Source organism: Eptatretus burgeri, chromosome 11 (assembly GCF_056783735.1).
Source record: "Eptatretus burgeri isolate ZD-2024b chromosome 11, Ebu_testis_v1, whole genome shotgun sequence".
NCBI lineage: Eukaryota > Metazoa > Chordata > Myxini > Myxiniformes > Myxinidae > Eptatretus > Eptatretus burgeri.
Window position 1 is genome coordinate 63,920,217 of NC_140971.1, and position 72,089 is coordinate 63,992,305.

Below are 72,089 nucleotides of genomic sequence, written 5' to 3' on the forward strand. Positions count from 1 at the left end.
GAGGAATTGACGTGTAGCGACGGCTGTGAATTCAGGACCACCATCGGAAGCTAATTCATCAGGAATACCAAATGTGACAAAGGTATGTCTTAGGCAAGCGATGAGTCCACCTGCACCATGTGAGGCTCTCTCAACTATCGGCCAGTTAGAATACCGGTCAACCACCACCAAGTAGTTGCATCTTTTGTAGTGGAAGTAGTCGGCACACATACATTGGAATGGATAATCTGGAGGTGTCAGGGGAGTGGGTGGCGCACTTGGATTGGAGGGTGCCATCCGATTACAACGGTAGCACCCAGCACGAAGGGCCGCAATGGCAGGGGCGATGCCAGGCCAGAAGATGGAGGACTCTGCTCTCGCAGTCATATAGTTGACCCCTTGATGGGCAGCATGCAGAGCGGCTAACACCTCATCCCTGAGAGACGGTGGTATAAGGACACGATCCTTGTAGAGTATGACACCATCAACTGTATGTAGACTATCTCGAAACTGGAAGTACTCGCGTAGGGATCCAGGCAGCTTATGACAGAATTCAGGGATACCTGACTCGATAAGGTCAACAAGGCTCTGCATGTTATTGTCACTGGCTGTTGCGGTTCAAACCCTTTCCCATGTTACAGATTTGAGGCTGAGTGAGGCGAGGGAGGACATAGCAGACGTGGGAACACACCTGTTGGGGGTTTCTGGTGCTGATCTAAGTAAGCCACCCAGGAGGTTTTTGGAATGCGTCAGGATGATGGGCATGGAATCAATGGCCGCCATATCATCAGTGAGGGTCAGTTTCACAGGCTCTCCAGTAGGGTGGTGTGATATGCAGTCTGTGGCGCGATGTCTAATCTCCGGCACATGGACCATCCGGAACCTGTATCGCAAGGTCTTCTCCTTTAAGTTCCTGAGGCGAGCGTTCAAGATATCCTCTAGACTTCGATCATTAAAGATTTTGAGCAGAGGTTTGTGGTCGACAGCGATTATGAGGTCTTCACATCCCAGAACAAAGTATCTGGCCTTATCTAGGGCGTCAGCAACTGCAAGGGCCTCACCCTCAACTGGTGCGTAACGTGATTCAGCAGGGTGGGTGAATCTGCTGCCCACGAGCGTGATTTTCCATCCTGTGTGACAACAGAAGGGCTTTATGTTTGTACAGGTGCAGTGTTTCTGCAGTAGCCAGAAGCCAATGCCAGTCTTGGACCAGTCTGTAGCGAGGCATGTAGGCTTGCTGGGGTCGAATATCCGGACACCCTCCTCGATCTCACTGGCAATGACAGCTTTCGACTCTTCAAATGCATCCTGGAGGTGCTCATCCCACTTAAACGGTGTACTGGGTTTAAGTAGTTGCCGGAATGGCAACATCTTCTCAGCCATACTGAAAGCGTATGACACTTGATTGACAAGTCCAAACCAAGAATGTACATCTGTGATGTCTTTGGGTGTTGGGAAATCAAGGATTGCGCGGAGGTATTTCCTGCAAGGACGGACACTATTGGGAGTTATTTCGAACCCAGCAAATTCCACTATATCTTCACCAAACACAAACTTGTCAGGGTTCAGGGTGATTCCATTCTGTCCACAGGTGTCAAGCCACTGAACCACCTGGAAAAAACTGTCTGCCAGCGAGTCAGACCATAGCAAGACGTCATCAATGCATTTGGTTTTATTGGGGATGTCAGACATGATCTCGTCATAACGCCTTGTATATCCATCGCCAGACGCAATATACCCTTGAGAGGCTGTTTTGTAGCGGTATCTACCCCAGGGTGTGATGAAGGTGGTCAGGTGTCGGTCTTCTCTGCAGATGGGCACGCTATGGTATCCGTTCCATGCATCAAAGACCGTCTTCTTCTTACCGTTCGGAACCGATCTAGCCTGATGAAAGGGTGATGGCGTGTGATGTGTTTCCTGTGTAGCATGGGTGTTGAGGGCCTGGAAATCAACAGTGTGGCATGGCTGGCCATTCTTCTTTGGACAGACAACCATTCTATGGCACCAGGTGACGGGTTCACCAATGGGGACTGGCTCAAGTACACCCAAATGTACATCGTGGTCTAGCCCAGCTTTGACCACATCCCACCAGTGTAGTGGGACTGGTACCGGTGTGTGGTGTGCCACTGGTTCAGCACTAGGATCCACCATCAGTTTCATGGGCAGGCCATCCATTAGAGGCAATGTTTGATACCCACAGGTGTTAAATGTGCTTGACTTATAGTATTCAAGGAGATACTGTTGTAGATGCAGGCGATTAGTATCAGTTGCGGGGAACGGCAGCTTTGTCGGGGGTGGTGGGGGTCGACGACGCTGAGGGCAATGGCACGCTATGGTGGGGTCTTCCTGTAAGACTGCTGTTGCGTCTGACTGCTGTACTGTCGGGTCTATACCAATCTTGGGGAAGCTATCCGGAATGATGTCAAGGGCAGCACAGGCTTCTCTGCTGAGGAAGAGCTTGTCAGAGCTATATGTGACATCGGTCATTTGTCTAGTTTCAACGGCCTGACCCCGTTTGTCTTTGCCTGACAAGCGGAGTACAGTGGCCCCAAGGATATTGATGCCTCCATTGTTGGCAGTGTGCATTCTCATGGTTACTGGGATGAGGTCAGATTTGCGCAAGCCAAGGCGGTGGATGACCTTTATACCAGCAAGGCAACTCTGGCACCCTGTGTCTGCCATCGCAGGGACATGGCAAGTCATGGTCTGAGTGGAAAGGTCAAAGCCAAGGGCTGCGTAGTCTTCGCGCATGATTTTGACAGTCACATTAACAAATGGTTGAGGTTTTGAAATCTTCCTGATCCATGTATTCGAGAGTTTGTCATAAACATGGTGGTCATGAGTGATGGAACGCTCACAGTGTGATCGACCCTAATTAATAACGTTATCAAACTCATTACATTAATGCCCAGATATGTTAGTAGTTTCATTCGACTGTTGTGCTGATACATGAACAGTATATAAGGTATCAAACACAGCATTATCATTGTTATTAGAAGAGGCACTCATGGGTTTACGTTTGTTCCTACTGCGACATACACTCTCCATGTGATTATCGCGATTGCAATGCCCACATCTGTGACCATATGCCGCACATTCTGTCTTGCGAACGTGGGCTGGGGCGCTCCTCCCGTGTCCCTTTTTGCCACAGTGGGTCGTTTCTGTCCTTGATGGTGACTTGCTTTGCCTTTTGAGATGCGTCGCTAGCTGCTTCCACTGAGTGTGTGTCCAGTAGTGTAGATGCTGACCGTTTGCCAGATTCTTTAGCCTCAATGAATTGGAAGACGTCCGCCAGGGTCACGTCCTGTTTCTCGTCACCAAGGAGGTCAAGCTGGATCTCAGGGTCGGCAATTCCTCGTGTAAGAACATCACGCATGATCACTTCTGTGAAGTTAACTTCAGCATCACAACTAGGTCATTTGATAAGGAATTTGCATATTCCAGCTTGACCACGTCGGCGGGCCCCAAAGCTGCGCACCGTTTCATCACGGTCTTGACGCATATTATGTAATGTTATTCTGGCCACCATAGTGTTCTCTTCGCGAACAGCAAGTTTTTTAATGGCCGCCATTACCACCTCTATGGGTTTGTTTGAAAGACCACCATCTGTCGATCTTGTTAGATCCTTGCGCAGGGGTTCGTCACAGCACTCTAGTAACTGCACCACTTTGTCGCGGCCAGTGACTTTGGCTGCATCGACGTATTCAGACCATCGTGACTCGAAGTAAGCCCACTCTTCACTGGAGCCAGCGGCGACGATTGTGGGCCTTTTGACTTTTTCAACCTTGGTGGAATGTCCAGGGGCGTGCATGGCACTGTGGGCAGTGATGAGTGCGGCCACGAGAGCAGGATCGAGGTCTTCAGTGGTGTCGTCACAACCGGCGATTGGGCATCCCACAGCAGGCATCGTGGCCTTGGTCGGAGAGGTTGGAGACCGTGTTCATAAATAAGACTGTCGTTGTTTTTGTTAATCCAGTTGGCGATTTATTGCAACATCAACAATGAACACGATCTGAAAGACATAAGAATAAACATGATCATTAATAATGATTAATAATCCTCTAGAATCAACTCCCTGGTGTTAATTCAGCAGCCAACAGGACTCAAACTCAGGACCCCGGGATCCCAAGCCACCAACCTGAAGCGCGAAGCCAACACCAAGCCACAACACAGACCTACCAGGTCTCAAAGTATCCACCGCCATCTGTGCGTGCTTGTGTTGTGTTCACGGGGTTTATTGTGTTCGATAATGTTTATTAATGTTTTGGAAAGTTTGTGCAATAACATTGACGCTTTCGGGGTGTATTGCAATAGTTTTGCCATGGTCGCTGTGGTTCTCAAAATAGGTCTGTGGTGAATCGAAGGACGTGACGTGTGATCACATGTCGCACAGCTCGAGCACGGAATAGATAAAGCCAAGCTCCGCGCGGACGGGGCGATTGTCCCAGGGGCATTGTCATTTACGGCGGCGGTTCACTTGGTGCTCGTTGAATGGTGAGAATTGAGAGTATATCGGACTCCGTGCTTATACTGATTTATTTTGCGGTGATTAGTTGCACGTGTATACATTACGGCTTATGTACTCCTTGCTGCACCTGTATTCCCTGATGTGCCCGTAGAAGCGGCTTCAATCAAATGGAATAGAGCCTACACTCTGAAGGTTCTTCTCTCGCTTTCATTTCAATTTATTCCATTTGGTTTTCTCGGCTCTCTCAACCAACGATGGACAAGATCTACAAACCAGAGAGGTTCGACGCAGACCCAAACGCGAGTGACTCGGAAATGAAATGGTCGCACTGGTTCCGTTCCTTCTCACACTATCTGACCATCATCGAAGAGGGAGCCGACAAATTGGCCGCCCTTGTGAATCATGTCTCGCCCAGCGTATACAGGCTCTTCTCGGAGTGTGACACCTACGATGCAGCGATCGACGTGCTGCTGGCGCTCTATGTGAAGCGCAAAAACGAGGTGTACATACGACATCTTCTCAACACACGCAAGCAAGCAGCCGGGGAGACTATCGATCAGTTCCTGCAAGCTCTGAGACAGCTGGGAAAAGACGGCAGCTTCCGGGCCGTAACCGCTGAGGTACACCGAGATGAAGCGACCCGAGAGGCATTCATCCAAGGGCTCAGGTCAGCCCACATACGGCAACGCTTACTGGAGAAAGCGCAACCCACTCTTGAAAAGGTAGTCGACCAGGCTCGAGCAATGGATACGGCTCAGCAGCAATCTGAGTCATTTGGGACACCGATGCTGCTAATGAACGCCGCTATGTTGGAAACTCAAGGAACCCCACAGGGCACCCCTGACACAGAGGATGGAGAAAAACCCGAGGAGTCGGATACCCAGACCTCGACAAACTCCTCAGCAACTACTTCGGTTGGTAAATGCTTCTTTTGTGGGTACAAAAGACACCCCGCCACAAATGTCCCGCCAGAGATGCCACATGCATGAATTGTGACAAGAAAGGGCATTATGCCAGGGTATGTAAATCTACTCTAAGGAGAAATAAACCCACTTCTGCGGCTCTCTACTCACAAAAGAAACTAACTGCAGCCTCACCGGGGAATCTATCCAAGGCTATCATCAACGTACGAATTAACGGGCATATGGCTGAGGCTCTGATTGATACCGGTAGCTCTGAAAGTTTCGTCAACAGCTCGCTAGTGAAGGGCAGGAAATGGAAGATCCACCCGACAGACAATACGGTATGCATGGCCGCCACATCACTACAGTCCTGCGTACGAGGGTACTGCAATGTTGAATTGGACGTAAAAGGGTACACGCATCGGGATGTAAGGGTACTCGTGCTTCGTGATTTATGCGCAGACATAATCCTGGGTCATAATGTCCTCAAGCAGCACACGAGCGTCGAAATACCCTTTGGAGGAAGCAAACCTCGTCTAATTTTAAATGCTTTGACCACCGCAGAGGTAACGTCCCCCCAGCTGTTCGCTAACTTGTCGCCGGTCTGTAAACCGATAGCGATCAAATCGCAGCGATATACCACTGCTGATACGAACTTCATCGCTTCAGAGACCAAGCGATTACTGGAAGAAGGAATTATAGAACCGAGCGATTCGCCATGGCGCGAACAGGTGTTGGTCACCGCCAATCAGAACGATAAGAAACGTATGGTTGTCGATTATTCCCAAACGGTCAATCGTTTCACCCAACTCGATGCCTACCCTTTGACGCGCATAGACGAGATGGTCGAACGCGTGGCCAATTATAAGATATTCAGCACCATCGACTTGCGAAGCGCCTATCATCAAATTCCCATCCGAGAAGAAGACAAACCTTACACTGCATTCCAAGCAGGTAGACGCCTCTACCAATTCAGGAGGATTCCGTTCGGAGTCACGAATGGAGTAGCTTGCTTCCAACGAGTTATGGACGACATCATCTCAGATGAAAACCTCAAAGACACTTTTGTTTACGTGGACAATGTCACAGTGTGCGGTAAGGATCGGGGGGAACATGACATGAATCTAGACAGATTCTTGAGCATTGCTAGAAAATATAATCTGACTCTCAACTACGAGAAATGCGTATTCTCGGCAAGGTCAATTGACCTTCTCGGCTACACGATAGCCGACGGCACGATTAAGCCTGATCCTGAACGATTGCGCCCACTTCGTGAGCTACCCCCACCTCAGGACCTGCAGACAATGCGCCGGGTGATCGGCATGTTCGCTTACTACGCAAGATTGATTTCCCAATACTCCGAGAAAATACATCCCCTAGTGCATTGCAAAAACTTCCCACCAGATGCCGCTGTTGTAAAAGCTTTCCACAGCCTCAAAGCTGATATCAGTAATTCCGTGGTATTATCGATCGATAGCTCGGTGCCCTTCATGGTGGAAACAGATGCTTCTGATCACGCGATAGCTGCGACGCTTAATCAGTCTGGGTGACCCATCGCGTTCTTCTCGAGAACTCTCTCTGGAAGCGAGCAGAGACACTCAGCAATAGAGAAGGAAGCGTACGCTATTGTCGAAGCCCTACGTAAATGGAGACACTATTTACTGGGAAACCATTTCACGCTCGTCACGGACCAGCGATCCGTTGCATTCATGTTTGATGGGAAAAATAACGGGAAAATTAAGAATGAAAAAATTATGAGATGGCGGATAGACCTAGCCTGCTATAGTTACGACATTGTTTACCGGCCCGGGAGGGAAAACCCTGCTGCAGACACCTTCTCTCGGGTCGACTGTTCGGCGACAATCAGTCAGGCTTTGCAAGACCTACATGTGTCTCTTTGCCACCCAGGGGTAACCAGAATGGCACATTTCGTGCGCAGACAAAACCTTCCCTATTCTATCGACGATAATAAACAAATGAGTGCTTCATGCCCTGTATGTGCTGAACTAAAACCCAGATTCTATGGCGCGGCTTCTGGTAGATTGATCAAGGCCACTTCTCCCTTCGAGAGACTAAACATTGACTTCAAAGGGCCGCTGCCGACCGAGACAGACAACAGATACATATTCACTGTTGTTGATGAATATTCAAGGTTCCCTTTCGCATTTCCGTGCTCGGATATGACCTCGGGCACTGTCGTGAAATGTCTCTCTGACCTCTTCGCTATGTTTGGGAAACCTTCGTACATACATTCAGACAGAGGGCCGTGTTTCATGTCGGCCAGGCTAAAACAGTTCCTATTACAGCACGGCATAGCAACTAGTCGAACGACGGGTTACAACCCACAGGGTAATGGGCAGGTGGAGCGGTATAACGGAGTCATTTGGAAAGCCGTAACTCTGGCGTTGAAATCAAGAGGACTGGGCCCCGAGCGGTGGGAGGTTACCCTTCTCGACGCTCTGAATTCCATACGCTCTTTGCTCTGCACGTCCACCAATGCAACTCCTCACGAACGAATGTTTACTCACCAGCGACGTTATGTTGACGGCCAATCGGTGCCCAACTGGCTAACCCATCCTGGAACAGTGTTCATGAAACGCCCGGTACGACAAAGCAAGTATGAACCCATGGTGGAGGGGGTCGAACTCATCGATACTAATCCAGAGTATGCTCATGTCAGACTCCCAGATGGCAGGGAGACCACTGTGTCGGTTCGCCATTTGGCTCCCTCAGGTACTCCTCCCGCAGGTACACCACCATCTGGCACTCCTCCCTCTGACATCCCCTCCCCAGGTGTTCCCCCCCCCCAGGAACTCCACCCGGGAACGGTGGCGACGGAGCTGCCGCGTTCCACCCGAGAGCGATCGAGGAGTCATCCCCGGCACGAGTCGAGGCTCACCAAGAGGATCGGAAGCCTCCCTCAAGTGAAACCGCCATTTACTCCCGGAGAGGTCGTCGGATAAAACCCCCTCGCCAACTCGATCTGTAAAGGGGATTATCGGCATCCTCGATGCTCATGCTCCTATATGCTCATTACATCATATATCGATGCTCATTACCATGCTCCTACAACTCAAAATAATCCTCACTGCTTGGCATGTATGCTTCTGTAGTTTAAATAGTTCGCATTGCTTGAAATGTATACTCCTGTAGCGCTGAAGTAATCATGGTGCGTTAGTTGGGCCTCTAGTTACATTTTAAAGACGGGGAGAATGTGGTAAATCGAAGGACGTGACGTGTGATCACATGTCGCACGGCTCGAGCACGGAATAGATAAAGCCAAGCTCCGCGCGGATGGGGCGATTGTCCCAGGGGCATTGTCATTTACGGCGGTGGTTCACTTGGTGCTAGTTGAATGGTGAGAATTGAGAGTATATCGGACTCCGTGCTTATACTGATTTATTTTGCGCTGATTAGTTGCACGTGTATACATTACGGCTTATGTACTCCTAGCTGCACCTGTATTCCCTGGTGTGCCCATAGAAGCGGCTTCAATCAAATGGAATAAAGCCTACACTCTGAAGGTTCTTCTCTCGCTTTCATTTCAAGGTCCTTTTTCTTTTTCCTGATTTTCTTCGTTTTATTTTGATTCTTCTACGACAATACCTTCCTTCCCCTTCTACCTTCTATTACCCCTTAGAGGCCTCCTCATAATTTCATGTGGCAGAACTGTGTGATTTGAAGTGAAGGAAGAAAAAAAGTGTGCTGCTGGGGGAGAACGAAAGAGGGAGAGAGAGAGGGAGAGAGAACGTGAGTGACTGTTTTGTTTTGTTTGCAATGGGGAACGAGGCCTGGTTCGAGCCCGTGAAGGAGCTCCGTGGATTCCTTCCAAGGAGGGTCAGTTGGAGACCCTGTCTGCGTGTGGGGGACAGGTGTGAAGCTGGTGAGGAACGAGGCCTGCTGTGGCCTGGTGCACATGGTATTGGAGGACAATAAGAGACGAGGCTGAGGCCATATAGCCGGCGTGAATCGTCTTGGTAAACCGGAGGCAAGGTGCTGTGACCTGGTGTTGGAGGAGTTGCGTGGATCGATTGGGGTCGTGGAGGTTAGGGATGTGCCCTGCGAAGGGGGGAAGGTGGTGAGGCGCCATCCTTGTGGATTGGTGGTTGAGCCTGAGGTGAGACCATGTTGAGTCATCCAAAAACAGGCTCAAATTCTGTTCTCCTCTCCTTCTCTCTTCCCACTATCTTTCTTTTTCCCTTTTATTTTAATACCCAGGCAAATATTATTTTGTTATTTTTCTTGACCCACCAGCTCCCTTGGGATTGGATAGGGACATATTTATTTTCGGGGGGGGGGGGTGTCTGATGGCTGTGTCTGTCTTGTTTTGGCACCTCTCTGTCGTTATTTAATTATTTCTTTACCTCCACATGTCCGTGGAATTTTCCTATTGTGTTTTTTTTATTGTTTGATGGTATATCCTACAGGTTGGTTTATCCTGAGTGAAGGATTTGTACTCATTTCTTTTGGCTTACATTGCAGTGCTGGATCAGTGTACCTGTACATCGGGTGCATTGTTGAGCAAGGCTGATCTGTGGTCTGGTTTATCTTGAGTAAAGAATCTGCATTCATTTCTGAACTGGAATTGTATTGGTGGATCGGTATACATTCGCATTCTGTGTACCTCTGGGGTTGCGCAAGCATGCAGATAATCTCGCTCGGTCATTTCGGGCTGCATAGGCGGCACGACCATTTAACGGGAAATCTATTGACCGCCCGAATACGTCAATTAGGTCCTCTGGAGCGATTGGAGGTACCCAGAGCCCTCTACCCAAGGGCTAGGTCATAGTGTGTGTGTGTGTGTGTGTGTGTGTGTGTGTGTGTGTGTGTGTGTGTGTGTGTGTCCACTTTTATATATATTCGCTTTAAAAATCTCAGCAACCGCTTGTCTGATTGATGCGAAACTTTAAACATGGAGGGTTTATTTAAACTTTAAACATAAACTTTAAACATCATGATAATCACGGTAATGACATAAATGAACACAGGAGTGTTGGCCACATCTAATCCAGATTTAGTGTGTTAAACGAATCTGCATGTAAGAATAAATGAATATCACTCCAATTTCCCTTAAATACAGCATGTGTTTATGGCGACGAAAAATGCGGAAGCATCCATGTAGTTTGGTTGAAAAAATTTTTTTGAAGGGGGCCCGGAAGAAGGTGGCCCTACACTGATTATTGCACCAGGGCTCATTCTTGCTCTCAGCAGCCATCGGTGTGAGCCTACTCTTCTGGTGGCAAATTTGAAATTGCGTATTTATGCACTTGTGAGTTAAATGTGTACAAATTATACTTTGAAAATTTTCAATGTTCACGCAATATGCGCCATATCAAATGGTCATGTAACATGTGGTGAAGTTTCAATTTCCTCCAGTGAACGGTTTTTGATGTGCACTCTTCACAAAATGCAGACACTTGCGTACATACTTGCATACCTACAATCCAACATAACTGATTGCTTAACCTAGCATTTTGCTTTGTGCGCAGCTTAAAAATCTGAAACTTCAACTATCTCATCTATGACCCAATGTGTGAAGAATTAAATTAATGACGTCATAAGTCACATGGAATGAAAGCAATACTGGCTTAAACAAAACAAAAATTGGACATTATTTTCTCTGAAACCGCTCAACTAAAAAAATTGAAACTTGGCAAATGTCATCAACTCTCCATGGGTTCTATTGGATGGCAACGATGATGTCATCGGTGATGTGGTATTCCGGCCATAATTGGTTGAATTTAAATCTTTATACAAAAAATCTGAAACTTCATATGTCTAATTTATGACCGGATGAGAGTGACAAATTAAAATGTTGTCATTCATAACCCAGGCCAAGAAACGATGTGACATAATAAGGTGCATTGCGGCTTGTCTTGATCTCGTAAAAAATGGTACCGTTTGGAAGCTGTTAATTAATTTACCTTGTTAAAAAACTGAAAATCGATTTAATTGGAACAAATGTCCATGTCTATTTAAACATAAACGTTTTAAAAGCACATCTTTCCGTTATTGAAAAGGAAGAAGTAGAAATATGAGTTGAATGCAGTGGCACGTTCCTGGAGGGAACTGGTATTTACTATAAATACAGATATACGTTTCCTTATTTTCTACAGCAAGTTCCACTAGCAAATCGATGAATGCTCCATGAGCCAGCCTTCTCTCCACCCAGGGCTTTACCCACATCCACTTTTTTCTCGTGGCACATCAGCAACAGACCAGCATTCGTGCCAAAACAACAGTGCTCAGAGCTTCCACTCTTCTCATCCTCTCCCTGAATTTCTTCTTCATTGCCATTTTGTTTACCGAAGTGTCATCGACGATCGCAGAGTGCAAGTCAATTGTGCAGCAGTCTCCAACAAAACAAGATTGTAAAACGACAACACTCACAATGTTGTTGCATTGTTTCAGCAAACATCAATTGGTATGCTGTGGCCTCAAGGACTTCCACATTGTTTTGTAGCAACTTCTCATACAAATCGTAACTCCTCACTTATGAAATGTGTATGTGTCCTCTTCATGGAAGGTAGAAAGGTACATATGTTTACAATTCTGTACATTGTATGAAAAATCACAAGACTCATATTTTGTACTAATGTTTTCCTGAAATCTATTGCAATGCAATAAATTGAAGAAATAGATGAAAACTCGAAGGATACTCTTTGACGTCACCAGATATGCCTCCACCCACTTAAAACCAGAGTGGTGTCAAAGCCACCCAATGCTCGCCTGTTTATACATTTATTGTTTTTAAAAGACAAGTCTAATAATATTTTTTATAAAGCATTGCAGTGAAGTCTGATCCAAATAATTTTAAAGCAATATATGTATTTGTACATTGTAATCAGTAAAAAATAGTGTGGTAGATAAAAACATTATAAAGGAAATAACTTGCACCAAAAACTTTAACATTTTCACGCTCACGTCGGGGGTGTCACTATAGCTCTCTGTTCTTCGAACAGGCGAGCTAAAAATGGCTGCCGAACCACATGACCGATGACATCATCAATTTTCCCCCCAAACAATTTACCCCTGGATGACCCTCAAAAATTATAATACTGGTTGGGTAAAGCATTTGACATCTGCAATTATGACGTCATAACGAAGCCACTTGTAACATCATCAAAAAAATCACACTTATTTCCCATGGGGAGTACTTGAGATGTGCCAAGTTTCAATTTTTTCCATGGAGTGGTTTCAGAGATACAGAGTGGTTTCGTAGATCCATGGAGTGGTTTCGGAGGTCCAAAGGTTTTCCTGTTTTTCCAACATGGCTGCCACACCACATGGCCTACGGCATCATAATTATCATTAAAACATTATATATGAGTAGTCTCATTTATGGTGAAAATTTCATGTCGATCGATTAAGCAGTTGCAGAGAAAACAGAGAAAATTAGCATGGATGGACGTACATACGGACGGACAACCCAAAAACATAATTCCTCCAGCAACTTCATCAGTGGAGGCATAAAAAAAATCGTTTCTTTCATGCAAACTTTTTTGATCATATTCTGAACCAACAACATTTACAGAAGGGTTTCATGTTTTTCAAAAGGCTTGCCATAGTGGCTGATCAGAGAAAGGAAAGTGAAAATGTGTGTTCTCAAGTTTTATTCATGAGAATATCTTCATTTGTCACATCACATCTAAACTGTCAAGCTGTGTACCATAGTACAAGAACTTTTACTTCAACTACATTTAAAAACTTTTTTTTTTGACACATCCTTCTCATAAATATGTCTCTTCAGTTTAATTATATGGAAATTATTTTAAATTGAACATTCCAAATAGACAGTTATAACACCTAAACAATGGTCAGAGCCATCTTGCTTTCCTCGTCTTGTTTGTTTTATTTCTGCCATCTCATTACCGAATATAGCAATTTATGCAGTCTCTTTGATGAGCCTTGGAGACCATCTAATTATTACCTATGAACACGGTGGAGGGTTTTACATTGAGTAAACGAAAATGAGATTATAGGACAAATAAGTAGAGGAAATTGGGAGGTGTGAAATTTACATTTTTCGCTTCATTGTTATTGCTTTTGTTATGCCTTCCACCTTGCATTCCATTATGATTCGATGGTGTACTATTCATATTATGAGTGTTTGATGAAGATCCCTATATAAGCTTTTGCGATCACATTCATATAACCGATAATTTGATATAAATGATAATTTGATACTATTTTCATTTTAACCACCATGTATGTCTAACTTTGTCTAATAGGCAATCCTGCATATTGTGTAGTGCAGAGAATTAAAGTTGTCCTGTGATTAATCCTCTGGATTAGGATATCATACGATATAAGCTTAACTTTCCAACAAAGTGATATTATAAGGACTTTATAAAAGGTTGAGTTGTTGAGATAAACGAAAGAAAATTTCCCTGAAAGTACATTTCTTGAGGAATTTATCCACTGACAGAGAGAAGTTCATCGAGAGCTTCAATCATAGTGTTCCGCTTGTATGCCTGATGCAATAAATACAGTGGGCACTTCAAGCAATTTGAGAAAACTTCGCATGAAATGCTTGTTGGTTATTGGTGATGATAAAAGCAAGGGATAATTGGGTTTTAGATACTCACACTAATGAACCGAAGATAAAATGGATAAAGCAAACATTTTGACATCATGCTCTGATGACATCATGTCTCTGGACAAGCAAACTCATTGGAACCCATTCATGAGCATTTGTTTGTTTGTTGAATCACTATCAAACAAATCACAATAATGAATACAACACTGTACTTTCAATCGCCTGTGATGCTTACAAATCAAATAATGAAATGTTGGGCAGGGCATTCTGGACGTGATGGCTAATCATTAAATGAACAAGGACATATGAATTTCAAAGTGATTTGAACATCAAAGGAATTAGGGAATCAGCTGCTTGTTGTTGTAAGATAAGGAGGTCACTTAAACTTCCATTTCCTCACTTGAAAACAATACATAGTGTGGAACCTATAGTGTGGAACCTCAAGAAATGTCTCAAATGTCAGCCAAAAGGTTAGGCCAATGTTGTATCCACATCATAATAGATTAATGTGTCCATTTATTTAATTTACTTCACCATTTGGAAACACAAACATCCCATAGTATTTGCTTAATATTGTTGTGGGCCGGGTATCGGCGGCGAGCACGACCGCTATATGGAGCAGTAGAGTCGGCTCCACTGAACACCCGGAATCTAGATCGTACCTCTCCGATAAACCCGAAGGTACGGGTCCCTTACAGGACCGTGAATCATCAATAATTCAACCGCATGGGACAGGGTTATTTGCCAAACTTCAAAATACCTAGAGGCCCACGTGGCGAGCTACCGAGGAATGCACACCCTCGACGGAGCTCGAACGGGACGAGCCGTTACCGTGCTCTACCCGTGAGTAACCCAAGCGAATGGTTACCGAGGTCCTGTCAGTCCAAATGCACAACTACGGCAGCAACGGCCTTTTTAATCCACCAACACGCACCGTGCTAAACCAATGAAAAAAACAAAAAACGAGCTGAAACATTCAACAAATGTATATTTATTTAAAATAGGGGGGGGGACACACAAGGAGCAGAGTTAAACTGACTAAAAGATGCAAGTATGTACAAGGCACTTAAACAATTCTACTTGAAAGCGGGCCCACAGACACACACGCACACACCCAAAAGAAATGATGGCCGCGGCCTTTATTCGGCCCTTCAGCTCGGGAGGGAAGGTGAGCCGAAGGGGAGAACCTGTATCGCACCTCCCCCCCTCGTGCAGTTTTTGATTATCCGGTTCGGCGGGACTCGAACCCGCAACACAATGCAATGATGGATGCCAGCCAGCACGAAGGTGGACCAGACAGAACGCCGGCAGGCAAGACGAGACGACTAGGTGACGAGGCTCACAAGGTGATCAGGTGACCTGGCGACGAGGCTCACAAGGTGACCAGGCGACGAGGCTGACAAGGCGACAAGACCTTGACGTTCTCCGTACCAGACAGAACGCCCCGATCACTGTGTCTCGCGAACGCTCCTGCCACGAGCACACCGGCTCTTCACTCGCTGGTCCAGACAACCACCCTTTCTCCTCAGGAGGGAGGGGCTTATTCTCCTGGCCACTCGCCTCCTCATTGGTCGGACCCATCACGCGATTCCCTGGCCATCCTCCATTGGACAGTCCCACGGTAGGCGGGGCAACTCCCACCCTTCTGGGCGGAGTCCCGATTGGAGGCATTTGTGGCTCCGCCCACCTCCTCGCCTTCGGCCACGTGCGTAATGGCAATGGTGTCGAGTTGAAAACGGGGCGGGTGAGACGCCCGCTCCTTGCCGATTGGCCAAAAAGGGATGCCATCTCTTTATTAGACTCCGCCCACGCGCGTGCTTTCTGGCGAGCGCGTGAAGAATGCCACGAGCAGAGTGTTGTCGTGTGAAAGTGAAGGTGGGCGCTGTTGTCGTCGATGTAAAAATCCTAACTATCATAATAACTCCGCAGCGCATGAACATTTAATTTCATTAGACTAGGGACAGGACCCTAACTAGAAACACGTACTTACCGATATAACTGTTTTCTAAGGACCTGAATGCTGAGTGCAGTAAGCTTCCAAATTCGTCACAATATATTCATTTATTAGTCCCCTTCTGGTTTCACCGAAAGGGACTATAGGTTTTCTCTCCATCTGTCCATCCATCCTTTTGTCCATCACACCTGTGGTTTTTTTCTGCCTTTTTTTGTCCCCCATACCCTTTAACATATTCAACTGAAACTTGGTAAATGACTTTATTATGATAAGTTATAGAACAAGTTCGAGTTTCAGGGGGTTTCAGCAGTTTTTCACAGAGTTAGACCATTTTTGGATTTGGAAAATATCACATATTAAACATACATGGGTCAGTGTTCAGCTTCCCTGACTCCACCATTGCATTACACCCCATTGGCTGAACAGTTGGCCTGACTCCATCCCAATAAAATAATGTGCCGCCAATGCATGAAGGAGCACAGATTGGCAGGCCTCAGGCATTTGGCCGGGGTGTTAAGTCTGGGTGTTAGGCCTGGGTGTTAGTCCATGGCTGAGTGCAATTGGAATGATGCCAGATATAATCACAATGTATTATATATGCACAAAAGCCAAACACATGTTTTTGCTTCATGTATGCACATCGGGTTATTTTTAGTATGAAATAGGCAAAGCTTAGAAACAAACAAAACACAGTGGGTTGGAGAATTTCTTCTTCTCCATTTTGGCTCCAATATTAGCTTGAGCGTGTATTAAAGCAAAATCATTTTTATCTCTGGTTTGTTATCCCAGTTGTCTTTATTGGTTTCTTGTCTACAAAAGATATCGGTAAATGAAAATTGCGTTTCCTTTTATTTTGCCGAAGAGTCCAAACACGGTGGGTATAAATTCCAATTCGATCATGGAGCATTGTTCTCCGCATTGAGCAAAATACTCTTCTTAATTTTGGTCCCAGTATCAGCTCAAGCATGCATTAAACACAAACAAATTTTTTATCTCCCAAACATTAATTGGGACCAGTTTTGGAGATGTATTGCAAAGCAATTCTCGCTCTTGTCTAATTTACTTCACTATTAGGATACATACACAGATATATATATATATATATATATATATATATATATATATATATATATATATATATATATATATATATATGTAGCCTTTTTTCTCATCTTGATGTAAACACATTATTGGATACTCTCAATATACAACTTAAATGCGTTTCTGAGTGGCTGAAGGCAAATAGATTGTCATTAAATATGGAGAAAACTAATTTAATGTTTTCAGCAACTCGGTCTCCATGCTTGTGACCTATTTTATTGGATGATACAATTATATTGTAGGTTCATTCAAAAACACTTCTTGGACTCTTGATTGATGAAGAATTGATGTGGAAAATGCATCTAGTTACTTTATGCAAATCAAATTATTGAAGGAATGGTGTCATAAATATATTAATAAATATTATTTTCTTAAATCAGTTCTTCTTTACTATGTTCCACTTCAAATTATCCCGACTGATTTATGGCATAGTTTTTGGGGAAATTCCTTTAAATTATTGCTGGACAAAATACTGGTGTTACAAAAATAGTTATGAAAATTTTATGCAGTGAAGGTTCACATTCACATTCAAATATTCTTTTGTTATGATAATGAGGTTCTCAAAATAGAAGAAATATACATTTTTCATTTCGGGTTAATAATGTGCAGGCTGAATCAAAATGAGATGCCCCAAAAACTTGTTCAGATTTTTGTTAAAAATGAAGTCATTCATAATTACCTGACAAAACAAGGTAATATGTACCATGCACAACAAACAATAACTTCCTTTGCAAACATAACTATTATTTATACTCGAATTAACTTGGTGAGCCTCAGGCACACCATTGTTGTTAATAGCTTTAAACACAATCTCAAAAGTTTATTGTTAGAGAAGTATATAGCAAATTGATGCAGTAATCACTGGTAATGAATGAGTAATGAGTGATATTGCAATGCTAATGCAAAGTATTGCACACCAGCTGATTTCTCTTCCTTCCACCCCAATCCCCCATTTGTGTTCCTTTCTGTTTGTTTAGCTTCTATTTGTCCACCTCATTATTCTCATTATAGGTGTCGTATTCCCCAACATACTGGGCATAGTGGCGTGCGCCTGTAATCCGGTGACTCGGATGCTAGGGTTGGGGGATCACTTGGGGATGGGTGCCCTCTATTGTGCGACATGAATGGATGGTACAAAGCAGCCTGGCTGATAACCTTTGTATTGTGCTACATGAATGGCTAGTACAAAGCAGCCTGGCTGATAACCTTGATTGTCAGGTCAGGCCAGATCAGATCTGCGACTTGCTATGGGTATCGTGTAAAATCTGTACTAATCTGTTCATAGTCGAGTGCTGGTGACATAAACTGCCCCCACCCCCCCCCCTTGCTGTGGAGGTTGTGTGGAAATGGACACCCAGTAGGTTTTCATGCAAAAACTGCCAAATAGTAGAAGAGCTCCTTGAGAGTTGATGGCCAACCATATCTGATGCTAACTGCAGCTGTGGACGTCCTCCTGCAGTTGGGTTAGTTTGGTGGCAGGATTTGCACTTCGCTCAACACAAACCACTTCACTCCCCAACATACACTGTTGTGTGTGTTGGGGTCGTGCTGAGGTGTTGTCCACCAGATGGTGGTCTCAGTGGGTTAACCTGAGGTGGCCTCTTCAGTTGGGTACCTGGAATCCCTCTCCTTTCCACTGATCTCCTCATGTCTCTGTTTCACACTGTTTTTTCCTTCCCTCTCGTACTCTCTTGTCTCCTGCTCCCTTTGTTGTATGTTATGTGTATTAGCTCTCATACGAGCTTCGACGGTGTATACAAAACAATAAAAAGAGTGAAAATACATTGAACTTAGCTGAACATAACATTGTTTCCCCATTATTAGAAAAAAAATTCTAAAATAAAAAAATTGCGACAAACAATGCGGAATTTTTTATGCAGTGAAGGCCTGGGGCCTGGGGGTCTGGGGCCCACAGACTTGATTGTATATGTACCATATATAATTCTTATATGCAGGTAAAAGGTACAGTCCAAAATCCTAAATTTGCCACCCCTAATTTTGTTCCAATGCACAAAAAAAAAATCACATGTCAAATTTCATCCATTTTGAATCATATATTTGGACTTGCTCAACGAGGTTGAAGTTCTGGACTGCAGTGGCCTGGTACTCATTGCCAGGTGCAGTTCATTACTTTTGCATCGATATTGTTTTGTTTTTTTTTATGTTAGGAAAGCGACTTGTATGGTTCCACACAACCTGAAGGAGGATTTGTTTTGTATTCTTGTTTCTTTGTTATGATGGCATTGTACTCCTCAATAAGAGGATTTTCACACATCTTTCAGCATTGTCATTTACCAACTTCAAGTGTTCAACAGTCTGCAATGCCTCTTTGCAATCCTCTTTGAGCTCCCATTATTCAGAGTTAGAATCCATAAAAAACATCCGGATTTTGAAGCATCTGAAGAAGTCCATTGTGTTCTTTGTGAGAAAATCCTCATTTGGTATGTCTGCAGACTTTGTGATGTTCAGCTGGAAGAGCTTTGGGGGTTTATCCCTGTCTTCCTTTCCAATTGCTGCCTTTAAAATTGCTCATTTGACTCTGTGGTTACAGGTGAATCAAGCAATGCCAAACCAATGAGCACCTCATTGAAATACCATAGATGTCCAGCAAATTTAGAACAGGCAGATTTTAAAAGGGAACAATTCACCTTCTTATACATAACAAGACGTTGTAGGAAGGTAAAGTCATTGCGAGAAGCAGGAATGGCATGAACAGCGGTGAACCATGCCCTAAGGCAGACTCGAACAACAAAGAGGCAGATGTCATGGAGTCCTCTTTCTTCACAGCCAATGAGCTTAAATGGTCTCCCAAACATCCAGATCCTGAGGGCATATAATGCCTTAGCCATCCATCTTGCATGATGTTGGGCTCCAGGTGCAATAATTCACACTCCATGAGGATATCTAACGTCCACTAACTAATGCTAGCAGATGAAAAACCCAGTTTAACATCCATCCAAGGGATGGCACATGTATTGGTACCTCGCTCTGTATATGAAAAACCAGGGTAAGAGTTCATACCTGGGTCGAGATGTGAACCCAGGATAGGCAGATTTGATGTGAGTGTGGTCCAGGAAAATCACCTGGCTTAATGTTTCACCCAAAGAACTTCATGTGATCTGCGATGCAGCATTCCCCTCCAAGCAACACAACAGAATGGCAGTTTTCAGTGGATGGAAAGAAATCCAGACAAATAGTTAAGAAGACAACACACTTCAACTTAGAAAAAGGGTTTTCACCATGGAAATGTTTTGCTGTGAACTGCTTTCTGTCTTTCCTAAATGGGATTTGGCATGTCTCACGGTGGCCTCGTGCCCCATCCAAACCGAACATGAGTGCAGACATTGGCTCTGCACTAAAAGGAATCTAAGGTTATCAGAGTTGTGAACCTTTTAGTAATAGGCCTTGCCTTTAGCAGGTTATTTAAGGACCCTAGCTCTAACAATTTGTCGTGTCTGGTCTTTGACGACAAGTTCACCACAATGGACTGCTCAAATCAACCGGGTACTGCACTCAAGTATAACTTTTATTTCCAAACTTTTTATGTCTTTCACCAATAATCCAAGACATATTTTTTTCCTTTGCAACATTGCTCTTGGTAAATTATCCTGGGTTTACCATGTCTCGTTTTCAAATAAACTTAATCCACATTTATACTCTCAATCGTTGGTTCCAACAGTTTAAATTTACTTTGTTTGCATGGTTCATTCACAGAAAGGTCACCCTCTTACCTCGACTTTCAGAAGGAAACACCAACCAAGAAGTGGTAAGGTATTTCTGGTTTGAGTGTGTGTTTTCTGTTGGTGTTATTTTTGCCCTCCATCTCTCTTTCTTTCTTTCTTTTTCTTTGTCTATGGAGGGGTGAATCTTGCAAATAGTTTTTGTGAAGTTCACTTGGTTGCACCTGGATGGGTATGAGGGGAGAGGAGTAGCAGCGGAAACCCGAATCCTATCCAGGCCCCTCCTGATGACTCCATCTTTGTCTGTTTTGGTTCCTCCTGATACTCCAGTGCTGCATTTGGTCATTTATTTGATTTTGAAATACTTTTTAATCCCCTCTTATTTATTATTGGATGTGCTCAATAGAAATATGATGTTTGATATCTCGTTGATTTAATTGAAAGCATTCAAGCATGCCTCACGTTGAGAATCATTTAAAGTTTAGGAATAGTTTAGAATATGAATGAGCTTCATCTTGACAAGCACATAGCAGGCAGGCATCGGCATCACTGTCTGCGAAAATGGTCGGAAAAGAGAGCAAGATGAAATAATACTGTATCTTACTCATCTGCAACACATTCGTTTTGATTATATATTTACCTTCGCATTCTGCGAAAGGTTATGTTTTGGTCGGCGTGTATTTATTTATTTATTGATTTATTTATTTGTAATCTTGTGATTCGTATAACTCAAAGAGTATTAAACCGAATTGCATGAAATTTGGTTGGATGATTGGTTATTAGCCTTGAAGCATTCGATTAGATTTTGGGATCGTTCGGGTCAAAGGTCAAGGTCAAGGTCACGAAAAGGTCAAAATCGTCTTTTTACGATAACACGGTCAATTTTTATTCAATTTGCATGCAACTAACGCCAAAATGTTCAGAATTCAACGCCTCATCTTGTGATATGCAATATGACACAGTGACGCTCATGCTCTTGTTACCGGTTAGGGGTCAAAGGTCAGGGGGGTCACGACCTTGAAAAATATGCGGTTTTTGTCATAACGCGGTCAATTCTTGTCCGCTTTTCATGAACCCAGCACCAAAATGTTCAGAATTTAATGCCCAATCTTGTGACACAATGACGTCATAACACATGTCACCGGTTGGGGTAAAATGTTGGGGGGGGGGGTCACGCCCTTGAAAAATATGCGGTTTTCTGCATAACTCAGTCAATTCTTATTCGATTTGCATGAAACCAGCATCAAACGAGATTACCTTCTATTGTTGAAACGTATTCACCGAGCTTGCGAGTGAAGACTCGCCAAAACGACGTGAGTTGATTGTTATTTAGTCCGTAGCCCCCAAAAGTCGGGGGGGGGATCATGACATTATAGATATGTGGTTCGTGTCATAAGACCATTCATATGAAACCAGTTCCCCACACTCATACCAAGAACAAAAAAAGTAGTGGCGGTGAAGGTATGCGCTCTATGAGTGCCCGTTCTAGTTTTATATAGTCCTGCAAATGTTATATTTTATATTGAAGGTTTGTTTCTGAAAACAAATGGAATTTAGCCAGTACTTATTTGGCATGTTGCTCAAATTGTGTCCAGACACCATGTGCATGGCATGGCATATGGGAAGAAAGATGACAAGAATGCTGATTCTTCCACAGTTTTCTCTTTCACATCTATGATTTAGAGTTTGTACCTGTATCCAGCTTGTTCAGGCCTAGGTCACATTTGTCACGGCGGCCGTGGGGTCTCCAAAATCTACAGCCACTAGCAATTATACGGCGGCCGCAGTATTTCCACGGTCACACAATGTAACAGTCACATATGTTTTTATTTTTCGGGGAGCCACACGGCGTATTTAGGCCTAAGTCACATTTGCCATGGCGGCCGTGGAGTCTCCAAAATCTACGGCCACTAGCAATTATACAGCGGCCACAGTATTTCCACGGTCACACAATGTAGCAGTCACATATGTTTTTATTTTTCGGGGAGCTGCACGGCGTATTTATAAATTGTGGAGACCGAAAACGTGGGGTTGCCATACGGTCTTTGATTTGATGTCTCACGGTGACCTTGGGGCGTTCCTGCGGCGGCCATAGAATTTTCAAGGCAGACGCAAGGTGCCCGCAAGGCGACCGCAGGGGGACCGCAGGGGGCCCTAAGGCGAACGTGTGGCCAGGCGGACGGTAACGAATGGGTTAATTTTTTTTTTTTTTTTTTTACCAGTTTTGTTTTTTCAGCTTGTCGAATTGCTACGGCGAACGTAGAAATGAAAAAAGTTATAACTCCGCGTTATAATTCCACGGCGACCTTACGGCCTGTAAAATATAGCCATACGGCGTAGGGCCACCGTGAGGCCACCTCAGAAACTCTGCGGCCGCCGCACATTTGTCAATTCAGAGGGCGTACGGCCGCCGTATCCTCGCCATAGAGCAAATGTGACTTAGGCCTCACAACACCACCCCCTACCTCGATGACCTCGTTTCCTCCTCTTGATCTCTTTCTCCCTCATGCCCTTTCTTCCTCCAGGTCTCCCTCTATTTCTTTCCTCTGCCCTGCTGTTGGGTGTGTCCCCTCTCTCTTTTTGTTGTTCTTTTTGTTCTGTTATATCCTTGTCCATTTTGGGTTCTCGCTCTTCCTCAAGCCTCGACTCTGTATGCAAAATAAAAGCACCAGTCAATCAGACGAGAAAAGAGTTGGTCAGGGCTGGTCGGAGTTAAGAGGTCACCATGGGTCTCACATTTGGCTAGAATTGGGCGTAGCACTTCATAAGGCTGGAGCACAGAGTTGGCCACTGCAGCATCAGTGGAGAGCTGAACCATTGCCTGAATTCTGTGAAGTCTGATCTAGGAAAACTCAGCTGAAACCCATTGGAGAGTGGCACTGAGCTGGTTCTGGACAAGTTGGAGAAATTATATTGGCAAATTTGAGAGGATGCAAGCAAAATAACCTGCATCACCTGAAATCACCTGCAAGAGTACATTCACAGAAGTAAAGCTTTCCAGTTTGAAGACTAGCCATGACCAAAAGTAATGACTCGGTGGTATACAGAGTCACAGGTGTATTGAGAGTGGCACAATCTTATCTATCATTTCCCTTCGACCCATGACTGCAAGCCACTTGCTGCCATACAGCTTTGAATGGTTGTGTAACCACTAACCTCAGAGAATGTTGCTGTACCAAGGTTGCTTGTAGATCATCAGAAGCTGCGACATATCTCTCATCCTTCATCATCCTTTAATTGTCCTTCAACTGTGTGGCGTATGCCTTATCACAGCTTAACAGATTGCTTCGGCTACCAACAGTTGATTCATCATCATTCCTTTTCCCAGTGCTATTCTCCATAGACTGGGACCATGCAGTCAGTATGCACATTACTACGTAGGCCATTTATAAGACAGCTGCCATTTGCAAGCTTGCTATGAAACATGTAAAGTTAAGTACTAAGGTTTAGAAAAGTAATGTTATGTTTAAGGCTTGTTATGCTTGGTTACCTGTTTACTCAATTTTGATTTTGATCAAGTACATTGTAGTTATGACAAAAAAACATCTTTTTGTAATCAGGCATTTTATTGTGATGTGATCTGATGTAAATGTGTTGAATTGAACTTTTTCTTTTCGATTCGGCACAATTTGTTTGGCTATCAAAACCATCCAATGCTAATTTTGATCAGCAACCTGGGTGTGGTTCAGCACTCGGGGGGGGGGGGGTGGGGTGAGATACGGTTTCACTGTCTCTTGCAACAGCCCTACAGCATGTAGTTTAGCCTTCAGGTTGCCCATCAGCTGTGCTTTTTGCTCCCTTCTCCTTCGCAGACAAACTCAGTCATACATTTCAACGTTGTGTCCATGAATGTTTAATCCTTCCTCTGTCGCGTAGGGGAAGGCTGATTGTTGCTGTAGGGTTTGCTTCTGTAATTGGCACAACCAATTTTTAATGGTACCATTGAGTTTCTTTGGCCCTCGGGAGTACAAAACCACCATTTATAAAATTACTTATCTTTTTTTCTTCTTCTTCCTGCACTCTCAACACTCCAAATTTCCAAATTTTATCAATTTCCGAGCTGTATCTCAGAGCCAGCTTGAATTTTCGGAATGAAATTTTGGGACAATAATGGGAATAGAAAGTATGCAGAATGGATTTTGATTTACGTGAGTTGATTTACATGAGTTAATTTTTTAGACCTTGACCTAATTTTAAGGTCATGACATAATTATATTCATTTTAACATTTTTTTCACCATAACTCGATGAATAATTTGTCCGATCAGAACGAAATTGCCCTCACTTGATAATGCATGGAAAAGCACATTTAAATTTAATTTTAAGCATACCCCATCCAGATTAAAGTTCAAGGTTTATACCTCTTAAAGTACTAAACGACCATTTAGGATTTTCTCCATTTTTTTTCTGCCAATGTCTGGGGACTTATGGAATGAATTTTTGCATCAACAATGGGAATAAAATCATGCAGGGCTGACATAATTTTTGACCTTGACCTAGTTTTAAGGTGATGACCCAATTCTCGATATTTTCAGATCTTTCACTAAAACATGACAGGTTTATCCGATTGGAACAAAATTGCCATTCTATATAGCCTTGAGAAAGGTGCATTACAATTTCATTTACAGCATACCCCATTCAGGGTAAAGGTCAAGTTCTTACACACACATAGGAAGACTGAACCACCATTTCGGTTTTTCTCCCTTTTTCTGCCAATATCTGAGCTGAATATCAGAGCCGACTGCGACTTTCTGAATAAATGTTTGCATCAATAATTGGAATAAAAATTCCACGGAGCTCACATAACTTTTTTTCTTTGACCTAATGTTTATGGTCATGACACAATTATAGGCATTTTAATGTTTTTCACCACAACTTGACTAAGATTTGTCCAATCCGAACTAAATTGCCCTCTCTAGATAGTTGAGAGCAAGTCACATTTATGCTTCATCTTACATCACACCCCTCCAGGTTAAAGGTCAAGGTCAAATGGTGTTCTGGAAAAAAACACTTTTTTTGTCATCACTCAATTTTGCCAATGTGGAATCTCAAAGACAGCTTGGCCTTCCTTCTGTGGAACCTTTTGGAGTTCCAGTAGATGAACTAAGGTGGGTCGGAGGTTTCATAAATAACTCAATCCAATTATGATTTTGACTTTTGATCCGTACGAAACTCCTTCCGATCCAGAAGTAAACACAATCACGAGTTTGACAGAAACATTTGATGGTTCGATAATATCTCAATACAATTGTGATTTCGATTTTTCCACCCGAATGACCCTGTTTTTATCCATTCTATAGTTGGGGGGAGGTTTCATAAATTTATCAATGCAATTATGATTTTAATTTTCGATCCATATGAAGTGTTTTTGTATCTGCCCTTTCTCGCCGGCAGATTCTTTTATGTTGGGTGTCTCGTGAGAATGGCGTCTATATTCGTTTTCCTCATGAGTTTTTGTAATATTGTATTTTGTTATATTAATGGTATATTATTAATTCGTGATTGAAATGATGCTGTTTGGAATGAAAATAGAGAAAGATTGAGTTTATAGCAAAATGAGGAAATTATGTGAGGGTTTCCAACCATGACATTTGTGGATTCAGCATTTGCAGATTCATCAGCTGAAGTAAGTTTTTTGCCCAAGTTCTTCACGAACCAGCTGTCCATGGCTGACGTTCGACTGGAGGTGTCGTAGGAATGTGAAATTTATTGGTTCATGGTTTGGCATTCGCTGTTCCCACATTGTGTTTGCTTTTGGGCTCCCTCCCATGCATAGCATGGGTACCTTGCTAGTCATAGTGTACGTATTATATTTAAAAAACATCACTCGCTCAAGATTGTGGAGTAAGTTTGTCGCATGCGTTTCAGCCAGAAAAGGACACGTTACGCTTTCGGGCTTACACCACGTTGATTGGCAGTTTCATTGTCATTCCCCGAGGAAATGTCCACAAATTAGGGGTTTTTTGAGAGGGGGGAGCTCGAGGCAAAGTCTTTGGGTTTGTGCCACTGACATGCAAGTTCTGGAACACATGGTATGCCCCAGTAGGAAAATGCTGATTGCATTGCTTTCACAAGTTTAGTGTGTGTTAGATTTGGAGACTGCTTCATCCCATGTATGATGTCGTCGTGCAAGACAATGAACATCTCTCATTGTGGTTTAAACCCCATTCCCATAAATTCCCCATAAATTTAAACCCCATTCCCATTCCCCCATAAATTCCCAAACTCCATAAATGCCTTCGGTCCATTTATTTGGTGCATCAACTCCCATGCATGTATTATTCTCTTATGTCATGATAAGCTTGTGGGTGTCTGGTTTGGATTGAATTTCCAAGATTTTTAATTCTGGCACCCGGATAGCTCAGTCTGCAAAGCATCAGACATTTAATCTGAGGGTCCAGAGTTTGTGTCCCTCCCTGTTTGGGTATTACGACCCTGTGAACACGAAGTAAAAAGTGGAGTTAAGCAATTGGTTCATTCACTTAGTCTGTCTGTCTGTCTGTCTGTCTACATACTGTACGTCAAGCTATAATCGAGTTCCAACTGAATTTTAATTGAATTTTATATTTTGAACACTGTGGAACACGAATCAGAACACAAACTTACAGTTTAGCAGCACTTTGACTCTGAATTTGGCAAATTGTATGGAATCTCACCCAAAGCATGCAATCACAGAGAGGAGTGAGGTAATTGCTTAAGTCTGTCTGCCTGTCTGTCTGTCTGACAGTCAAACAAAATTGAAAATTATTCCAAACAGGAAAGTTAATGTTTTTAGGGACGTCATAAATGACACCAACAACAGGCACGAATAATTAATGCACGGGTTAGATATGGTGATGTAATAGACGGTGCATCAATGGTGGTAACATTTCAAAAAAAAATTCCGACAACCATATTAAAACCTTTATTTAATATAAATTGAATTATACACTTGAACATTGTCGAAAACAAATTGCCTTCTTGGCATTTTCAACAACCTTCCATTTAGCAGTACTTGGACAAAATATTTATGCCGTCTCATACCCTGAGGGCAGTGCAACTGAGAGATTTAGCATTCAGACAAAAAATTCAGGTGGTGCCTGTAAGACTTTAAAAGATCCTTCCATGTCCATTTTCTGAAGACTGCGTAGGATAAGGTGTTCTATGAATGCTCTGGTTTCCCTCGCTGAAGGAGAGGGTATTGCATTTGGGTCCGTTTGTCTGTCTGTTTGTTTGTTTGTCCACACAGAACTTTCATGTTTTTCTCCGCAACCGCTTGTCGGATTGAGACTAAATTTTCAACATTGATGTGACTACGTAGGTTGAATGTTTCAATGATAAGTATGACGTCATAGGTCGCGTGGTGTGGCATCCATATTGGAAAAATGAAAAAACTTCGGACCTCTGTATCTCTGAAACGACACCAAGGAAAAAAATGAATCTTGGCATATGACAAGTACTCCTCATGGTGAATGAGTGTGATTTTTATTACATCATAGGTGCCTTTGTTATAATGTCACAATTGCATATGTAGAACGCTACATCTGATCAGTATGAAAATCTTTGAGGGTCATCGAGGAATAAAATGGTCCACAATTTTTGATGACGTCATCAGTCACGTGATTCAGCAGCCACATTGTTGTTTTTTTAATCTTCAAAAATCTTAATTTCTGAAATAGCTGAACCAGTCATCACTGTCAGCATTTATGAAGTGGCAGTTCTAATTATGTCTCTTATTACATAACACAACACTACACAAACACCACACAACACAACACACAAAACAAGTCCAGTTGAGGGTCTGCAATCTGATTGCTCTTGTTTTTGTTTCTTTCAGGACTAGAGTCGGTGGTGTGATGGTTAGAGTGCCCCCTCCAAGTTCACAAGGTTGGTTGTTCAAGCTGGTTCCAGCCCCCAGCTGAGTCATACCAAGACTAAAAATGGTATGTGCTGCTTCCTTCCTTGATGCTCATCTTTTAAAAGGGTAGAGCACTGGCATGCAACAATTGCACAGGCTAGATGGGCCAAATTGTCTCCTGCATTTAAGTTCCTTGTAAGGGAATGCATGTATTCTACAGTATTACAAATTATGCTGTTCCTGTTCAGGTTTGTGTTACTTCATTGAATGTGTCCAACTATTAATACATGTTTCAGTGTTAAAGGTACCTCAGAGTATCTTTAAAAAGAATGACCGCAATGTTTTCACAACCTGTGATGCAAAAAAAAAAGAGAAAAACCTGGGCAGTTTATAATCAGCAGAGTCCTCCAGGCATAATGTGTTTGGTCCACCAGAAAATCAAGATGGTGGCCATGTCATTTTTTTTTTCTGTGTGTCTGCTTGGTGTGGGGAGTCAAGCAACCAATGAGGGTGTGGTCCGGCAGCTTTCCGACCAATGGGTGCAATTTCAAAAATCGACCCCCAACAAGAACTCCAACAACAACAGCAACACAGAGCTCTTGTTGGCCTGTGACTAAAAAAACAAACAAACAATAATGGGAGATTACTATACTATTTACCCTAAGGTGAAAAAAGTGGAATCTCTGACTCTCACCCCTCCTCTTCTCCAACTTCCCCTGGATATCCACATGCAATGCCTTTCCCATTTACCTTTATTGTGGCTCAAAACTTCCTTCCCCTCTTTTCCAATTCCTCAACTCCCCGACTCTTCCTTCTCGCCATCATCTCTTCCCTTCCATTCTCTCCTTTTGTTTCCTCAATGTAACCTACTCCCTTCACCTCCCATGCACTCTCTCCTTGCATATGGTTAATTCATCAATGCTTGCATAGATGTACAGTAGATGCCTCTCGGACTTCCAACAAAATCCCAAATTCCTATTTCTTGGACTGCAGGGCAATTCATTCCTCTCATTTATTCTTCATGAGTGATGCTTGGAGGATTCTTGTGAAAGCCAGTCACTTGAATCCCGTTTAATACAGCTCTTCCATGAGCCATAGACGTTGTATAAAAGGGTGAACTTGAGCAGCATCTCCTGAAAATAAATTAAAGATTCATCATTCATATGCCATTTCAACTTGGGATGGAATTAGTGCAAAATCGTCGGGTCACAAAAGCGGAATTGTTTCCGAATGGCAATGTCATGGGGGTATATATTGGCACTCTTACGTGAATGGGTGTAATTCTTTTATTTCCAAACCACTGCCTGTTGAAAAAAGCAAATTGATTTGGGCAAGATTAAGGACATTCTGAGTAAATTGCCTTAATAAAGCCACAGGAGGAAAGCATGTGTTAATCTTGGCCTGTGATTTCAATTATGTGGACATGCGAAACATTGACATACATCAGTGAATGCCTTTCAGCACCTCACCTCTATGCACAATGCTGCTCCTCTTTCTCTAAACATTTCTTCATGTCTTTGATGAAACTAAAGATGAAGAGACAGTTGGGATTGGAACGAGAGGAATAAACTCTTTCTTTAGCAGCAAGACTAAGGTCAACAACGTTATAGGGCTCGTTGAAATAATAAAGAGTGTTAAGGAGCATTTTCTTTATTCCTTACACCTGGTTCCTTCATTCAAATTCCACATCTCATGCTGGCAGGATGACTCAGAGGTAGGACAAGGGACTTTGAGGGAATTATAAAAACTAGTGCGTGCCCGTACGTGTATGCCCGTACGTGTGTGCCCGTAGGAGCGTGCCCGTAGGTGCGGGCCCGTAGGTGCGTGCCCATACGTGCAGCTTTCTTCCTTCGCTCTTGTAAACGACGACTGGATTGGGGCATTGTTTCAATTAGATCGGACCAACCATATCATAAATGGCCATAACTTGGGAAACACCTGGGAAACAGCTGAAACGGATGAAGAAGAACGATACCAAACCTTGAAAAGGCACATACTCAGGTCCCCACTGTCAATTGTGACGTCATATCAAACGAAGAAGAAGAAGAATTGTGACGTCAACGTGCAAAAAAGACGATTTGTGACATCATTCGTGATGTCATAGCACCGTGTCCTGTCATTGGTTGGCAAATAAATGGCCGTAACTTGGGAACCACTTGTCTGATTAATATCAAACCTTGAAGTCACATACTCAGGCCCCAGCAATATACGTGGAAAGTTTCAATTATATCGGACCAGTGGTGGTCGAGAAACAGTGGTCGCAGACAGACACACAGACCCGTACGTGCGTGCTGCTCGTTCATGTGTGGCTGAACATGCAAAAAACAAAAAATTAATAATTTCAAACAGTTGTTTCCCTTGGGAAAATTCAAACCTTGGGATTAATTAATAATTTGAACAATTAATTCAAACCTTGGGAAAAACAGCTTTCAAACCCTTGGGAAACAGCTGTTTCCCTTGGGAAAACTCAAACCTTGGGATTAATTAATAATTTGAACAATAAATTCAAACCTTGGGAAACAGCTGAAACGGATGAAGAAGAACGATATCAAACCTTGAAAAGGCACATACTCAGGTCCCCAGCATCAATTGTGATTGTGGTGAATTGAGGTGAATTGAGGGACATGACGCGGGATCACATGTTGTGCGTCTCGCGTATAAGGGGAGGTCTCCGCGGCACGGGGTGATTGTCCCCGGGGCATTGCCATTTACATCGGCTGTTCACTTGGTGCTCGTTGACTGAAGGAGCTCATTGACTGGTGAGAATGGAGATTATATCGAACTCCGTGCTTACGCGGATTTATTCTGCAATGATTAATTGCACATGTATACGTTACTGCTTATGTACTCCTAGCTGAACCTGTATTCCCCGGTGTGCCCGCAGAAGCGGCTCCAATCAAATGGAATAAAGCCTAAACTCTGAAGGTTCTTCTCTCGCTCTCATTTCAATTTATTCCATTTGGTTTTCTCGGCTCTCTCAACCAACGATGGACAAGATCTACAAACCCGAGAGGTTCAACGCAGACCCAAACGCGACTGACGCAGAAATGAAATGGTCGCATTGGTTCTGTTCCTTCTCACACTATCTGACCATCATCGAGGAGGGAGCTGACAAATTTGCCGCTCTCGTGAATCATGTCTCGCCCAGCGTGTACAGGCTCTTCTCGGAGTGCGACACTTACGAAGCAGCGATCGACGTGCTGCAAGCGCTCTACGTGAAGCCCAAGAACGAGGTATACATACGACATCTTCTCAACACACGCAAGCAAGCAGCCGGGGAGACAATTGATCAGTTCCTGCAAGCTCTGAATCAGCTGGGAAAAGACGGCAGCTTCCGGGCCGTAAGCGCCGAGGAACACCGAAAGGAAGCCACACGGGAGGCATTCATCCAAGGACTCAGATCAGCCCACATACGGCAACGCTTACTAGAGAAAGCGCAACCCACTCTTGACAAGGTAGTCAATCAGGCACGAGCGATGGATACGGCTCAGCAGCAATCTGAGTCATTTGGGACACCGATGCTGCTAATGAACGCTGCTACGATGGGAACCCAAGGAACCCCACTGGCACAGACACAGCCAGACATAGGGGATGGAGAAACACCCGAGGAGCCGGATACCCAGGCCACGTCAAACTCCTCAGCGACTGCTCCGGTTGGTAAATGCTTCTTTTGTGGGTACAAAAGGCACCCTCGTCAAAAATGCCCCGCCAGAGATGCCACATGCATGAATTGCGACAAGAAAGGGCATTATGCCAGGGTATGTAAATCTACTCTAAGGAGAAATAAACCCACTTCTGCGGCTCTCTACTCACAAAAGAAACTAACTGCAGCCTCACCGGGGAATCTATCCAAGGCTATCATCAACGTACGAATTAACGGGCATATGGCTGAGGCACTGATTGATACCGGTAGCTCTGAAAGTTTCGTCAACAGCTCGCTAGTAAAAGGCAGGAAATGGATAATCCACCCGACTGACAATACGGTATGCATGGCCGCCACCTCACTACAATCCCGCGTACGAGGGTACTGCAATGTTGAATTGGACGTAAAAGGGTACACGCATCGGGATGTAAGGGTACTGGTGCTTCGTGATTTGTGCGCAGACGTAATTCTGGGTCATAATGTCCTCAAGCAGCATACGAGCGTCGAAATACCCTTTGGAGGAAGCAAGCCTCGTCTAATTTTAAATGCGTTGACCACCGCGGAGGTGACGTCCTCCCAGCTGTTCGCTAACTTGTCGCCGGTCTGCAAACCGATAGCGATTAAATCGCGGCGATATACCACTGCTGACAAGAATTTCATCACCTCAGAAATCAAGCGATTACTGGAAGAAGGAATTATAGAACCGAGCGATTCGCCATGGCGCGCACAGGTGTTAGTAATCAGCAGTCAGAACCATAAGAAACGAATGGTTGTCGATTATTCCCAAACGGTCAATCGCTTTACCCAACTCGATGCCTACCCCCTGCCGCGCATAGACGAGATGGTCGAACACGTGGCCAATTATAAGGTATTCAGCACCATCGACTTGCGAAGCGCCTATCATCAAATTCCCATCCGAGAGGAAGACAAACCTTACACCGCATTCCAGGCAGGGAGGCGTCTCTACCAATTCAGGAGAATACCTTTCGGTGTCACGAATGGGGTAGCTTGCTTCCAACGGGTTATGGACGACATCATCTCAGATGAAAACCTCAAAGACACTTTTGTTTACGTGGACAATGTCACAGTGTGCGGTAGGGATCAGGGGGAACATGATAGGAATCTGGACAGATTCTTGAGCATTGCTAGAAAATATAATCTGACTCTCAACTACGAGAAATGCGTATTCTCGGCAAGGTCAATTGACCTTCTCGGCTACACAATAGCCGACGGCACAATTAAGCCTGATCCTGAACGATTGCGCCCACTTCGTGAGCTACCCCCACCTCAGGACCTGCAGGCAATGCGCCGGGTGATCGGCATGTTCGCTTACTATGCAAGATGGATTTCGCAATACTCCGAGAAAATACATCCCCTAGTGCATTGCAAAAACTTTCCACCAGATGCCGCTGTTGTAAGAGCTTTCCACAACCTCAAGGATGATATCAGTAAGTCCGTGGTTTTATCGATCGATAGCTCGGTGCCCTTTGTGGTGGAAACCGACGCTTCAGATCACGCCATAGCTGCTACACTTAATCAGTCTGGGCGGCCGGTCGCGTTCTTCTCGAGAACTCTCTCTAGAAGCGAGCAGAGACACTCAGCGATAGAGAAGGAAGCGTACGCCATCGTCGAAGCGCTGCGGAAATGGAGACATTATTTACTGGGAAACCACTTCACGCTCGTTACGGACCAACGATCCGTGGCATTCATGTTTGATGGGAAAAATAACGGGAAAATTAAGAATGAAAAAATTATGAGATGGCGGATAGACCTAGCTTGCTACAGTTACGACATTGTTTACCGGCCCGGGAAGGAAAACCCTGCTGCAGATACCTTCTCTCGGGTCTACAGTTCGGCAACAATCAGTCAGGCTTTGCAAGACCTACACGTGTCTCTCTGCCACCCAGGGGTAACCAGAATGGCACATTTCGTGCGCAGACAAAATCTTCCCTATTCTGTTGAAGATATTAAACAAATGAGTGCTTCATGCCCTGTTTGTGCTGAACTAAAACCCAGATTCTATGGCGCGGCATCTGGCAGACTGATCAAGGCCACTTCCCCCTTCAAGAGACTAAACATCGACTTCAAAGGGCCCCTGCCGACCGAGACAGACAACAGATACATATTCACCGTTGTTGATGAATATTCAAGGTTCCCTTTCGCATTTCCGTGCTCGGATATGACCTCGGGCACTGTCGTGAGATGTCTCTCTGACCTCTTCGCTATGTTTGGGAAACCTTCGTACATACATTCAGACAGAGGGCCGTGTTTCATGTTGGCCGGGCTAAAACAATTCCTACTAGAGCTCGGCATAGCAACTAGTCGAACGACGGGTTACAACCCACAGGGAAACGGGCAGGTGGAACGGTATAATGGAGTTATTTGGAAAGCCGTAACTCTGGCGCTGAAATCGAGAGGACTGGGCCCCGAGCGGTGGGAGGTTACTCTTCCCGACGCTCTGAATTCCATACGCTCTTTTCTCTGCACGTCCACCAATGCAACTCCTCACGAACGAATGTTTACTCACCAGCGACGTTATGTTGACGGTCAAACGGTGCCCAACTGGCTGACCCATCCCGGTACAGTGTTCATGAAACGCCCGGTACGACAAAGCAAGTATGAACCCCTGGTGGAGGGGGTCGAACTCATTGACACTAATCCAGAGTATGCTCATGTCAGGCTCCCGGATGGCAGGGAGACCACTGTGTCGGTTCGCCATCTGGCTCCCTCAGGTACTCCTCCCGCAGGTACACCACCTTCTGGCATTCCTCCTTCTGACATCCCCTCCCCAGGTGTTCCCCCCCCCAGGAACTCCACCGGGCGACGGGGCTGCCGCGTTCCACCCGAGAGCGATCGAGGAGTCATCCCCGGCACAAGTCGAGGCTCACCAAGAGGATCGGGAGTCTCCCTCAAGTGAAACTGCCATTTACTCCCGGAGAGGTCGACGAATAAGGCCCCCTCGACGACTCAATCTGTAAAGGGGATTATCGGCATTCTCGCTGCTCATGCTCCTATATGCTCATTATATCATATATCGATGCTCATTTCCATGCTCCTACAACTCAAAATAATCACTGCTTGGCATGTATGCTTCTGTAGACCTATTAGTCCGCGTTGCTTGAAATGTATACTCCTATAGTGCTAAAGCAATCATGGTGTGTAAGTTGGGCCCCTAGTTGCATTTTAAAGGTGGGGAGAATGTGGTGAATTGAGGGACATGACGCGGGATCACATGTTGTGCGTCTCGCGTATAAGGGGAGGTCTCCGCGGAACGGGGTGATTGTCCCCGGGGCATTGCCATTTACATCGGCTGTTCACTTGGTGCTCGTTGACTGAAGGAGCTCATTGACTGGTGAGAATGGAGATTATATCGAACTCCGTGCTTACGCGGATTTATTCTGCAATGATTAATTGCACATGTATACGTTACTGCTTATGTACTCCTAGCTGAACCTGTATTCCCCGGTGTGCCCGCAGAAGCGGCTCCAATCAAATGGAATAAAGCCTAAACTCTGAAGGTTCTTCTCTCGCTCTCATTTCAGTGATGTCATATCAAACGAAGAACAAGAAGAATTGTGACGTCAATCGTGCAAAAAAACAAACAATTGTGACGTCATTCGTGATGTCATAGCACCGTGTCCTGTCATTGGTTGGCAAATAAATGGCCGTAACTTGGGAACTGCTTGTCCGATTAATATCAAACCTTGAAAAGGCACATCCGCGGGTCCCCAGCAATATTCGTGGCAAGTTTCAATTAGATCGGACCAGTGGTTGTCGAGAAACGGCGGTCGCAGACACACACACACATACACACACACCCCACACACACATTGCTGGAATTATAGATAGATGATGATAGACTCAAAATATAGTTTGTGTTTTTTCTCTGCAAGAGTGAGGTTTACAGAAAAACAAGATTCCATTGACAGTGGGGTAGCGGGGCAACAATGCGGCAGGGCTGACATGAGGATGAGAGGATGAGAGGATGAGAGAGAGAGAGAGAGAGAGAGAGAGAGAGAGAGAGAGAGAGAGAGAGAGAGAGAGAGAGAGAGAGAGAGAGAGAGAGAGAGAGAGAGAGAGAGAGAGAGAGAGAGAGAAAAAACACCTGACGTAAGAGGGTTGGGTTCATGGGGTCAGAAAGATCATGGGTTAGGATGGGGGATTACATGAGGTAGCGGTTCACTCCTGCTTGAAGTCCTTGAGGGAAGAGTGACACAGAGCAGCCTCTGTATGTTAGTTCCATATTTATAAGTGAGGAATAAAACAATTGTGGTGTTCAGTCAGCCTGGAGTTTGGAAGTTTAACCAGGAGGGACATTACTGGATGAACGCATGCAACCTGGAGTAGACAGGGAGGGTCGGTGTACTGAGAGAGTAGAGGGAGCACGAGAGAAGAGGTGGTTAAAAAAATAACTTGCCTGCAATGTGAAAGCAACAGGCCCTGTACTTTGGTCTCATTACGGGAGATCCCAATAATTTTGAGAGCGTTTGATTTGACAAAATTCAGGAGAGACAGATGTAATGCTGGAGCACTAGCCCATGGAAGAGAGCAGTAGTCCATTGTTAATAGTTTGAGAAATGCCACATATTTTGTTTTAGTTTTTGATATACAAATATATGTAATTAATGAGGAAATATTTTTTCTTCCTAATAATACAGAAAAATAGGACCACTGTATCTGTAGATAATTATCTGGGCCCTGGCCTAATGTTGTAACTCATATTTAATAGCATTCTGACTGGTAGGTCTGAAAAAGAAGGTTTTTGAAGGAATTTACATGACCGCCATTTTCACACGTTTATGGCCATGTGATTGGCAAGGGGCGTCTGCAATTTAACATCACGACCCTGTCCTAATGTTAAAACCCAAATTTAATAGCATTCTGACTCATGGGCTGGAGAAGAAGAGTTTTGAGGGAAATTATGCAATTTTCCCAAAACCTAACCAAGCATTATTATTTAGTTAATATTTTATGGAATTTAGCAAATACATATGACATGTTTTCTTTATTGGTGGAGGCTTTTTGTTACAGTGTTATTAAATGTAGGTCTTCTGTCGAAAGTGATGTGAGTCGTGAGATCTTGATTTGTGAGTTTTCAAGCAAGCAAGTGGACAAGCTTCAGCTGTATTCAATTTTTAGGGATTCTAGTATAGAGATGTTATTGTCAGAAAAGGTTAGGAGGTGAACCCCATTGAAAGTGCATTTCACTTTCACCAAGACTGTAGGCCAATCATTATTTAATTATGGTAAATGTCTTAAAACTTTTAGGATAGATGCACTTTGGGATATTTTTGCAACTGACTGTGCATGTTCCTCTTCACCTTTTTGTTATGATCCATGTGGGCATGTGATTTCTGGGGATTTGAATATTATTAGTAAAAATGATTTTATGAAAATGGGAGCCAAATATCCAGAACCAGTGATTCGAAAAGTTGTATTGGATCTTCTGTATTGTTGAGTCCGTTTCTGAATTTGTTAGTAAAATTTGTAAAAAAGTTATGTTATCCACAAATGATTTTAGTGCATGGTATGATTGGGTTGTGGAAATTTTGGACAACAGGGTTAAGTATTCTAGTAGTCGAGTAGTGTTTTTTTTTTAGCATTTTTTAGGAGTCGAGGCTTGTTTTCCCAGGATAGGTCAAGACCATTATTGAGTAAGCTTAAAGTTCGTAAGGATATTCAGCATATGCATGAGAAGTATGTTATAACTCTGGCAGATAAAGCAGCTAATAATTTTGTGGTAATGTGTGAAAAGTTTTACATGGAGGTTTTATTAAGGGAGTTAGGTATTGATAGAGTTACCTTTACTAGTATTGGAAATAGCACATATGTTCCATGGCAAAAGCTTCTCAAAGACATTATTGCTGAGCATCATGAAGTTTTGAGAAATAATTTCAGCATTACATGTGAAAAGGTAAATTTATGTATTTCTTGTTTTTCCTGAATCCGTAAGCTTCACAAAAACCCACATATGTTTAGGTTTATAGTGGGAGCTAGGCAATGCACTTTGAAACAATTGTCAGTTATAGTTTACTCAGGTTTACCAGTGGATAGGGAGCAATTGAGGAAATATTGTTTAGCAATCAATAAGAATTCTGGTATGAACACTTTCTGGAGTATTATTAGTTCCACTTTCAATTTCTTAGATGGGATTAGATTCCTCAATATTTAAACTGTTGTTTTTTATTTTTCCACTTTGTATGCAACCTTGCATTTAGCACTGGTTATGGATGCACTCTTTCGTGTTATTGATAGAGTTTTTAGCTCTTATAATACATTTTTATGGGTCAGGTTTGATGTCATACTTTACAGAGAAAAAATATTTGCGTTTTCAATGTTTTGACCAACAAAAAATTAATGATTCTGTTAATTTTATTTTGTATACATTGGTGAAGTAAATATAAATTTCATATGACACAATGGGTGTCATTTTTAATGTCTGAGCCACCACCTGCAAGGTATTCTTTGCAAAATTCACATTCATGAGTAAAATTGTCCATGATCAGCAGTATTTAGCCTACAATTCAGAATATATATATATATATATATATATATATATATATATATATATATATATATATGTATATATATATCTTCTCTATCTTACTAAAACTGTCATCTTGTATGTATGTATGTGTGTATATGTATTATGTTCCTGAAATACAGCCAAAACGGTACACGATAGCACAAAAATTTTAGGGTCACCTTACCTACCATTCTCCTGCGGAGCGCAGTATCAAATTTCGTTCAAATCTGGTAATAAAAATTGTTTTTTAAAATCAATTCCCGATTGAGTCAAGTACTCTTCGGGAGAATTTGATCAATGCAAACAACCTCAGCAGTTTAGTTCGCTGGAGCTATCTTTTTTTTTTTTTTTTCTTGAAATGATTTTTTTCATCAACCGCTGTCACAATGGGAACCCAACGGGTTCACGGGTTGTCGAGTGTATATATATGTATATGTGTATATATATATATATATATATATATATATATATATATATATATATATATATATATATATATATATATATATATATATTGTGACGTCCACGGGACTTGAACAGTCCCGCCAACGTAGAATGAGCCGAAACGATGGAGGTGATTTATTTGTTTATAACCCAAACATGGCGGTTCTAATCGCTCTACCGCAAACGGGACGAGGAAGGTGGCACGAGTCGCTTTTCACTGAGTTGATGATGTTTATTTGTTTTTATTTTCACCAGAAATAACAAGACTCGGCATGAAGAGGGATCCGGGGCGATTCGACGGGATGGTGTGGGATCGGGCGTGGGGAAAAACACAGACAATTCCAATGAATATAGAGATCTCAAACCTCTAAGGCGCCAAGTTCACACACACACACACACACACACACACACACACACACACACACACACACACACACACACACACACACACACACACACACACACAACGTAGCTATTTCTGGTGGTCAGGCTGGACCGTGGTGTGGACGCCCGGACCTCAGGGTCAGGAAGAGCAGCTAAAAATTTCTCGAGTGCCAGTCTGTCCCACGCCTCCACTGTAAGGTCCCGATACGCGATCCTGACTGATTGGTAAATGTCCTCTGCCAGCTCCTGCACTGTCTCACCCGGCTTTAATCTGCGGTGCTGGAGCTGGGCCCGCACCAGATCACAGTTCGCTGCAAACCCAAACCGATGGCTCAACGCCTCGCAAATGTGGGAGCTGGTCAACATCCCCTCCGCGATCACGTTTAACACATCTGCGGCTGGTCCCCGCAACGTTGCCACCAAATTCATGGTACGTTACCGCTCATTCCACCCGTTTAGTCGGGAAATGCACTCAAATTGCGTCAGAAAAGCTTCAAGGCTCCCTGACCCGTCAAAATTTACCAGGGGGATCACTTTTACGGTGGCCCGCTTCTCAGTTTCTCCCTTGTCCGAATCCAGCCCAGGGATCAAACACGCTTGAGGCTGCGTATCCAATTTCGGAGCCCACTGTGGCCAAAGATGTTTTGTGGTGAGGGTCTCATGGGTCAATTTTGCCTCCTGTTCCAAACGTTGAATGGACCGATTCACCTCTTCCCGCAGGATCTTCTGGGCCTGCACAACCTCCTCCAAGGCTCCGTCGCGAGTTTGTAGCTGCTCCTCAACCAACCCGGACACTCTACTTACAAAAGACGGCTCTACCAGGCCTTTATCCAAGACTTCATCTTGGCTCATAATTTTATCTTGTTCGTCCAAACGAGCCTCTAATCCTTTTACCTCCTCCGCCAAATTCATCCCTTGCTTCCTCAGCTCTCCCCACTCTTCAACTTGCCGCTGCATACGAGCATCCACACAGGCACGATGACGTTCCAGGCTTTCATCCACTTTATCAACCCGAATGTTCGTTGCATCAATTATATCTACCAATTTTTTTCCGTATATTTTCCCCCTCCAATCTATCCTCGAATTTACTTTGTATTTCTCCCAATTGAACATCCACACACTCCTGCATCTCAGTTTTCATTTTCTCCATCTTTTCCCCCAATTCATCCCTCATTAAATCAATCCGTGCACCCAACTGTACCCCCATTACCCTCAATTGATCTGTCATTTCTGCCCTCTGTGTCACGAATTGATTTTCCATTTGTACCGTCATGTCCCCTATTAAACGTTCCAACAGTGTCTGGATCGTCATTGCACCGGTTTCCGGCGCTGCCGGCCCCGTTACGGGCGATGAAGCACGGTCCACGCTCGGAATGGGGGAGGTTCCAACCCTACCCCCGTCTCTCCCTTCTTCCCCCGACTCGCTGTCAGACACGTGGCCTTCCTCCTCAAGCATCTGCACATCCGCCATGATGCAGAAGTCCCGTTTGCCGCCAATTAATTTAAATTTGAAAAATCCCGCCAAAATTTTCCCGCGCTCGCGCGCTTTTCTGTAGTAGTTTTATATTCCAATTCGTGGCGAGATTTTAATCTTGGTATATAATTTAGAGGGGTTCGAACATCCAACACCCTGACACCAATGTGACGTCCACGGGACTTGAACAGTCCCGCCAACGTAGAATGAGCCGAAACGATGGAGGCGATTTATTTGTTTATAACCCAAACATGGCGGTTCTAATCGCTCTACCGCAAACGGGACGAGGAAGGTGGCACGAGTCGCTTTTCACTGAGTTGATGATGTTTATTTGTTTTTATTTTCACCAGAAATAACAAGAATCGGCAAGAAGAGGGATCCGGGGCGATTCGACGGGATGGTGTGGGATCGGGCGTGGGGAAAAACACAGACAATTCCAATGAATATACAGATCTCAATCCCTCTAAGGCGCCAAGTTCACACACACACACACACACACACACACACACACACACACACACACACACACACACACACACACACACACACACACACACAAAACGTAGCTATTTCTGGTGGTCATATCAGGCTGGACCGTGGTGTGGACGCAACTGTCCCTGGATCGGCGTCGGACGAGCTGGCCTTGCTCTCGTCAGGGGGGCAGGAGAAACCGTGGTGCTGTGGACCTCCTGGTCCTGGCCCAAGTCCGCCCACAGCCGCCAGGAAACCAGCTCCCGCGCCAAGCCGCGAGCAGGAGAGGGAGGCAGGTCCGCCCGCTGCCCGACCCCGTACTCCGAGTCAGCAGAACCCCAGAGCCAACCAAAGCGAGGCACGAGGCTCGGCAAGGCTCCCAGACACGATCAAGAGCACGATCGACTCAGCACAGCAACCAGGACGCTCTCTGCCGCCACAGCTTCCACACCAAAAAAACACGATCGTTCTGGTTGTAATCTTCTTCTTCTTCCTTTTCGACCCCGAACAGAACCTTTTTATCCTTCGTCCTCGTCACTCCCAATCGAGCCGTTCATTGGCCCACCGCCATCGCCTTCCGCCAATCGTGATCACGGGGCGGAGCCATCCGCTGCACTGTCCTGTGACGTCACGGCCAGTCTTCAGAGAATACCAAAAGGGGTTTACGCAGACACCCTTACCCTATCCCGTGTCCCTATCTAATTACGTGATATTTATCATTTCCCCCTTGAAGAAATGAACATTTACTAGACAACTTATCACCACTGAATTACTACTTATTACATCGAGATCCTGGTAAACTCGAACAGCATGGCATACCTAATTAAACATCCTAATTACCCTTTGAATGCATACCCCCCCCCTCAAACGTAACACTGCCCCCTCCTCTGGTACCGCAGCTCCTGCAAGGTATATCACAGGCGCTACCGTACCAGCCTTAACATTTACTGACTCACACCTAATTAACCTAACGAAATAAAGGAGGGGCAATGGGCAGCGAGTCGCAGCTAACTTACCTATCCTGCTTAATGTACTACCCCCTTATGGCCTCATCCTCGCCTAAACAATCATTCGTTTTTTTTTGTTTTTTTTTTATTTCATGAGAGCACTGAGCGAAGTTGCACTCCATCCTCCGGATCATCGCTCCTGCCCAGCACTCTTCCAGTGATCTGGGGAGGGGAAACAAAAGGTTCCACAAAAACACAACACATACTTTACATTCCTACTCTAAGCGTTAACGACACTATTCACAGGATATTTACACTTGACCGCCTCCCCCAGTGGATGCTAATAGACCCAGCGTTACCTGGGGAGCCAATTTTCAAATTTGCTTGCCCCAAAATTATGTGGACATCATGCCCTTGCTGCACCTGTCAAGTTGTGCGGGATCGAGTGGGACTCGTACATCTTCACAACACTCACACCATGGTCATCATCACATTTCTAGGTCATGGTCCTCATTTTAATCATGCAGGCTGAATCCCGTCATGGCCGTGGGGTGGGTTACCACAAGATTATGGGGGCATCTCAGGTGCAACCATGCCCACAGGTAAGCTTTAGTCCAACCCGGACGTTTCTCCGCCCCGCTCCCTTTGATTCCCTCCCCCCTGGTAGCCATCAGCTCTCATCCCGTACAACACACTGGAAGGGGTCTCACTGGCTCCTCTGGCCTTCCTGGGTCGCCAAGGTCCTACCCGCCTTGGTCGCCCAACCAGACCCTCTCCCAGTTGCCTCCAGACACTGTCACCATTAGCCACCAGGTGGTGAATCTCCTTGAAGGGGGTCGCAATTCACGCTCACCGTGAGCTTCAGCAATCTCTGTGGACAAGCACATCATCCCCACCCACAAAACCCACATGACTCCCCCACCCCATCAGCCTTACATGTGACACCTGCATTTCTAACACTTCACCGACCATGACCTTCCCTGTTACCACACCATGCCCAATAAAAAAAAACAATGTGTGCACCATACATTTCACTTCTTAACTTAAAACAACTCATGCAGCACGTCTCACCCGATCCACGCACCAACCATTGGACAGCCACTCATGCCCGCTTTGTTTCCAATTACCCACTCTCCCGATTGTCACTCTAAAACCCAGCAGAACTTACAAACCCATGCCAATTTTTTTAGTCATTTTTTTTTTTTTTCACCAAAGGAGGGCACTTCGCCACAATCTCAGCAGCCGAGCATGGCCGTATATGCTCAGCCAAATCTAGTCTCCCCGACCCCCGACAGTGATCTCCGGACCCGACCTATGAAAGGGCATCTCGGATAGACCTGGCGGTTCAGCAGGAGGATTCAACCTCTCCGAGTCTAAAAGTCTATTGGAGGGTCCCTCCATCGCCGGTTACCGGCAATATCGTTGCATGTGTCCTCTTCGCCCGCACCGGAAACAACTCCCCATAAAAGGCCCCCGTGGGTATCGGTGTAATGTCTCTTCCGGTTCAGGACCCCCTCGGCCATAATCGAATTGCTCCATTGGCTGGGCTGGACCCCGCCGCTTTGGCGCACCAACTACCGAATTACCCCTTATCAAACTTGACAGTTTCTGGCAAATTTCCTGTAACATTTGGGTAATGCCAACTTCTCCCAGCCCCCCTCCCTGATCCTGAATCTCCGCCTGTCGGATCGTCACTGATGGCCTCTCTGGCACCCGACCTGGCCGACTCCACGAGGCCAGCCTGTCCGCGCACTCGGCTGCTCGGTGCACGGTGGGTGGATCCTGTAGCTCCACTAGCGCCCGGACCTCAGGGTCAGGAAGAGCAGCTAAAAATTTCTCGAGTGCCAGTCTGTCCCACGCCTCCACTGTAAGGTCCCGATACGCGATCCTGACTGATTGGTAAATGTTCTCTGCCAGCTCCTGCACTGTCTCACCCGGCTTTAATCTGCGGTGCTGGAGCTGGGCCCGCACCAGATCACAGTTCGCTGCAAACCCAAACCGACGGCTCAACGCCTCGCAAATGTGGGAGCTGGTCAACATCCCCTCTGCGATCACGTTTAACACATCTGTGGCTGGTCCCCGCAACGTTGCCACCAAATTCATGGTACGTTCCCGCTCATTCCACCCGTTTAGTCGGGAAATGCACTCAAATTGCGTCAGAAAAGCTTCAAGGCTCCCTGACCCGTCAAAATTTACCAGGGGGATCACTTTTACGGTGGCCCGCTTCTCAGTTTCTCCCTTGTCCGAATCCAGCCCAGGGATCAAACACCCTTGAGGCTGCGTATCCAATTTCGGAGCCCACTGTGGCCAAAGATGTTTTGTGGTGAGGGTCTCATGGGTCAATTTTGCCTCCTGTTCCAAACGTTGAATGGACCGATTCACCTCTTCCCGCAGGATCTTCTGGGCCTGCACAACCTCCTCCAAGGCTCCGTCGCGAGTTTGTAGCTGCTCCTCAACCAACCCGGACACTCTACTTACAAAAGACGGCTCTACCAGGCCTTTATCCAAGACTTCATCTTGGCTCATAATTTTATCTTGTTCGTCCAAACGAGCCTCCAATCCTTTTACCTCCTCCGCCAAATTCATCCCTTGCTTCCTCAGCTCTCCCCACTCTTCAACTTGCCGCTGCATACGAGCATCCACACAGGCACGATGATGTTCCAGGCTTTCATCCACTTTATCAACCCGAATGTTCGTTGCATCAATTGTATCTACCAATTTTTTCCGTATATTTTCCCCCTCCAATGTAATTTCTACCTTTGTTTCCTCCAATCTATCCTCGAATTTACTTTGTATTTCTCCCAATTGAACATCCACACACTCCTGCATCTCAGTTTTCATTTTCTCCATCTTTTCCCCCAATTCATCCCTCATTAAATCAATCCGTGCACCCAACTGTACCCCCATTACCCTCAATTGATCTGTCATTTCTGCCCTCTGTGTCACGAATTGATTTTCCATTTGTACCGTCATGTCCCCTATTAAACGTTCCAACAGTGTCTGGATCGTCATTGCACCGGTTTCCGGCGCTGCCGGCCCCGTTACGGGCGATGAAGCACGGTCCACGCTCGGAATGGGGGAGGTTCCAACCCTACCCCCGTCTCTCCCTTATTCCCCCGACTCGGTGCCAGACACGTGGCCTTCCTCCTCAAGCATCTGCACATCCGCCATGATGCAGAAGTCCCGTTTGCCGCCAATTAATTTAAATTTGAAAAATCCCGCCAAAATTTTCCCGCGCTCGCGCGCTTTTCTGTAATTTTATATTCCAATTCGTGGCGAGATTTTAATCTTGGTATATAATTTAAAGGGGTTCGAACATCCAACACCCTGACACCAATGTGACGTCCACGGGACTTGAACAGTCCCGCCAACGTAGAATGAGCCGAAACGATGGAGGCGATTTATTTGTTTATAACCCAAACATGGCGGTTCTAATCGCTCTACCGCAAACGGGACGAGGAAGGTGGCACGAGTCGCTTTTCACCGAGTTGATGATGTTTATTTGTTTTTATTTTCACCAGAAATAACAAAACTCGGCAAGAAGAGGGATCCGGGGCGATTCGACGGGATGGTGTGGGATCGGGCGTGGGGAAAAACACAGACAATTCCAATGAATATACAGATCTCAATCCCTCTCAGGCGCCAAGTTCTCACACACACACACACACACACACACACACACACACACACACACACACACACACACACACACACACACACACACACACACACACACACACACACACACACACACACACACACACACACACACACACACACACACAAAACGTAGCTATTTCTGGTGGTCAGGCTGGACCGTGGTGTGGACGCAACTGTCCCTGGATCGGCGTCGGACGAGCCGGCCTTGCTCTCGTCAGGGGGGGGGGGCAGGAGAAACCGTGGTGCTGTCGACCTCCTGGTCCTGGCCCAAGTCCGCCCACAGCCGCCAGGAAACCAGCTCCCGCGCCAAGCCGCGAGCAGGAGGGGGAGGCAGGTCCGCCCGCTGCCCGACCCCGTACTCCGAGTCAGCAGAACCCCAGAGCCAACCAAAGCGAGGCACGAGGCTCGGCAAGGCTCCCAGACACGATCAAGAGCACGATCGACTCAGCACAGCAACCAGGACGCTCTCTGCAGCCACAGCTTCCACACCAAAAAAACTCGATCGTTCTGGTTGTAATCTTCTTCTTCTTCCTTTTCGACCCCGAACAGAACTAGAACAGAACCGAACAGAACCGAACAGAACCTTCGTCCTCGTCACTCCCAATCGAGCCGTTTATTGGCCCACTGCCATCGCCTTCCGCCAATCGTGATCACGGGGCGGAGCCATCCGCTGAACTGTCCTGTGACGTCACGGCCAGTCTTCAGAGAATACCAAAAGGGGTTTACGCAGACACCCTTACCCTATCCCGTGTCCCTATCTAATTACGTGACATTTATCATTTCCCCCTTGAAGAAATGAACATTTACTGGACAACTTATCACCACTGAATTACTACTTATTACATCGAGATCCTGGTAAACTCGAACAGCATGGCATACCTAATTAAACATCCTAATTACCCTTTGAATGCATACCCCCCCCTCATACGTAACAATATGTATATATATATATATATATATATATATATATATATATATATATATATATGTATTGTAAAGGTTGTGGGGGTAGATGGAGGAATTTAACAGGAAAATTAGGATTGAATAGAGTTGTTTGGTCCATGGATGTGTAGGAAACATGTCATTGTAATTAAGTAGGGAAACTGTGAGGTTACGTGTTACGTGTCACCATACGGAAGGTGGTGTGGTATTAATTGGATAGGGATTAAGAATAAGTTCCCCCAGTATGTGAATGCCCCCCTGTAACCTATTCCTGCATTTTGCATTTACAAGCGAGCCGAACATGCTGAGCAGGCAGAAGCCCCGCCATCAAGGATGACGGCGGGAGAAGTCATGCCCTCAAGGCTAAGGATTGATGGGTGTGACGTCACAAACTGGCAAAACGTGCCGAGCAAGCAATGGCCCCACCTTCCAGGGTTTTGTGTGAGCAAGCCATGCCCTGGAGGAGGAAATGGTGGTTCGGTGACATCAGTCAGTCAGAGTTGAGAGATCAGGAGAGCACATGCATTATGTCTCTGTGAAGAGGTAGAGGGGTTGAGTGCTGAGTGAGGGATGCACATGGTCTCCTCAGGGAAGAATAGATCCCCTCTCTTAAGGGAAGCTTTTTTCTTTACGACAGACACATTTATGCACATATTTCTTTTGCGAGCGCTGATGCCGGCCTCTTTTTTTTCTTCAGCAACGTTTACACACATTTCTTTCACGAACGCAGAGGCCCACCCTTTTTCGAGCGCATGGGTTGTCATGGTCACGGTGCGCAAGTGGGGCAGGGTGAGCTTGAGGGGACTCTGCCCGCCGAGATGGGCCGCAGAAACAAAAATAATTGGAGGTCCGTTCTAAAAAAAGAAAGCTAGAAGGAAAGTGTGAGAGGAGAGAAGTGAGCAAGAAGCGGACAGCGATCCAGCGGAAGCACGCAAGCGAGAAATGAGCAAGAAGCGGGCAAGCGAGCCAGAGAGGGGAAGCAAGTAAGCACGAGCGAGCAAGAAGCTGGTAAGGGAGAAGCGCACAAGCGAGGAAGCATGTCGTGCGCGTGTAGATGGGTCAATCACCAACGAGTGAGGCACGGGTCGGTCACGAATGAGGCGCGGGTCAGTCACCAACGGACCGTGTGGGTCACTGGACGTCACCAATTTCGTGAAGTGTGAGAAGCTGCCCGTGTCGCAGCACCAGGGTATAAACCCGCAGCAGACGATCTTGCCCCCCTCCCCCCCCCCCAGACGTCGACTGGCGTTCAGGGCTGTTCGTGAGTGGGTGCACGGCAAGGCTGGGTGCTAGCGATGGACAAGACATGCACACACATTTCAGGTCGTTTCCATTTGACGGAAGACTTCTCTCTGGTGAGCGAGACGACTCTTCTCTCCCCCCCCCCCCCGAATGATCTGCTAGGTACCCTTGTCTGTGCTTAGTTGTAAGTCAACCCCTGATAAGCATCTGCTCTCTGTTTTTTTTTCCTGTCATTTCGATTGATTTTGCCTGATTAACTATTCATTCTGATTGCTTTGGAATTTATTGACTTATTTACGTCAGGAAATAAAAAGTTCTATTTATTTATTTTATTATTTATAAATCATTTCGTTGTTTTTTTGTTGCAAGCTAATGGGGGTGGGTATGGACAAGGACAGGCATAGGCGACAGGTTGTGGGAGACCGTAGGGTAGGTCCGAGCCCATCTTCGGACCGGCCAACGCCACCACACTGCCTCCACACCCTCACAAGACCATGCCGAGGCCGGCCAGCTTCATGTGCCGACCTATTGCATTGCACCTTACCTGATCTGCATTTGTCATGCCTTTTGATGCCTTTGCCTTGACTCTATTTGCCATACCTCCCCATGCCTTTATTCACATTACCATGTCATTCAACCTCACCATGTGCGCCAGGACCATCTCTGTGAAAGTGTTTTGCAGGGACTGCCCTGCAGGCAGCCGCGTTACTGCGGACTGCACTGGGCAGCCTGGATAGCTCCTTGTATAAAGGCCAGTTCAAATGGACCGGGGACTGCATTGGGCAGCCCGGAGAGGTCCTTGTTGTATAAAGGCCAGTTCAAATGGCCTGTGAAACGGCGTGTGATCTGCCATGTTAGGGTGAGTTGCCTCCCGCAGCCAGGAACAAACAAAAAAAAATTCACCAACAAACAAAGACCCATTGAGGGTCTGAAGTCGCCCGATCATCGATTGCCTGTTGTTGCACTCAACCACAAATGTTGCCTTTATTGTGTTCTCTCCTCAAGTCACAGGTCCTGGGCCATGGGTAGTGTAATTATTAGAAATGTATATCGTCCTCACCCACCTGTTGTTTGTTTAGTGCCAGCAATATAGTTAAATTGTCCAAATGAGTCTGTTAGTTTAGTTACAAAATGCACTAGGTTATTTATTTTTGGGACATGTATTCAAAATGTCCCACTCAGGGATCCATAGGTAAAATGTACTCAGGCAGCCTACACCTGCATGCCACACGAATGTTAACGACTCGGGTTGAGTCTAGCAAAAGGGAGGGGGGTAGTGTTACGGTTCTCAGAATCATATGCATACATCATACAGGTGTCCCAAGTCAATTATTCCATTAGTATATATGCAGATAGATCCCTTCCTTGTGTGTAGTGTGAAACACCGGGGTGCATTGCGATGGGCTTTTAGTTAGGATTATAAATCATTTTTCCCCTTTTTATTTTATTACCCCTTTTATTTGAACCATGGTACCTTCATCTCGCTTGCCTCACACTCTCGTTTCGCTGACCACAGCATGACGAGCGCCTACCCAGAGACTCATTTTCCGAGTCAGAATCCTGACGTTCGCTGTGGCAGTTCCATCTCGGCTTCCACCTTTCCAAACCCAGTCACGTGGTGTGGGCAGGCCTTGCCGGCCTCTGCGGAGACCCTGCCCAGGAAGGCGGACCGCATGAAGGCCCGGTCCAATCAGGATGAACGATGACGTCGGCTTCGTCATGGCTCCACCCCCTAGCTCTGTGATCTATAAAATACGAAGCAATCCTCAGAGTAGAGTGGTATGGGATGAAAAGGAGTTCGTTGGAGTGGGAGAAGGATTGGAAGGTTGCAGTTGTTATTGACGAGGTCGTTGTGAAGGTGTTCCGTTGCTTGGCTCTGACCACATCCCGCCTCGACGGCCCGACGGCTGGTGCATGCACACCCGACGTCGACCGTGTCGCTTGCCTGGTCCTGTCGACCACTCCATTTCTCTCCTCGGACTCAATTCTCTCCAGTCAAGCTCCTTGACGGACGCGATCTCCACACGTGCGGCTGTGGACCGAACCGCACAACCTTAGTCTTTTCTTTCAAGCTTCTGGGTCTCACTATCTGCCATGACCTTTCCTGAGAAAGTCACATTTCCAACCTCGCCTCCAAAGCCAGTCGCCGACTGGGAATCCTCCGTCATGCAAAGCCCTTCCTCGGCCCTCTTGAGCTCCTGACCACTTACAAAGCTTTTGTCCGTAGCCTGATGGAGTACTGCTCTCCCCTCTGGGCTGGTGCTCCTGCCTCCCAACTTTCTCGGCTTCACTCTGTCGAAACCAGGGCATTTAGGATCATCCGCATCTCCCGCAATGAAGCTGAGTCTTTAGGCCTCCCATTCAATCACCGCAGGTTGGTCGGTGGTCTTTCTCTCTTCTACCGTCTCCTCTCCAGCCTTGCCCCCCCCTGCTCTCTCTGCGATTGGTCCCCACCACATTTCCACAGGGCGCTCAAGGTCCGCCAACAAACCCCTTCTGGTAAAACTACCAAAATCACGAATCAGTGCTCACCTTCACTCTTTCATTTCTCTTTTTTCCCGCCTTTGGAATAAACTCCCTCACTCTATTCTTTCCCTTTCTTCCCTCCAGGCTTTCAAAACATTTATTCACCACCACCTCTTATCATCCCCCATCCAAATCCTCGATCTTTTCTACCCCTGAAAATCCACCCCAGCCCACTTCCTTCAATTCCCCTGCTTTCCTTCCTGAAAGTCCCTGTAATGTCCCTCTTCTCTTCCCCATGTTCTCCGTCCCATCCCTCTCCCTTCCACAGATCTCCTAATGTGTCTGTTCCCCACTGTGTTGTCCCTCCCACTCTCGCCCCTCTTGTCTTATGCCCCCTTGCTGTGCGTTGTGTTTTAGCTCTCATACGAGCCTTGACAAGGTATACAAAAAAAAAAACCTTCGTCAGGTGCCACACCACGAAGCACCCTTTCCCCCGAAACGCTCAGGTACCCTAAACTGCGACCTTAACTCCCTCCCTCCCTGGCTGCAAAAGGTCCCCTTTTCTTTTCATTGGGTTTATTTTGTCTAAGTGTGTTGGCGCCTGTCCGTTAGATAAGCCTGTGTAAGATCTTTATTGTTGTGATTGTTGCTTTTGCAGTCTCGCGTTGTCTGCTCTGTGTGTCTGCTTTTATAAGTTGCTTGCATAATTGTCACACCACACATCTCTCATCTTCCTCTGCGAAACACACCAATACACCTTTTTCCTGTGCCACGTGCTTTTCCTCGCCTATTATAAATAAATAATTGTAGAAATGTTCCCAGCTCGTCTTTGTCTTTTCCTCCATTGGTCCAGCATGGTTCGGATCTGAGTTTAGCCGGGTCTTTATTCCCAATAATCCATTCCTTCTAGCCGGGTTCATCCTTGGCAGTTCCGCTCGGCTGTATATCATCCGGAAAGGTAGTTGGTAGTTTGTAGTTGGTACTCTACCATAGTCGGAAGAGTGATCCGGTTCGGGCAAGGCATACTGAGGGCGTGGTTCTCCGGTAGTTGAAAATGCGTGGTTAATTAGGTAACTTGAATCTAGACAGGAGGACCCAACGCCACGTGGTTGAGGTATTGGCGTCCACGGTCGGTTTAGCGAGCCGCCGCATCACGGAATTATCCTTGAGCGACGGCCTACAATTCCGGGAAGTCTGGTGGGAATCGACGTAAATTCCCCCACCAAGTGGTCGTTCTCCGCCAGACCCCGGCCCGCAACAATATATATATATATATATATATATATATATATATATATATATATATATATATGTGTGTGTGTGTGTGTGTGTGTGTGTGTGTGTGTGTGTGTGTGTGTGTGTGTGTGTGTGTGTGTGTGTGTGTGTGTGTGTGTGTGTGTGTGTGTGTATATATTTATATATATATATATATATATATATATATATATATATATATATATATATTTATATATTTATTTATATATACATATATATTTATATATGTGTAGATATACACATCTACATATATTAGCAGGGGTACCTGTTATTTCCAGGCAATGTTGGGTTCCTCATCCCACCCATGCCTCCTCCCACCCCTGCCTCCCCCATCCCTCCAGACCTCCACTCAAACCATTCCCTCCTCCCACTTCATCCTACCCCACCACCCCCCCCCCAGGCTCCCACCCCACCTCTTCATCTTCCTAATCCCATCTCCACCTTTTCCCCCCTCCCACAAAGGAATTTTCACAGTTTTTGACCACATATGGGAAAAATTAATAATTAAAATAAAACTGCTTTTGATTCCTACCAACCTCTAACTTGCCATGTGTCATGTCACAGTCTACCCCCTGAGGACGAATTAGTCGATATGGATGAAAACAGTCATGGTTTAGATGTTTATCCTCGCCGCCATGTCAGAGAACATCACAGTTTCAATGGAGCAAAACCAAAAAATTTAGCCTGGAAAAGAACAAACTAATAAAAATAAAGAGGAAACTAAAATGCCATTAAAAGGAGAGGAACAGACACGAAAGACATCCGAAAGATGGTTAAAAGCCATGAGAAGGCAAATACGTTTTGCAGTTCTCACACGAATCAATATTGATGAGTAAAACAGCCAATGCCATGGACGGATGAAGAAGAAAGAGGAATACCAATTATTTATTTATTTACTCCTGGCTAAATATTTGAGTCAGTGGACAATGTTAAAACAACAAAAACATTTAATGTTCAGGCTCCCACAATGTCTGTCTCGTATACAGCACCGTATACCATCAAATTGTTCGACATCAGCACCACATAAGTGCAGTAATAGAAGGGCTGAATCAGTTGCGCTTTCAAATAATTATCCATTACACTAATTAAAACCAACCATGTGAGCAACATCTCGCTGGCATAAACCAAGACTGAATTGATCAGTTTGAAGGGATTTGCTTTGAAAGATACTGTATATAGGATGGTTTCGAATTCAGGAAATGGAAAGAATGGGGGGTGGATCGCCAAGCTGGATGGGATACCATTACCATTGTTTTTACCCTTCCGATAAACAAGGACAAACGTGTCCAAGAGCAGCGTCCTAAAGGTTTTGTCGGCTAAAAAAAAAAAAAAATAATAATTAAAACAACAACTTCCGATATTTCGTCACGTGCCTTCATTAAGCCAATAGCGAAACGCGTCATAATGTATTTACGATATATCGTGTATTTACGAAATAAATAATGTATTTACGAAATTACAATACGATAAATGGAATAATCTTTAAATATTAACGTGAACTTTTCGAAACTTTAAAGCAAATGTCCGAATATATTTAAATTTCATGATAGACGCTCTCACAGGGCACCGTCTATGTGAGGATGTGTACATGTGCTCAGTATTTAAGGAGATCCGGATCTTGTACATGCAAGAGCCGAGTCCCAGAGATTAAGGTTTTTGTCAGAAGAAGAAGAAGAAGAAGAAGAAGAAGAAGAAGAAGAAGAAGAAGAAGAAGAAGAAGAAGAAGAAGAAGAAGAAGAAGAAGAAGAAGAATAACAATGCCGAGCTCTTTATGAGCAGCGCGAGACACTGCTAAAAAAAAAGAAGAGCAATCAGAGATTGCAGACTCTCACCAGCACTTGCTTTGTGTGGTGTATTTTGTGTGACAAATAAATGGAAGGATGTGCTGAATGAAAGGTCGTTGATTGCAAATGGTATAAATGGTCTAGTTGCAATGGTGTAAAGGTCAAAGATCTGAAAAGGTTTAAATGGGTCTAAACTGTAATGGGTGTTAAAACATCTTGAGGTCAAAGGGGTCTTCAGGGCTTTAAAAGGTCTTTAAGGTGTGAAGGTCTCAAGGTCTAAAATGTAGAAAGGAGTCTGTGGTTCTTCAGGGTTCTAAAGAGTCGAGGAGGATCTAAAGGGTGCAATGGGGTCTATAGTGTCTTCAGGGTCCATAGAGTCTGGGGGGTCTTAGGGGTCAATAGGGTCTTCAGGTTGTAAATGGCGTTAAGGGTTCCAGGGGTCTTGGGGGCATTAGGGTTCAAAAGGGTCATAGTGGTCTAAAGGGTTTAAAGGGTCTTGATGGGTGTTAGGGTTCTAAAGGGTCAAAGGGTATTATGGGTCTGAAGGGTCTTAGGGGTTCTTGAAGGTATTCAGGGTTTTGGGATTATTAAGGGTCTAAAGTGTCTTATCGGTCTTATGGGTCTTTGGGTTCTTAAGTAATGAATACACATACTCACATTAAATATGCACAAACAGCCAAAAAGACAGACAAAGAAGAAAGACATCGTGCAGAGCACGACACTTGCACCATCTCTAAAAAACAAGTTTGACCATAAAAATAATTGGAGATTAAATTCAGTAACTTGATATACAAATCCTCTTCAAATTTTCAAATCAATCGGATGGAAATTGAGGATTTTCGAAACAACACCTAAGTTGTTAAGCTTTGGCCTATGTTGACCTTTTGGCCGATGTTGACTTCAAAAATAATTGGTGGGTAATTTCAGTGACCTCATTTGCAAATCCTGTTTAAATTTCAAGTAAATCGGATGAAAATTGATGATTTTAGAAATTTGACAAAATTGACATTTGGCTGATGTTAACCTTTGACCTCAAAATCAATAGGCTTCTTGCTTATGACCAACTCCACCATTTCAGGAAGTTTCGTGAAGATGGTTTTCAAATTGTGACCTGCACGTGTGGTGCAGAGACACGTGCACTTCACACCCAAGGAAGGACGCAAACCCAAGATCACACGCTGAACACGGTACACACCACATGCCAGCAACCACGCATACAAAACAATAACCACAACAAACCTATGCATTTTGGCAATTAGGAAAAAATGGGTTTTAAATTTATCCAGCAAAGCGTTATCGGTTGCTGAAATGTCGGTCCTCAGGAAAGAGTTAAATTTCAGCATAACCCCCTGAATCCATACCTGTGGCCCGGATTGTTGTGAGTGTGGAGTCCGCCATTACCAATCTTCCGGTGGAGGAGTAAACCACGATCACGAACCGTGTGGCTCAGACCACCAGAGCCTTTACACTCACGAGTAAACTGAAACTGAACCTCTCGGTACCAGAGCTGAAGGTTATGAAAAGTCTGAGAAACAGGACCGATTTGATCTTTGCATCAGCAGACAAGGGCAGGGCAGTGGCAGTAATTGAGAAGGAAACATACCATGGTAAAGTCATATCACCACTGGAGGATGGTAAAACTTATCAAAAATACATGTCTTTCAATCATGACAAATCTCACACTCTCACTACTAGTATGTCTCTCCGAAAGGACCATTTGGAAAACCGCCCCATCCACTTTCTCACCAATCCTCTGGAAGAAGTCCTTTCTTTCAAGCTTCTGGGTCTCACTGTCTGCCATGATCTTTCCTGGGAAAGCCATATTTCCAACCTGGCCTCCAAAGCCAGTCAGCGACTGGGAATCCTCCGTCGTGCAAGGTTCTTCCTCAGCCCAACTGAGCCCCTGATCACATACAAAGCTTTCGTCCGAAGCCTGATGAAGTACTGCTCTCCTCTCTGAGCTGGTGCTCCTGCAACTCACCTTTCTCGGCTTCACGCTGTGGGAACCAGGGCATTTCGGATCATTGGTATCTCCCACGGTGAGGCTGAGTCTTTGGGCCTCGCACACTCTCACCGCAGGCATGTTGGTGGTCTACAGTCTCCTGTCCGGTCTCGCCCCCCCTGATCTCTCTGCGATTTGTCCCCGCCATATTTCCACAGGGCGCTCAAGATCCGCTAACAACCCCTTCTGATAAAACTACCAAAATCACGAATAACTGCTCACCTTCACTTTTTCATTCCTCTTTTTTCCCGCCTTTGGAATAAACCCCATCACCCTGTTCAATCCCATTCTTCCCTCCAGGCCTTCATAACAGTTGTTCACCACCACCTCTTTTTGTCCGCCATTCAAATCCTCAATCTTTTCTACCCACGTTAATCCACCCCAAACCCACCTCCTTCAAATTCACTGCTTTCCTTCCTGAAAGTCCATCTTGTATACCCCATGTTGCTCACCCCATTCCTCTCCCTTCCACAGATCTCCTGTCTCGGGTCTCCACTCTTTTGTACTTCCCACTCCCGCTCCTCTTGTCTCATCCCCCGTTGATGTGCATTGTGTGTTAGCTCTCATACGAGCCTCAAAAAGGTATACAAAAAATAATAATTACCTGATGACCCAACTCCAAAACAACAATGGTCCCTGAACACACGATTGTCCATGCTAAAACGAGCAGGCAGGCTTGGCACCCATGACTACAATTGGCTTCACTGCAGCAATGGTTCAGCACCCAGGCTGTATGGTCTTCCCAAGATCCACAAAGACAACGTCCCTCTGAGACCCATCGTGTTCTTCGTCAATGCACCATCTTACCAATTGTCGGGGTTTCGAGCACGTATCATTGGCAGACTTGTAGGAAAGACTGAAAAAAAGGTCAAGAATAGTGGTGAATTTGTCCAAAGGATAAGAGAAGTTAGAATCCAAGATGATGAGATGATTATCTTTCGATGTGGTTTCCCTTTTCACCAACATCCCAGTCGATCTTGCGGTGAACGTCACACTCGGCCGGATGTAACATTCAAACGATTGCAAAATGGCTTGTCAAAACAGCAAACTAACACCTGAAGACGTTGCCATCTTTCTGGAGTTGTGTCTGAACAGCACGAGCTTCATCTATGACAGTACACACTACCAACAAATATTTGTCACAGCTATGGGTTCACCGGTCTCTGCTGCTGTAGCTAATTTCGTGATGGAGGAACTCGAACGAAGGATATTTGAGTCTCATGAGAATTGGGTCCCATCGTACTGGAACAGATATGTAGATGACACCTTCGTCATTGTGCGTAAGAACATGTTGGACCACTTACTGGGACAACTTCACCAGGTATTCATTAATATTAACTTCACAATCGAAATTGAAAAAGAAAGCAAATTGGAATTTTTGGGTGTGGAGGTTCACCATAAGCCTGACAGCTCCCTAAAGACCTCTGCTTACAGGAAACCAACGCTCACCAGCAGATTACTGGATTTTAACTCCTGCAACCCAATCTCTCACAAACGCAGTGCAGCACAGATCTCAGCAGCTCGGCATGGACGCTGTCATTTTTTAATTTTCCAAGGCAATTAAGTAAATCAGATTAGTTAGAGGAGTCCTGTTCAAAAATGGGTGCAACAAGGGGGACTCAGCACATTGGAAGAACCAAAAAGGACAGAACGGAAAGAGCCAGACACACTTGGACACTGTGTACTGCCATACTACCCGTGCCTTTCTGAAAGGATTGGCAGGATAGTACGTGGTGCACGGATTGGCATAGCCTACAAGCATCTACACACCATCCGTAATGTCATCTCAAAACTAAAGGACCCAACACCAACTGGTGATAAATCTGAAGTAGTTTACCATTCATCGTGTAAAGACTGTGACCAATTCTACATTGGTGAAACTAAGAAATTTTAAACAAATGTGTGATGAACACGATAGAGCAATGCGGCTTGGAAAAATGACCCAGTCATGCCATGCCACAAATTTGACTTTGATGGGACCCGTGTCCTGTACACTACATCCAATAAACGACAGGTTGATTTTGGAAGCGTGACATGTGAAGAGCCAGGAGGGTTCTAACTGGGGAGACAGTGAACATACCCACACAATACACACCTCTGATGCAAATGACGAAAACTGGATAGTGCAAACGGCTGGATAAGGTGAGCGACAAACACCCAATCCCAAAAACCACATCCACATGTGCACAACCCCAACACTCACACAACCAACACCTCATCATGCCCATCCCGGACACGAAACCAACCTTGTTTGTGCCCCGGAAAGGCAAAAACAACAAGAGCACACGTTTGCTCACCCACACACAAACAGCACCAGATCACATGTTAGTAAAAACAATAAAGAGCAGAGCACCCCTTCAATGATGTGATTTGACGTTTGTTTTTGCTTTTGAAAAATAAAATCAAAAGCACTCCTCCATTTGACCTCGAGCACCAGCACGTGACCGGAAATGAGCGGTCGTACCGAAATTAAAAGCGGACATGTGCTGAGGCTCGGGGTCTATTGTGCCTGATGAAGTCGGTTGCGAAGCCGGCAAAATGTTGCTCGAGATCGGTTCTGCTCTCGCTTTTTTGCTCAAATGATCGGAGTCGATGTAGTTTTTTACTTTTGGTAGGAAGCGCCTTCTTCTTCTTTAAAATGTGGAATCCCAACCGCCCCAATCTTCTACAATACATATATATATATATATATATATATATATATATATATATATATATATATATATATTGTTACGGTTCTCGGAACCGTGTGCATTCAACATACAGGTATCCCAAAGTTAGTTATTCCACTAAGTATATGTGCAGATAGAACCCCTCCGTGTGTGTAATGGGAAAGCGAAAGGGGGTGCGTTGCGATGTTTTTTAGTGAGGTTAATAAATCTTTATATCCACGATACGCGAGCGCTTGCAGCCTTCGGTTCGCTGGCAACAACGTACCACGGTCCACCTGTTGTCCCTGGAGGCTCGTTTTTTCCGAGACAGAATCTTCACGTTCGCAGTTCCTATTCGACTTCTCCAAACGCTCCAACTCTTTCTTGACGAGTCCACACGCGTGGAGTGGGCGGGCCTCGCCGGTGCCTGGCTGAGGCCCCACCCAGAAAAGGGTGGACCTATAGGAGCCCCATCCAATCAGGGCGGACAGTGACGTCAGTTTCACCAAGGCTTCTCCCCGCTGAGGGCGATCTATAAAGTACGACACCATCCTCAGTCTTGAGTTCTTTGGGGGGGTTGCTCGTTCTGCTCTTGGAGGTTGGAGAATTTGTTAGTGAGTGCTTGGAGATCAGAGTTGGTTGGAAACGAAGGGGTTCCCACTGTTTGGCTCTGCTCACGTCTTGCCCTGACGGCCTGACTACTGGTCCCGGCCCACTCAAGCTCCACACAGGCGGCTGTGGACCTGACTGCATGACCGTTGGCTGGTGCCACACCACAGAGCATTCCTTTCCCCGAGACTCAGGAAAGAGTATAGCTGGCTTGCTTGGGTCCCGTGACGAGAGATTCCACCGCGACCTCGTCGCCGACCGCCGTCTTCCTTGCCTCGGACCCGAGCTCCTCGGTCTCTTCCCCCAATCCTCCTCAGCTGACTGCCGAAAACCACCGGGACGCCCTCGCCTCCCGACTCCACTCCGCGCTCCAAACTGCCTCTGCCCAAAGAACTGCGACCTCAGCCCGCCTCCCTCCCTGGCTGCAAAAGTCCTTTGCCTTCAACTGGGTCTATTTTGTCCGAGTGTGTGTGTGTGTGTGAGTGTATGGCGACAGTCTGATAAGTAGAAACTGTATAAGTGTTTTCGATCATTGTAAATCTACTGTATATCTGTGATAAGCTTGCTCTGTGTCCTTCTTGCTGTAAATGAAACAATTGCAGAAATGTTCCCAGTTCGTTTTTGTCTTTTCCGTCATTGGTCCAGCATGGTTCGGATCTGAGTTTAGCCGGGTTTTTATACCCGATAATCCGTTCATTCTAGCCGGTACGACCTTGGCAGATCCGCTCGCTGCATCCAAACTGGAAAGGTAGTTGGCAGTTGGTAGTCAGTAGAGTGGTCCGGTTTGGGCAAGGCGGACTGAGGGCGTGGTTCCCTGGTAGACGACACCGCGTGGTTAATTAGGTAAATTCGTTGTGGACAAAAAGACTTTACGCTACGCGGTGGAGGTATTGGCGTCCACGGTCGGTTAAGCGACCCGCCATCTCACGGAGTTATCCGGAGCGATGGCCTACAATTCCGGGGAGTTTGGTGGGAGACATGCCTGGTGTTGGCTTAATCGCTAGGGTGGTGGGCTTGTGATCCTATGATCCTGAGTTCAAATCCCACTCGGCTGTTGAATTAATACCATGAGGGGTTGACTCTGCCTTTCATCCTTCCGAGGTCGGCAAAATGAGTGCCAGCATGCTGGTATCCTGTGTCGGAGTGGCGACCCGTCCAGGATTGTGCCCAATAGCCAAGGAGACTGCTTAGGCAGCACCAACGCTCTGCATAGAGTATGGTCCCAATGGATGGATGGATGGATGGTGGGAGACGACGTAACCTCCCCCACCTAGTGGTCGTTCTCACCACCGGGTCCTGGCCCGCAACTATATATATGTGTGTGTGTGTGTATATATATATATATATATATATATATATATATATATATATATATATATATATATATATATATATATATATATATATATATATATATATATATATGTTTATGTATGCATGTATGTTTTTCTTGCTGTTGCTCAGCTAAGCTCCACTTCAGATGGATTGAAGTGCCGGAGCATCGCTCCAGTGTGCTCTGGCGCCACTACACCTCTGCAAATAATGAGATCCTTCTGTTTCCCAATAAGCAGTGAAAGATAGTCATCAGTACCACTCCTCCTCATATACCCCTACCAACTGATGTCGAACATGAAGCAAGAAAATCACCTGATTCCCAATGTAATTATTGACAAACACCTTCAGAGAAACACATTCTATAACTCAATAGGATTTAGTAATTATTTTTCTCCAATTATTCCAAGACCGAAACGCATCTTCCAGTTTCTTAAAATATCTATTTCATTGTCAATACTTGTGCTTAAACTGCTAAATTAGCTCCTAACTTCTCTAATTTTCCATATTTGTCCCTCGAGCAGATTCATGTCAATGAACCGCAACACATTGGAACGTGTCTCGCACTCCAGCCACTAACATCCATGCACTTGATGGTGAAATTAGACGTTCATCTGTTCCAATGGGGGACGTTATAGATTTTCCATCGAGCTAAAAAGATTATGCATGTGTATATGAGGATGCTATGTGCCACGATTTGCATTTGATTTACCTGAGTAAGTTTGTTAATTTTACTGCAGAAATGTTTCATTTCCCACATATCCAACAGAGGAGAAGCATTGTTACGTCACAAATATATGATCAATCCAAACAAATTCAAAGCAGAAATGGATTCGCTTTTTGACACCTATCAAATAGAGATTTTTTTATCAATGGAAGTAGAATGCTCGGTTTTATTTTGACACCCTTGGTGGAATGCTGTTTTGTTTTATTGATGAGACTGATATTTATGACAGAAATTATTCCACAATTTTGCACCTATTGCGAAACAAAAATGTGGTGTGTGTTTTTTGTTATTATCTCCATAAGCATGTTTAAGAAGGTGGAACGGAGCCCTCCCAGGTCTCAAATATCCACCTCCGTGTGTGTGTGTGCATATTTAAAAAATAAATTGTTTAAAAAGTATATTTTAAAAGGAAAACCAAACTCACACTTCAGTTTCTTTTTACAATTACAAATCCACATCAATAATAATAAATTTCACACCAAATTATTTGATAAACGAGATACTTTTCCATTCCACAATGTACAAATGCTTTTCTTAGACAGCAACATGCTGAAGAACCTGTTCTATGGTATGGTTGCAGGTGAAATTAGAAAGCATCGAAAGTGCAAATCCTGTCCACTTTGTATCCAGACTTCTTCTTCTTCTATATGCTAAACACGATGAAAACAGGCCAAACTAGAGGGGGAGCACTCGGGAGAGTGCAAAACCTCCGCCGCCAATACTGCTGGGTCACTCAAGTGAACCTTATATCTTATTCATTAAATATGATGTCAACAGTGCTGACAGTTGTAGTTCTTTTCTCCATTTTTGGGGGGGAGGGTGGGTTGGAAATCACTTAAAACATGTAGAAATGCAAAAAAAAAATTTTGGGGGGGTAACTTTTTTTGGGGTGGGGGGGGTTGGAAATCACTTAAAACATGTAGAAATGCAAAAAAAAAAATTCTCCAACAATTTTTTTTTTGGGGGGGGGACCCCCCCCCCCACCTAGTGGTCCAAAATTTGGGGACCAAGTCCAAAATTTAATGGCATGATCCTTGGACCATACCTAACCCCCCCACCAAGTTTCGTCGAAATCCGTCAGGGAGTTTTTCCGTAATACTGTTCACATACAAACAAACAAACAAACAGAAAGGGGTGAAAACAGTAACCTCCATCCATCTTCGAAGATGGCGGAGGTTAAAAATACAAAAAATGACGATATTAGGTGATGATGACCTTTTCTCCTCAAAAGCAATCAGCTTCAGTGACCCAATATACAAACACTGCTCAAATTTCAAGTAAATCTGATGAAAATTAATGATTTTAGGCAGCCTTGACCTTGGACCTTTTGATCGAACAAAAACGATCAGCTTCGAGATTTTGATTGGTGAACCAATTCAGTGACCAACAGGCAAATTCTTAAAATTTCAGGTCATTTGGATGAAAATTGACCATTTTTTGTGAGATATATATATATATTGTTGCGAATTCGCGCCCGCCTGCGTGCGAACGGCCACGTGACTCGAATCGCGGCACGTCGCCCACCGGACGGACAATTCAGTCGTGACCCTCCAGGAACTATCGCCCGGAGCCAGTCACGGGTGGGCCTTTCGACCTCACCACAATCATGCCAATCGGCCACCCGCGTAGGATGGGGTTGTTCGCCAAACTCGACCTACCTAAGTACCCACGCGGAGGGTAGACCGGGCGATCGCACCTCGCCACAGGTCGACTCCGGATACGGGCTGCTTAAGCGATCTGTTCGTACTATCGGGATAACCGAGCGGTGTTATCGGCGGCCTCGACGGTTCCGATTAATTATCGGGCGTATTAAGCCCACTGCCAACCCTTTACGTGAAGCAAGATGGAGATTCAATTAAAGAAAAGACGAATCGAAACGGGAAAACAGTTCAACATGATGCACATTTATTCCCCGGCACACGGAAAGCACACGTATACAATTAAAACAATTATGCACATAAAGCAATTGCAACAAAAGAAACACAACAATGCAGATCTACAACCGACTACGCGTACACACGGCAACACTTACACAATTTTACTTCACCAGACTGGTGCCACACACACACGTTTACACAGAAACAAAAGAAAAGGGCCACCCTCAAAGACAAGGGGGCAGACGGGGCCTGTGGGCCTATATTTGCGCGGGACCTGAAAGAGCGGTCAGGTCCGCGAGACCGGGTGGATCCTACCCGTGTCTTTGTGATGAGCCGCAAACGTGGCAGCGCGGTGGTGCCCCGACTTCCTGCTCCTTCGCGGGTTTCGTTGGCACTGCTTGGAGTGGGGTGGGAAAGGGGCCCCCTTTTCGCACTATCTCAGCATGGGGGAAAAAGAGGGGGGGTAATTGTTGATGCTCTGGGGAAAGAGTATAGCTGGCTTGCTTGGGTCCCGTGACGAGAAATTCCACCGCGACCTCGTCGCCGACCGCCGTCTTCCTTGCCTCGGACCCGAGCTCCTCGGTCTCTTTCCCCAATCCTCCTCAGCCGACTGCCGAAAACCATCGGGACGCCCTCGCCTCCCGACTCCACTCCGCGCTCCAAACTGCCTCTGCCCAAAATTCTCTCCGCTCTTCTGCCACTCTCTGCTCTTCCAAGGCCGACTCTGCCCAAACCGACTCTGCCGAGACCAACTCGACCCAAACCGACTCTGCAAAAACTGACTACTCAAACCGACTCTGCCAAAACTGACTCTACTCTCTGATTCGCCTAGCGCTCGGCGCTTTATAGGCCGGCAGGAGAACCCATATGCAAATTTCTGCATCAGAACGAGCTCGGGGGTGGAGCCACGCTCGCCCATTGGACGGAGAAAAAGGGGCGTGAATCTCCCCTGATCCTAGAATTTGCATATCTCGATTCTACACCGACGCGCCTGGAGGCGGGGCCAAACCGCCCCGCGCTTGCTGATTGGACGGATCAGAAGTGGGCGTGTAGCATTCCTGATCCAAATTCTCCTCGGAAAGGCCGCATTTTGCACTCGCGGCTCGGCGCGTGTCTTGTACGAGCCCAGGACCACCTGACGCTCGGTGCTCACAGGTGGTGCGGGAATGTCCGCAGAAGGAGAGAGGTGAAGGTGGTGGAGGGTTTATGGTGGTGGTTTATGGCCATGGTGCCGTTCGGAATGGCGGTGATGCGATGTTTGCGGGAGCGAGTTGTGAAGGTAAAGATCGTGGCTGTTGGCATTGTTGTTGTTGTGAATCGGCGTTGTGGTTGGTAGTTGTTGTGTGATGGCGGTTGAGACGTGGTTGGTTCCAAATAAAGATAGAACAGAAAAACGGCTATCTTAAAGCGTCGCAGCCTGAATGAATCGCATTTATTCCCTCTAAACAACGGGTTTGGGGCTAACTACACATGTACTTACAGAGATATCTCACCTACGGGACCTGAATGGTCGTTTGCGAATTTCCTCAACCGCAACAATATATATGTACAGTGGGGAGAACAAGTATTTGATACACTGCCGATTTTGCAGGTTTTCCCACTTACAAAGCACGTAGAGGTCTGTAATTTTTATCATCGGTACACTTCAACTGTGAAAGACGGAATCAATAACAAAAATCCTGAAAATCACATTGTATGATTTTAAAATAATTAATTTGCATTTTATTGCATGGAATAAGTATTTAATACATCAGAAAAACAGAACTTAATATTTGGTACAGAAACCTTTGTTTGCAATAACAGAGATGAGACATTTCCTTTAGTTCTTAACCAGGTTTGCACAGACTGCAGCAGGGATTTTGGCCCACTCCTCCATACAGATCTTCTCCAGATCCTTCAGGTTTCGGGGCTGTCGCTGGGCAACACAGACTTTCAGCTCCCTCCAAAGATTTTCTTTTGGGTTCAGGTCTGGAGACTGGCTAGGCCACGCCAGGACCTTGAGATGCTTCTTACGGAGCCACTTTTTAGTTGCCCTGGCTGTGTTTCGGGTCGTTGTCATCCTGGAAGACCCAGCCACGCCCCATCTTCAATGCTCTTGTTGTGGGAAGGAGGTTGTTGGCCAAGATCTCGCGATACATGGCCCCATCCATCTTCCCCTCAATACGGTGCAGTCGTCCTGTCCCCTTTGCAGAAAAGCATCCCCAAAGAATGATGTTTCCACCTCCATGCTTCACGGTTGGGATGGCGTTCTTGGGGTTGTACTCATCCTTCTTCTTCCTCCAAACACGGTGAGTGGAGTTTAAACCAAAAAGCTCTATTTTGGTCTCATCAGACCACATGACCTTCTCCCATTCCTCCTCTTGATCATCCAGATGATCATTGGCAAACTTCAGACGGGCCTGGATATGCGCTGGCTTGAGCAGAGGGACCTTGTGTGTGCTGCAGGATTTTAATCCATGACGGCGTAGTGTGTTACTTCTGGTTTTCTTTGATACTGTGATCCAAGCTCTCTTCAGGTCATTGACCAGGTCCTGCCGTGTAGTTCTGGGCTGATCCCTCACCTTTCTCATGATCATTGAGGCTCCACGAGGTGAGATCTTGAATGGAGCCCTAGACCGAGGGAGATTGACTGTTATCTTGAACTTCTTCCATTTTCTAATAATTGTGCCAACAGTTGTTGCCTTCTCACCAAGCTGCTTGCCTATTGTCCTGTAGCCCATCCCAGCCTTGTGCAAGTCTACAATTTTGTCCCTGATGTCCTCAGACAGCTCTGTGGTCTTGCCCATTGTGGAGAGGTTGGAGTCTGATTGATTGAGTGTGGACAGCTGTCTTTTATGCAGATAACGAGTTAAAACAGGTGCAGTTAATACAGGTAATGAGTGGAGAATGGGAGGGTTTCTTAAAGACAAAACGAACAGGTCTGTGAGAGCCGGAATTCTTACTGGTTGGTTGGTGATCAAATACTTATTTCATGCAATAAAATGCAAATTAATTATTTTAAAATCATACAATGTGATTTTCAGGATTTTTGTTTTAGATTCCGTCTTTCACAGTTGGTATACCTATGATAAAAATTACAGACCTCTAAGTTCTTTGTAAGTGGGAAAACCTGCAAAATAGGCAGTGTATCAAATACTTGTTCTCCCCACTGTATTTGTGTATATGTATATGTATATATATATATATATATATATATATATATATATATATATATATATATATATATATATATATATATGTATGTGTATATATATTTATATGTATATGTGTATATATATGTATATGTGTATATATATGTATATGTGTATATATATGTATATGTATATGTATATATATATACATACATATATATACACATACATATATACATATATATATACATATATATATATATATATACATATACATATAAATATATATATATATATATATATATATATATATATATATATATATATATATATATATGTATATATATATGTGTGTATATATATATGTATATGTATATGTGTATATATATGTATATGTATATGTGTATATATATATATATATATATATATATATATATATATATATATATATATATATATATATATATGCATATATATATGCATATATATATGCATATATATATATATATATATATATATATATGCATATATATATGCATATATATATATATATATATATATATATATATATATATATATATATATATATATATATATATATATATATATGCATATATGCATATATATATATATATATATATATATATATATATATATATATATATATATATATATATATATATATATATATCTTCTTCTTCTTCTTTCGGCTGCTCCCGTTAGTGGTCGCCACAGCGGATCATCCGTATGATCCGCATAGTGATTTGGCACATGTTTTACGCCGGATGCCCTTGCTGACACAACCCTGGTCGCCTCTTACGACACAGGGATATGGTACACCTATTTTAACCGGGATATACATCGGCCCAGTACACTGGTACTCATTTCGCCGACCTCGGAAGGATCCGTATGATCTGCATAGTGATTTGGCACATGTTTTACGCCGGATGCCCTTGCTGACACAACCCTGGTCGCCTCTTACGACACAGGGATATGGTACACCTATTTTAACCGGGATATACATCGGCCCAGTACACTGGTACTCATTTCGCCGACCTCGGAAGGATGACAGGCTGAGTCAACCCCCTGGTGTATTAATTCAGTGGCCCAACGGGGCTTGAACTCAGGACCTTTTTGGAATCCCAAGCCGCTGCCCTAACCACTGCGCCAACACCAGGCATATATATATATATATATATATATATATATATATATATTTTTTTTTTTTGTGCCGGGTTTGGTGACGATAAACAACCACTAGGTGGAGCAGTGGAGTCATCTCCCACCGAACACCCGGAATTTAGGTCGTGACTCTCCGATTAAGTCCGAAAGGTCACGGGTCCCTGAGCGGACCTTGGTCGCCAATATTTCGACGGCGTGGGATAAGGTTGATTGCCTAATTTCAATATACCTAAGTACCCACGTTGTCCAATTACCCAGGAGAACCACACCCTCGACCGACTTTATCCGAACCGAGTCGCTATCGCCGACTCGGATCTAACATAACTGAGCGGAAGCTACCAAAGCTGCGCTGGACCAAATGAACAATTTACCAGCCCAAACGGCCTCACGAATTCTCAAGTCCGAACCATGCTGGGTCAATTAAAGAAAGGACAGAAACGAACTGGAACATTTAACACGGGGGCTTTATTTTACAATAATAATCGGGTAGGGGAGCACACAGAGCAGAGTTATCCGAATAAAAGGGGAGGCGATGTTCAATGAGCAAAAGCACTAAACAATCCTACTTAAAGATGGGGCCCACAGATACGCAAACACACACACACACACACACACACACACACACACACACACACACACACACACACACACACACACACACACACACACACACACACATACACACACACACACACACACACACGAAATGGACCCCATGGGTTTAGTTCGGTAGAACCGGGCCGGGGTACCTGTCCCGCCTCGTGCGGTCACACAAACTCCAAAAACCACCACAGTGGGACTCGAACCCACGACCCGAAGTCCATGGCCCTGGCTGCTCGAGCACCACCACACTGTTTGGTCACCACCACCACGGTGAGCCACCGCTAAGGACCGCAGACCGCTCGACCATGACCACAGACCGCGCCGCAATCGCCACCAAGAGCGCAGACCGCAATCGCCACGATCCTGCAGAAAACTCTCTTGTCTGCCCACCACACCCCTCTTCTTGAGGTGGGAGGGGTTTCTTTTCCTCGCCACTCGCCTCCTGATTGGACGATCGGTTGTCAGGCGACTCGTGGCGACCCTTCATTGGTCGGGCTGAACACTCCAATTGGCTAAAGCGGAGCCAGCCCTGAGGTGACGAAACCTCCGCTCACGTCCTTGGTCCCGAACATGTACGTAATGGCGACCGGGTCGAGTGGGGGTGGTGTCGTTGTTGTTGTGGTTGTTGATGAGGATATCATAAACCTGACTATAAAATAACTCGTAGCACACATGTAATTCCCATTAGACAAAGGGGATGGATTCTAACTATAAACACATACTTATCGAAATAACTGAACTACCGGGACCCTAACAGCTGCTTGTGTGCACAAGGTTTCCAAATCCGTAACAATATATATATATATATATATATATATATATATATATATATATATATATATATATATATATATATATATATATATATATATATATATATATATATATATATATATATATATATATTGGTAGGAAAGAGATCCATGGAAATATGTAGATGAACCTGTCGAAGAAAATGACAGTCATTCAAACAATTAAATAATAAAGGAAAACATATTGTTGGAAGAGATGGCAGAATAAAATACAGAATGGTTTTCCTTCATGTATGTAATCCAAACTTGAGTGAATTTGATGGCACGCCATCACAAATCCCCATGGTTCCTACCTCAAGCAAAGTTGAAAGATTGCAAACAGTTCCACCAGGAATGACCAATATCAAATTTGAGTTTAACAAAATCTTCTGTTTTAACCCCTGTGGCATAAACCAGGGATCAAATCCAAAAAAACGTTGCATTTTTCATACATTCCCCAATGTTGATTGCATATACAAAGTTTCATTAAAAAATGTTTTTAAGTGTGCCGTAATTGCATTTTTCTGGAACTGATATTTTGACTCCGCCCAGGGAGCAGGGATTAATATGATACTGCTCTCGCAACTTCTTGCCATGTGGTGATCAGAACGACCAAGTTTGGTGAATTTCTGCAAAACCGTTTAGGAGGGGATAGCGTGCCAGATGAACGGATGAATGGAGAGACAGACCGAGCCGACTACAATATCTCCCACTTTTTTCCAAAATAGTGGGAATACTAAAGGGATGAGCAATTTGCCCAATTTTTGTTGTTGTTGTATTTGTTTTGAAAATGATATCTGTGATGTGTGTGACTGTGTATTCTGTTGACAAATTGCTTCCCTCGCCCTGAATCCTCCCCAAGGAAAGTCTCATTTTTGGACTGTATTATTTATTGCAAATAATTCATCAGATGTAATTCTTAGCCTTGTGTGTACTGTAATCCTCTGTGTTGAGTTTTGTGCACCTGCAATTTTGACGGGCTTTTCCCCTAGTACGAATGAATATAATTCATTATGTTCTACAATTTCACATTCATTTTCATGATTGGCATTCTGTACTTTATCTACCTTCCTATAATTACAGCTTGACGCAACTTGCATGAATAAAACAAAATAATTTACAAATATCTCAGTGGACGTTGGGCAAATCAATACAATGATAAGGATTTGAACCTGGGATCCTGGCACCTTGAGCCACATACTCATATGGGACAAGGTATTAGGGGTCAACAGGATTTGGCCCTGAGTTGGACATTAACGTTGAGGTCACGAGGTTGGCTGACATAGAGTTGTTTAAAATTCAGTTTTAATATTGGTGGTGGTGGCGGTGGTGGTAATGAGTGAGATACACTTTGAAGAGGAAATGGTGAACACAGCCTGGGTCTAAATGTATGTAACAATTGATTTAACTTCCACATACTAATGATAACCTCACTTGAGAAGAGGTGTTCAGAGAGTACATTCATGGTTGAGCATCAGTGCTGCAAATTTGTCAACATAACTTTTCACATTCTTTGACATGATTGGCATTTATTTGGAGGTGTGTCATACACTCAAACTGGGCTGGCAGGATGGCCGAGAGGTACGCACACTCGCTTCTAAGCTGCTTAGCTTGGGTTTGAATCTCAGCCTTGCTATAAACTGTCATACTGAAGTTTCACAGAAAGGGTGATTCATCAATGTGTGTGCCAGCCCTTAGATGGGAGTTAAACAAGTTTCCCATCTGCTGGCATTAGTGGTGGACATTGAAGATCCCAGTGTCATTCACCAATAGGAGGTGAGCTGTCACAGACACCATGGCCAAGTTCCAAATTCCTGTCCTCAACTTTTTCGAATGTTAAGCCTGCCCAGCTACCTTAGTGAAACACTTGGGCCAAGCTTCCCCCGGCAAACACCACAAGAATGTAGGAATAATTGTGGCCATTAAAGAAGAAGCAGAATAAAAATCAGATGACCAACTGCCAGTGCTAGTAAATCTCTATCCCTCAACTAGGATCTGTGTCTTGCATATTTGAACCTGTCCAAACCTCTTTACTGAAGGCCATCTGACACCTGAGCAGGATTATATTATTCTTAAAGATTGATCATGCCTTTTACAGTCGTGGCAATTTCCTGTCAAAATGTCTGCCGCCTGACCTCTATTCAGCAATGTCTCTTTAGGGTCTCGATGATTTGCATTTCAGGTGAAGGCTCAGTCCACTGCTTGAAATAAAATTGCTTTTGTCAACCTCTAGGCACCAGCCCTCAAAAAGCACATGATACATCTACATATTGGTTTGCACCACTTCTGGCCTGAATGATGGAAGAAACACAATGTAGCATAAGCTCCATGCAATGTTAACTTTCTTCTGGTAATATTAGTGACAATTTATTTAATAGCCTTGGGCATAGTTGTGTGGGCTGACAGAATATCTCAGAGGTAGTGAGTGCACTCACCTTTGAACTGTCTCATCTGAATTCAATTCCCAACCTCATTACAAACTACTACTTCACAGGCAAGGCATTGCATCAATACCATCCTTGTGTTAGATCTTCAGCCAGATCTGTTTGCTGGCTTTCAGTGCTGGAAATTTAAGATCCAATTTTGACTTTCAAAAGTGTACCCTGGCCAAATTCTAAATTCTAGTCCTATTTTGCAGGGACACTGCTCAGTTGCATCAGCAGCACAGCCGCATCTCAGTAATTAAATGCTGGTGTGAGATGTATTTTCAAGAAGAAGCAGACTTGTAATACTGGAGTTTTTTTAGACTTATCAAATCAATCTATAATCATATCGTGATGACGTCTGATCAGATTGACATATGGACATAGTGGTGGCCATTGGATATGCATGTTTGAAGTCAATGTTTTGTTCTCAAAATAGTCTTGCACCACAAGGCCCGATGAATGGCAGAATTGTTATCACAAAACCTCCAGTCATTAACGGCAAACATTAAAAGCATGAAAGAGCTGCCGTGCTGCAATTTCCACAATGACATGACCCGAGACATCCCTAGCATTGGCCTCGCCGTGCTGGCCCAGCCACGTTTTCTGATTTTCAGACTACATATATACATACACATACAGATAATTGCCATATTTTATTTAGTAGGATATGCGGAATCGAGGAACGTGTTCACAGGTCAGTGTTTCTCCACCGCACCATCCTCTTCCAGCTCCCCCCTTTTCTCACTCTGAGATTTCCCATTGCTCCACCCTTTCTCAAAGTTTCCCCACCCACTCTCCATCTTCTTGCACCCTGGTAGCAGCACCTCCTCCCCTGTCCCTAATTGTGGATCTCCAGCATCCTTGGCCTTCTCTCCAATCTGACAATTCTCTCAATTAAGGCCACTGTCACACTGACTTACTGACATAAATGTTTATGGAATTATAGTACATTCTAGGTGTGCTAGAAAGTTTAAAATTCACATACCGATGTAACTCGAAACCATGTTTCCAGAAAAAAAAATCATGGAACTGTGCATAAAC

The 72,089-nt window shown here is 44.7% G+C and overlaps 1 protein-coding gene and 1 long non-coding RNA gene across 3 annotated transcripts; both read right to left on the reverse strand.

The window, feature by feature from the left end:
* Positions 1-597: 597 nt before the first annotated feature.
* Positions 598-3,886, reverse strand: LOC147017236 (uncharacterized). Its single transcript, XM_085847967.1, is given in 2 exon segments — positions 598-2,850; positions 3,050-3,886. Coding segments are annotated over 2 exon segments (3,090 nt in total).
* A 23,631-nt stretch (positions 3,887-27,517) lies between these two features.
* On the reverse strand, positions 27,518-31,839 carry LOC147017237 (uncharacterized). 2 transcript variants are annotated; one of them, XR_015049408.1, is made up of 4 exons: positions 30,238-31,839; positions 29,929-29,985; positions 29,727-29,763; positions 27,518-29,592 (listed from the first exon to the last, which is right to left on the reverse strand). It is a non-coding gene; the product is annotated as an uncharacterized LOC147017237 (long non-coding RNA). The 2 variants fall into 2 exon arrangements; XR_015049407.1 differs by having other exon boundaries at positions 29,929-31,839.
* Positions 31,840-72,089: the final 40,250 nt, after the last annotated feature.